Genomic DNA, 65,874 nt, shown 5'->3' on the forward strand with positions numbered 1-65,874 from the left:
AACCCTTTTAAGTACCCAGGTTGGGAGTGTTAAGTATGTTCACATCGCTGTGCAGCAGATCTCCAGAACTTTTTCGTCTTGCGAAACTGAAAGTCTATACCTCTCAAGTCACAACTCCCTGTTTCTTTCTCCCAGCAGCCCCTGGTAACTACCACTCTACTCTCTGTTTCTATTAGTTTGATCACTTAAAAAATTTTTTTTTGTTAAAATTTGTTTTTAGTAGAGATGAAGTCTTGTAACTCCTGTACTCAAATGACCCTCCTGCCTCAGCCTCCCTAAGTGCATAGGATTATAGGTGTGAGTCACTCCACCCTGCCGACTACTTTAATTTATTTTATTTTTTTGGGATGGAGTCTTGCACGGTTGCCTGGGCTGGAGTGCAATGGCACAATCTCGGCTCACTGCAACCTCCATCTCCTGGGTTCAAGTGATTCTCCTGCCTCAGCCTCCCTAGCAGCTGGGATTACAGGCACCCGCCACCATGCCTGGCTAATTTTTTGTATTTTGAGACAGAGCCTTGTTCTGTCACCTAGGCTGGAGTACAGTGGCGCAATCATGGCTCACTGCAGCCTTGACCTCCCGGGCTCAAGTGATTCTCCTGCCTCCCCCTCCAGAGTAGCTGGGACTACAGGTGTGAGCCAGCATACCTGGCTAATTTTTTTTTTTAGTTAATTTTTTATAGAGATGGGGTCCCTTTATATTGCCTAGACTGTTCTGAAACTCCTGGGCTCAAGGGATCCTCCTGCCTCCACCTCCCAAAGTGCTGGAATTATAGGCCTGAGCTACTGGCCTAACCTAATTGGTTGCTTTAGATACCTCATCAGTGGAACCTTGTATTGTTTCGGTAGGTTTGTAACTGGCTTATTTCGTTCAGCATAATGTCCTCAAGGTCCATCTGTGCTGCAGCATGTGTCCGAGTTGCCTTCCTTTTTTTTTGAGATGGAGTTTCGCTCTTGTTACCCAGGCTGGAGTGCAATGGCACGATCTCAGCTCACCGCAACCTCCGCCTCCTGGGTTCAGGCAATTCTCCTGCCTCAGCCTCCTGAGTAGCTGGGATTACAGGCACGCGCCACCATGCCCAGCTAATTTTTTGTATTTTTAGTAGAGACGGGGTTTCACCATGTTGACCAGGATGGTCTCGATCTCTCGACCTCGTGATCCACCCGCCTTGGCCTCCCAAAGTGCTGGGATTACAGGCTTGAGCCACCGCGCCCGGCCGCCTTCCTTTTTAAAGCTCATATTTTGCTGTAAGTATAGACCACATTTTTTTTTGAGACGGAGTTTCGCTCGTTACCCAGGCTGGAGTGCAATGGCGCGATCTCGGCTTACCGCAACCTCCGCCTCCTGGGTTCAAGCAATTCTCCTGCCTCAGCCTCCCGAGTAGCTGGGATTACAGGCACGTGCCACCATGCCCAGCTAATTTTTTGTTTTTGTTTTTTTTTTTTGAGACGGAGTTTCGCTCTTGTTATCCAGGCTGGAGTGCAATGGCGCGATCTCGGCTCACCGCAACCTCCGCCTCCTGGGTTCAGGCAATCCTCCTGCCTCAGCCTCCTGAGTAGCTGGGATTATAAGCACGCACCACCATGCCCAGCTAATTTTTTTGTATTTTTAGTAGAGACGGGGTTTCACCTTGTTGACCAGGATAGTCTCGATCTCCTGACCTTGTGATCCACCCGCCTCGGCCTCCCAAAGTGCTAGGATTACAGGCTTGAGCCACCACGCCCGGCCTTATTTTTTGTATTTTTAATAGAGACAGGGTTTCACCATGTTGACCAGGATGGTCTCGATCTCTTGACCTCGTGATCCACCCGCCTCGGCCTCCCAAAGTGCTGGGATTACAGGCGTGAGCCACCGCGCCTGGCCTATAGACCACATGTTGTTCACCCATTCATCCATCGATGGGCACTCAGGTTGCTTCTACCTTTTGGCTCTTGTGAATAATGTTACCATGAACATGAGTGTACAAATATCTCTTAGAGACCCTGCTTTCAGGTTTTTTTGGATATATATACCCAGATGTTAGGTCACGTGGTCTTGCTCTGTCACCCAGGCTGGAGTGCAGTGGCAGGATCTCGGCTCATTGCAAACTCCACCTCCCAGATTTGAGTGATTCTGCTGCCTCATCCTCCCAAGCTGGTATCGAGCTCTGGACCTGAAGTGATCCGCCCGCCTGGGCCTCTCACAGTGCTGGGATTGATTACAGGTGTGAGCCACCGTGCCCGGCCTGCACCCTTTTGCATCCCCATCAGCAGTACCCAGTATTTTGCATGTCTTCCGTCCAGTGTTGATTTAGTGTTTGCACATCTCTACACCGCATCCTTGTCTCCTGCTTCTCAGCCCTTGTCTGGGTTCCCAGAGCTTTCGTATCAGGGAGTGCCCAGGTCGTTGTGCTCATTGGACCGATGGGAAGATGAGGTCTCCAGAGGAGAAATGACCTCTCCCAGACCCCAGGGCTGATTCGCAGACCTTCCATTTCACGCTTTGCTTCCTGAGTAGCTGATTCGGGCTCTGGCACTCCCTGGCGTGCCTTCATCCCAGGGCCCCTGCAGTCCTTCCACTTCTCACTGGCGCTGTGGTTCCTGTCCCCACAGGTCCAACGGGTGCTCCTCCAAGCGGAGCCTTGGAGGGCAAGGCCGGCACCATTACCTCCAACGAGTGGAGCTCTCCCAACTCCCCCGAGGGGAGCAACGTCTCTGGGGGCAGTCAGGCACTGGACAAGCCCATTGACAATGATGCAGAGGGCGTGTGGAGCCCGGACATCGAGCAGAGTTTCCAGGAGGCCCTGGCCATCTACCCGCCCTGCGGCCGGCGCAAAATCATCCTGTCGGACGAGGGCAAGATGTACGGTAAGGAGCCCATCAGGTTCAGCCCTGGACCTGAAGCTGAGGTAAGGGGCGGACACCCTAACCTCGGGGGTCCTGCCACGCCACGGAGGGGGATGACTGCTTGGGCCTTCTTTGGTTGGACACTGCTTTCTTCCTTCCTGGGTTCCCAAGGGATGGGGGTATCTGAGGAGAAGCCTTTGAGGGGACTTGGAGGGTGGGGTCCCTGGGGGTGAGCAGCTGTGGGACTGAGAAACTTGGAAAGGGTGAGTCTGGGTGGGGTAGAACATGCCTCCAGAGCAGGTGGGGAGCCACCCCACAAGTTGTATCCCACAGGTGCCTGACCACCAGACTGCCCCGCTTGGCTGGCAGGATGCTCACTCATCCTCTCTTTCACTCATTCACTCACTCACTCATGCAGCAAACACCTATGGAGCCTTCTGTGTGCCTGGTGTGGGTCAGGCGGGTGTAGTCCCAGCCCATTGTCTGAGTTGTGGGGAATGTGAGCTCACAGATAGATACCTGTTCTACAAGGCAGACTGGAACACTCCTAGGAGAGGCAGGGTGCTGGACACTACTCCCCTAGGAAAGGCCCCCCGCAACCCAGTAGAGGCTCACCAGAAACGGCTTGATCTTTGTGAGTGGCTGGGGTTGCGAACACAAGAGAAACTGTGCAGTGCCACATGGGAAGGACCGAGCCGTTGGCATAGGGCTGCCATGACTTGTGGATGGAAGAGGGGGCACCTGGAAAAATGAAGCAGGGGCTGGGCACAGTGGCTCACTCAAGCCTGTCATTCCAGCACTTTGGGAGACCCAGGTGGGAGGATCACTTGAGGCCAGCAGTTTGAAACCAGCCTGGGTAACAAAGCAACACAGCATCTCTAGTAAAAATTAAAAAAAAAAAAAAAAAAAAAAAAAAAATAGCTGGCTGTGGTGGCGCTAGCCTGAAGTCCCAATTGGTGGGGCAGAGGGTGGGGATCCGAGGCGGAAAGATCACCTGAGCCCAGGAGGTCAAGGCTGCAGTGAGCTGTGATCACACTGCTGTACTCCCGCCTGGGTGCCTGAGTAAGCCCCTGTCTCAAAAAAAAAAGAGAAGTGAAGCAAGAGTAAAAACTGAACAGCTGTTGGAGGGCCCAGATCAGGCTTCTGTTCCCATTGGAAAGTCCTCTAGGAACCCCAGCTCAAAGCAGTGGTCCTAGGCAGGAGTGAGAGCCCTGAGTGGGTCTCTAAATGGCTGAAGTCAGTCATGACAGGGGGCCCCTGCCTGGCTTCCAGCAAGATGGCCCAGACCAGCTCACCTGCCCACCTCCACGGGTTTCCATTCATTTCTCCCCCACACCCAACGCTGGTACCATCCCCACCACTGTTTTGCTCGGCTTCCCCAGAGTCTCCCTTACTTCTGGGTTGGCCCTCCTGACCGCCCCTGCTCTGACCACTTATTGCTCTGATGGTTGCTTATTTTTTCTTTTTCTTTTTTTTTTAATATGAAGTCTTGCTCTGTCACCCAGGCTGGAGTGCAGTGGTGCAATCTCAGCTCACTGCAGCCTCCGCCTCCTGGCTTAAAGTGATTGTTCTGCCTCAGCCTCCCAAGTAGCTGGGTCTACAGGCACGTGCCACCGTTCCCAGCTGAGTTTTATATTTTTAGTAGAGATAGGGTTTTGTCATATTGGTCAGGCTGATCTCGAACTTCTGACCTCAAAAGTCCACCTGCCTCTACCTCCCAAAGTGCTGGGATTAAAGGCGTGAGCCACCATGCTTGGCCTATATTTTTTATTTTTTACAATTATGTATATTTTATGTGCATAGCTTAAAATATAAAATTGTAGTACAAGGTTTAAAGCAGAAACAGAAGTCCTTTGGCCCTCTTCTGCTCATTCTCAAGTATAACTTCCTAGATGCCAACTCTTTCACCTCTTTTTTTTTCCTACCATTGCATCTGATTTCTTCTTTCTTTTTTTCTTTGCATCTGTATTTCTAAATAAAATATTTGAACCTGTTTATGGTAGTTAAGATGAAGTTTGGCTTTAACAGATCCCAAATAACAATGCTTATGTGAGAGAAATTTCCTTCTCTCTCCTATAAATGTCTGGAGGGTGGGTAGTCCAGGGAAGGTATGACAGCTTTGCTCCATGAAGCTCCCAGGAACCCAGGATGTGTCCGTCTTGTGGCTCATGAGCATGCCCTCCATTGTGAATGTTCCCTTAAGGCCCAAGCAGCTGCTACAGCTCCAGGAGTTAAATTGTAGCTAGCAGACAGGAGAATGAGATGAAGAAGAGTGACCTGGCTACAATTAAGGAAGACACTGGGAAGCTAACCCCTGACATATTTACTGGCCAAAACCTGTACTTAAGAGCAAGAGACATTGGAAAATCCAGCAATGCACTGCCATAGCCCTCTATAGCTATGGGAAAGGGATAACAATTAGAGGGGAGGGACTGGCTGTCTTTGGCACTTTTAGTTTTCGATTTTGCAATTCTAGACACTCTTTGTTTACTTACTATGGACATTTAGGATTGAGATCGCTTATATCCCTCATATCCTATGTCTTACCACCTAGCAGCCTTCATGCTTCTTCCCATAGTTTAGGGGTTTTTCTTGTTTTGTTTTTTTGTTTTTTGGTTTTCTTTTTTGAATTGGAGTCTCTTTCTGTCACCAGGCTAGAGTGCAGTGGAATAATCTTGGTTCACTGCAGCCTCCGGCTCCTGGGTTCAAGCAGTTCTCCTGCCTCAGCCTCCTGAGTAGCTGGAATGACAGGCATGTGCCACCACGCCCAGCTAATTTTTGTATTTTTAGTAGAGACAGGGGTTCACCATGTTGGCCAGGCTGGTCTTGATCTCTTAATCTTGTGATTAAGAAGCCCACCTCGGCTTCCCAAAGGTGTGAGCCACTGCACCTGGCCAAATTTTTTTTTTTTTTTTTTTTTTTGGAGACATGGTCTCCTCCCAGGCTGGAGTGCAGTGGCACAATCACAGCTTACTGTAGCCTCGACATCTTGGGCTCAAGAGCAATCCTCTTACCTCAGCGCCCTGAGTAGCTGGGACTAGGTACATACGACCATGCCTGGCTAACTTTAAAATTTTTTATGGAGGCTGGGCGTGGTGACTCATGCCTGTAATCCCAGCACTTGGGGAGGCCGAGGCAGGTGGATCACTTGAGGTCAGAAGGTGAGGAGACCAGCCTGGCCAACATGATGAAACTGTGTCTCTACTAAAAATACAAAAATTAGCCAGGTGTCAGGGTGGCCTGTGCCTGTAGTCCCAGCTGCTTGGGAGGCTGAGGCAGGAGAATCGCTTTAACCCAGGAGGAAGAGGTTGTAGTGAGCCAAGATGGCACCACTGCACTCCAGCCTGGGCGACAGAGCAAGACTCTGTCTCAAAAGAAAAGTAAAAAACAAAAAAATAATTTTTTTATAGAGATGATGTCTCCGTGCCTTGGGGAGGTTGGTCTCAAAGTCCTGGGCTTAAGCCATCCTCTTACCTCGACCTCCCAAAGTGGTGGGACTACAGGCATGAGCCACTTGCCCAGCCTTCCCTAGTTTTTGATTAAACTTATATTTAAGACTTTAATATTTTTGCAAAGTAAATATTGGTCACAGCTGTTCCATGTAGTTTTACATTTCTTTTCTCATACGACTTTTTGGTTTTCCTGGAGATAATGTTCTTGATTTTTTTCATTTGCTCACTTGTTTCTACATCTATCATTAGTTTATCTTTAAACATTTCAGAAAAGAGAAAATTCTCACTCTCTCTCTCTCTCTCTTTTTTTTTTTTTTTTTGAGACGGAGTTTCGCTCTTGTTACCCAGGCTGGAGTGCGATGGCGCGATCTCGGCTCACCGCAACCTCCGCCTCCTGGGTTCAGGCAATTCTCCTGCCTCAGCCTCCTGAGTAGCTGGGATTACAGGCACGCGCCACCATGCCCAGCTAATTTCTTGTATTTTTAGTAGAGACGGGGTTTCACTATGTTGACCGGGATGGTCTCGATCTCTTGACCTCGTGATCCACCCGCCTCGGCCTCCCAAAGTGCTGGGATTACAGGCTTGAGCCACCGCGCCTGGCTTTCTTTTTTTTTTTTTCTTAAGAGACAGGGTCTTGCTGTGTCACCCAGGCGGGAGTGCAGTGGCACAGTCATAGTTCCCTGCCTCACTGCAGGCTCAACCTCCTGGGCTCAAGAGGTCCTGCCACCTCAGTCTCCCAAGTAGTTAGGACTACAGGCAAGTATCATCTTGCCTGGCTACTTTTTTTAGTTTTTGTGGAGATGGGGCCTTACTCTGTTGCCCAGGCTGATCTCGAACTCCTGGGCTCAAGTGGTCTTGCCTGGGCCTCCCAGAGTGGTAGGATTACAGTAGTGAGCCACTGTACCTGGCCTAAAATTCTGTTACTATGATCCAGTATACCAGGAGGTCTAAGATTTTTTTTCTCCTAGAAGTAAGCCTCCCCAAGGCCTCTGCCCTCTTGCTTTATTCTATACCAGATGCCCCCCAGACCTGTTGCACAGCTGCCCTCCTGGGATTTTCTTTCTCTACATCCTGTGAAGTCCCTTCCACTTCTACTCGTGAAAGTTTGCTTCTTACTTTTTTTTTTTTTTTGAGACGGAGTTTCGCTCTTGTTACCCAGGCTGGAGTGCAATGGCGCGATCTCGGCTCACCGCAACCTCCGCCTCCTGGGCTCAGGCAATTCTCCTGCCTCAGCCTCCTGAGTAGCTGGGATTACAGGCATGCGCCACCATGCCCAGCTAATTTTTTTTGTATTTTAGTAGAGACGGGGTTTCACCATGTTGACCAGGATGGTCTCGATCTCTTGACCTCGTGATCCACCCGCCTCAGCCTCCCAAAGTGCTGGGATTACAGGCTTGAGCCACCGCGCCCGGCCGCTTCTTACTTTCAGTGCCTGGGGAAGCATCATGGGGGAGACAGCTGTGTGTGGAGCACCTGGGAGTGCTTGGTGTTTTGGGGGCTTCACATAGGTTGTTCCCATTTAGCCAGAAGGGGGTCTGGGACCCCCAGGCTCTTTCTCCTGCTTTGGTGGAGGAGGGGAAGGATATTGATTGTGAGCTTAGGTGTGGAATGAGAAAGGGCAGGGGGAGGATAGGGAAGGGCAGGCGGCTTGGCTGGGGAGCCATGGTATGTGCCCTGGCCCTTTACAGGGCAGGTCTGTGTTCTTTAGAGGTAGAGATGGGCTGGAAAACCTAAGTGTGCATGAGGCATCCACCAAGGGGCAAGGGTGGAGGGCGCTGCGGGCATCTGGGAGGGTCTGTGGAGATGCCAGAACGTAGTAAATCAGCAGACATCTGTAGAATTGAGCACCCCTGAGGACCAAGGGCTTTGAGTACTTGTTTTTTGGTGCTCTGTGTGTGTGTGTGTGTGTGTGTGTGTGTGTGTGTGTTAAAATATAAGTAACATTTTCCATTTTAATCATTATAGTTTTCAGTTTATAATTGATAACATTAAATATATTCCTATTGATAAACAGCTATCACTACCACCCATCGCCAGAAATAGTTCATTTCAAAGCAAAATTCTTTACCTTTTAAACAACAATTCCCCATTCTCGCCATCCTCCTCACCCTCCAGCCCTGGCAACCACCGTTCTGCTTTCAATTTGTAAGTTTGACTCCTTTAGGTACCTGATATAAGTGGAATCATACAACATTTGCCGTTTCGTGACTGGCTAATTTCACAGCACAAGGTCGTCAATGTTTACCTGTGTTGTAACCTAGGTCAGAGTCTCCTTCCTTTTTAAGGCTGAGTAATATTCCACTGTATAGATGAATGGATTCTGTTTATCCACTCAACTGCCGACGGACATTTGGGTGGATGCTTAGTTTTATTTAGTTGTCATAGGTAGATGTTTCTGTCCCTGCTTCAGATATAAAGATATTGGGGTTGAGACTGTGACCAAGCCTGGGGATTCACCAGGCTGTGGGTCTCTTGCAGGCCTTGGGTTGGAATTCTCTTTGACGGGAGGGAAGCCACTGTCTTGGGGAAGCAGATTGAAAATGGTTTGGCAAACTGTTCTGGCCATGTTGGCATCTCAGATGCTGCTCCTCCCCTGTGCTGAGACCCAGGGAGGGGCATAGGGTGGGGACAATGGGGGGTACCTGGAGGAAGAGTGAGGAGGGGCAGAGGCGCTGCTTCACTGAGCTTCATGACACGTCAGCGCTCTCAGCCTCTTTCGATCCTTTCGAGGGTCCCTTCAAGGAGGAAGGAATGACATCTTTGCTTGAAGATGCAGAATGGAAGTTCAGAGAAGCCAAGACTTTCTCCCAGTCTCTCAAGTCGGAAGTGGAGAGTGGGGCTTGAACCCAGTTCTCCTGCCTCCAGACTTGGCGCTCCTCTGTCAGCTGAAAGGCTTTGCTCCTCCCCTGCCTGGCCCTGGCTCCAGGTGGGTCAGGCCCTGGGCAGGGACCTGGAGGCTGCACTGCAGGCTCTGACAAGCACCGCCCAGCCCCCACAGCACCTGTCCTGCATGAGAATAGGCCCTGCTGGGATCCAGACACCCGCTTACCCCGTCTCTTCTTACCAGTCCCAAGGCAGGACTGTGTGGGGCGTTGATGGAGGGCTCTGGCCAGGCAGAGCTGACCAGTCCGGCTGGGAGCTATAGATAGCTCTGAGCTCACCCCAGTGTGTGGGATGGGCCCTCGGGGAGGCGGAACAGGAGGCCGAGCTGAGAGCTGACTCAGACAGCGCACTGTGGCTGCGCCCCTCCCGTCTTCTCATCTTCCCTTGGGGGACCTGTGCTTCCCATCCTCTGTGTACCCCAGCCCCATTCTGAGCCCCCAGCTGCTTCCAGCATCCCCAAGAGCTCTGGTCTTTTCTCCCCGCTCACCATCCTGCATCCAAAGGCCACAACAAGTCCTTTTCCAAGTGGGCTGGCCCGGTGGGGTATGGGGTAGGGCTGAGAGGATGATTCCTGACCTGGGGACCTGGCCTTAGCTGTTTGAGGACAGGGGTTAGGCCTGCTCCGAGCTCCGGCCACTGCACACCCAGCATAGGACACACTGACCAGGGCCGGCCAGGCAGACATGCAGATGACATACAAAGCAGCGCGACAGATTAACACCTGCTATTTCTGAGCTAAGTCTCCCACGCTTGTTGGCCCCAGCCCTCCCCTTGAGTACCTCTCCCCATCCTGGGCAGGCTCCTGGGCCCAGGGTGCCGGCCTTCTTCTGTTCACGGCTGCTTCCATTTCTGCCCTGTCACTGTGTGACCCTCCCCCGGCACAGCCAGCGCTGGCCACTGTGACCTCCTTTGGCCAGGCTCGCAGTCGGCCTAGCCTAGTGTGCAGGTGGTGGGATTCAAGCGACTTCTCACCCCTTCTGTCTGCTTCCGCCTTCGCTGCTGCTCACACTCAGTGCTGGCTGGCTCCGGGGGTTCCTCTGCATTCATCCCTTTCTGTCTGCTCTGCTTCTCACCTTCCTGAGGTTGCTTTTGACTTCCACGAGCCTTCCGTCTCTTCTTTTCCCTGCCTGTCTCTGCTTCTCCTCTCCTGTGTTCTCAGGTGGGCCAACCCATTAGCAGCCTATCAGTCTCATTAAGCGCCACCCACCCTGGGCAGGTGGGGCTGAGGCCGTGTGGTCTCTGCTCCCCACGACTTCATGTTCTAATGAGAAGGGCAGGAGAAACTTCTTTGGACAGTTAGCCACCCAGGCAGACACCGGGGCTGTGCATAGCTAATATTAACCAGATGGCTGGGGTATCTTGGGAGTCTTCCTGAAGGAAGCAGAGCTGAGGGCAGGTGCTTGTCTTGGTCTGTTTTCTCTTGTTTATAACAGAATACCTGAAACTGGGTAATTTATAAAGAAAGAGTTTATTCCTTGAAGTTACAGAGGCTGGGAAGTCCAAGGTCGAGGGGCTGCATCTGTGAGGACCTTTGTGCTTCAGGGACTCTGCAGAGTCCCGAGGTGGTGCAGGCATTCTGTGGCAAGGGGCCAAGTGTGCGTGTTCATGCCTCTTCCTCTAAGACAGCCACCAGTCCCCCTCCCGTGCTAGCCCGCTAGCCCGTTAATCCTTGAGTGGGTGACTCCATCATGAGGGCAGTGCCCTCAGGGCCCCATCACTCCTAAAGGCCCCACCTGTCAATACTGCCACATTGGGGATTACAGTTCAACATGAATTTTGGAGGGGACAAATAATCCAACCATAGCAGTGCTCCAGGCAAGGGGGAGGAGAGAATGTGAGTATCGGCCTAGAGGCAGGTTGTTGCATGGTGGGTTTGGGGGTCCCTGGTGGAGGATCTGGGCAAAGCACTGTTGATTCATCAGACTATCGCAGGTGAAGGGATCCCCTCGTTTTGTGGATGAGTCACACAGCTAATAAGAGGCAGAACGGGGACCAGACTCAGGCAGACTCTTTTCGGAAAGGTGGTGGGACAGAAGTCAGGGAGTCTCACCCGGGTGCCTGCCCCCACTTCTTCACCGTGGCCTCATTCCTGGGATTCTCCGCTCCTCTTTGCTTTGTTGCCCTGTGGGTTTCCAGCTGCTCCCGTGCTCCTCCCTATGGGTTATGACACTGATTTCAGGCGCCTGGAGGCCTGATGATGGGAGCCTACGTTCACATCTCTTCTGCCCCTGAGAGCCGGTGTGACTTTGGGCAAGTTATTTAACCTCTCTGGGCTTCATTTCCCTTTTGTGAAGTGGGGGTCATAATACTGCTGCCTTGGACGGGGGAGTGTTTTGGTTTTATTTATTTTATTGTGGAAAAATACACATTATGTAAAATTTACCATTTAAGCCATTTTTATGTGTACAGGTCAGTGGCATCAAGTACATTTCACTTTTTTTTTTGAGATGGAGTTTTTGCTCTTGTTACCCAGGCTGGAGCGCAATGGCACGATCTCGCCTCACCGCAACCTCCGCCTCCTGGGTTCAAGTAATTCTCCTGCCTCAGCCTCCTGAATAGCTGGGATTACAGGCACACGCCACCATGCCCAGCTGATTTTTTGTATTTTTAGTAGAGACAGGGTTTCACCATGTTGACCAGGATGGTCTTGATCTCTCGACCTCCTGATCCACCCGCCTCGGCCTCCCAAAGTGCTGGGATTACAGGTTTGAGCCACCGCGCCCGGCCCATTTCACTTTTTTATGCAGCCATCGTCAACACCCATTTCCAGAACTTTTCCATCATCTCAAATAAAGATTTTGGCCCAGGCGTGGTGGTTCACACCTGTAATCTCAGCACTTTGGGAGGCTGAGGTGGGCGGATCATGAGGTCAGGAGTTCAAGACCAGCCTGGCCAATATAGTGAAACCCCATCTCTACTAAAAATACAAAAATTAGGCCGGGCACTGTGGCTCACACCTGTAATCCCAGCACTTTGAAAGGCTGAGCGGGGCAGATCACAAGATCAGGTGTTCGAGACCAGCCTGACCAACATGGTAAAACCTCATCTCTATTAAACATACAGAAATTAGCTGGGCATGGTGGCACATGCCTGTATTCCCAGCTACTGAGGAGGCTGAGGCAGGAGAATCGCTAGAACTGGGGAGACGGAAGTTGCAGTGAGCCAAGGTTATGCCGCTGTACTCCAGCCTGGGCAACAGAGTGAGACTCTGTCTCAAAAATATATATATCAGCCAAGATGGTGGCATGCACCTGTAGTCTCGAGCTACTCAGAGGTTGCAGTGGCTTGAACCCAGGAGGCAGAGGTTGCAGTGAGCTGAGATCATGCCACTGCACTCCAGCCAGATCCTGTCTCAACAACAACAAAAAGAAATTCTGTACCCATTAAACAATAATTCTCCATTCCCCTCTGTACCTAGCCCCTGGTAACCTGTTTGATTTTCTCTCTCTATGATTTGCCTATTCTAGGCATCTCATGAAAGTGGAATCAGGCCGGGTGCAGTGGCTCACGCCTGTAATCCAGCACTTTGGGAGGCCAAGGCTGGCGAATCACGAGGTCAAGAATTCGAGACCAGCCTGGCCAACACGGTGAAACCCCACCTCTACTAAAAATGCAAAATTAGAGGCGTATGCCTGTAATCCCAGCTACTCTGGAGACTGAGGCAGGAGACTCTCTTAAACCCAGGAGGCAGAGGTTCCAGTGAGCTGAGATCATGCCACTGCACTTCAGTGTAGGCAACAGAGCTAGACTCCATCTCAAAAAAAAAAAAAGTGGTAGCAGGCTAGATGTGGTGGCTCACGCCTATAATCCCAGCACTTTGGGAGACCAATGGCAGAGGTGGGCGGATCCCTTGAGGTCAGGACTTCGAGACCAGCTTGGCCAACGTGGTGAAACCCTGTCTCTACTGAAAATACAAAATTACAAAATTAACTGGGTGTGTTGGTGCACGCGTGTAATCCAGCTATTTGGGAGGCTGAGGCACAAGAATCGCTTGAACCCGGGAGGCAGAGGTTGCAGAGAGCTGAAATCACGCCACTGCATTCCATTCAGGGTGACAGAGTAAGTCTCCATCTTGAGAAAAAAAAAAAAGTGGAATAATACAAAATTTGCCTTTTTGTGTCTGGCGTATTTCACTTGGCATAAGTCCTTAAGGTTCATCCATGTTGCAGCATGTCAGAATTTCCTTCTTTCTTAAGGGTGAGTAATATTCCATTGTACGCATAGACTGCATCTTGTTTATCTGTTCACCGGTGAATGGACATTCATATTGCTTCCACCTTTTGACTGCTGTGACTAATACTGCGATGAACATCGATGAAACGGTATCTATTTGAGTTCTCCTTTCAGTTCTTGTGGGATTGGAATTGCTAGCTCATGTGGTAATTTTACATTTAAGTTTCTGAGGAACCACCAAACTATTTTCCACGGCAGCTGCATCATTTTACATTCCCGCCAGCAGCGAACAAAGGTTCTGATTTATGTATGTCCTCACCAACACTTGTTATGTTCCAGTTTTTGGATCATAGCCATCCTGTTGGGTGTGAAGTGCTGTTTTGTGGTTTTGATTTGCATTTTTCTAATGATTAGTGTTGGGGAGCGTCTTTTCATGAGGTTAATGGAAGAAGACATTGCCTTCTAGTGTTGTAGTAGGATGAGAGCATACAGTAGGTGCCAAATGCACAGCACAGGGGTGAAGGGAACGTGCTTCTGCCCTCAGGGAGCTCACACCGTGGTGGGTCACAGGACTAGGAGGAGACTGAGACAGCTATGGGCACGCCCTCTTGGATGGGGAGCAGGGCAAGCATCTTGAGGCTTCCTGGGGCTGCAAAGCCTAGCTGATTTCACCAGAAGCCTCGGAGCCCTCCAGGGACAATGGTGGGACCAGCTAGAATATCAGGCCCAGTTGATGCCTTCTCAGGCTTCAGTCAGAAGTTCCTTCTCCACAAATAGCCTCCTCCTCCAGGCCCAGGTGTTTAAGGCTTCAGCTGATCCCCGCCTACCTCCCCTACTACAGCCCCCGATTCCAGGCCTTTGGGGATTAGGGTGGGGCAGGGAGGATGGGTCCAGCCTCCTCTCCCTAAGCCCCAGCCTGCAGGCACACAGTGTGGCTGGCTCACTCCACCTGAGGCCTACAACGAACCAAAGATGTCCACGAGCACTTCCACTTGCTCTTGGGTGGGGAGGCTTGCGCCCTCAGATCCTCAGTTCTTTTCAAGTTTGAAAGCTAATAGCATTCTTTATAACAGGGCTTTGTTAACAATATTAACAATCATCACTAACCTTGCTTGGCCCTCTACTGAGTGGCGGGTGCTTTACTTACTCCATGCCATTTAATAGTTTATGACCTAGGGGGTGGGCCGCCATGGAGAGAGGGGTCTCAGCACAGAGGAAACGAGATACAGAAATGACCTAGCCCAGCCAGGATTTTGCAGCTGGGGTAATGATTTGAGTGGTGCTCTGTGACGGAGGTGGCCTGTGTGAGGCTGGGTGTGGGGCTAGGAGAAAGCAAAGATTCTTTGTGGACGCTGCATCAGGAATGTTCCACCCTCAGCCTTTAGGCCAAGGCTCCCATTTCTCCATGGGCAGCCTTCGCCCCTGGTGGGGTGGGGCCGTGGGTGTGAGCTGGGGGCTGTTGGACACATGTGCTCTGACAGATGGGCCCACAGGCTGGCAGGGGTGTCCTTCCCAGCCCCACCCAGGCCTGCCCTGGGGTTGGCTGAGGCCACCTGCCACATTGCGATGCGCAGCTGCCCGACTGGCCTCCTCTGTCCCCAGCCTGTGATCTCAGCCACCAGAGGGAGAAGACCTGCAGCTATGCAGCTAGGGGCAGAGCTGGGACAAGGACAAGCCCCTCCCACTACCACCACCTCTGCTGAGTGCTTTAGGAGTTTCTCAGCGCCATGGCCCTTCCTTGCCAACCTTCCCTGTGGTTCTCACGCTCTACTCTAGGCCCATGCTCCCTCTCCCTTCCGCACTTGCGCCTGACTGTGGGAGCCTCCCAGTGTCTACATGATCCAGGACACTTTGGCTGCCCCCAGCGCTGGGTACCACTGTCCACGAGTGATGGGCAGGACCTCAGGTCCAAACAGTCGGCTCTCCCTCCAGGCCCTTGCCTCATGCAGAGACTCAGGAATTGGGGGATCGATCCAAAGGGAAGGGGCAGCATTGTCCCTTGCGAGGAAGCTCAGCCCTGTCAGGTTCGCACATCCCCAGGTGAAGCAGCCAGCATGTAATAGTGTCAAAGCACTGGGGACAGCCTCAGAAAACATACCTTCGCGTGGTGCCTGGGACACTAGCAAGCCGTGAGACCGTGAATAAGTCATTTCCCCTCTCTGGGCTTCCATTCTATCTTTATCAGGCTAACCAGGACCTCTGAGGTCACCTGGTCCAGCCCTGCTTCTAAGAGAAGTGGCCTCCAATTCCATGTTGCTCAGGAGTGGTACTATGCTGCAGTCACAGATGGGCACTGGCACCAGACTATATGGACCCGAATCTCAGCCACATGCTTGCCTGTGACCCTGAAGAAATCTCTCAACCTTGCTGTGCCTCAGTTTCCCTGTCTGTAGCATGGATGACAGTACCACCCTCATGGAGCTGTTGTGAGGATCGAAAGGGTGAATGCAGATACAGCTGTCACAGGATGCATATCCGTATCCACACAGAAATTTGCTCTGATGAGGTGTGCAGCAAGTGTTCATTGTCATAACATTGTCACAGGAGTGGCAGACCACAGCAGCTCCCTCTGTATGTAAAGCCTGGATTAGATGCCAGCTGGTCTAGAGGCAGTGGAATGGCCGCTTTGACCTCTAGAGCACCCTCAGTAGCAGGAAGGAAGCTGCTTGGTTTCCACTGGCTCACACACCCACAGACACCCACACTTCACTCCCCGGCAGTGGAATCCTCAACTGCTGGCCTCACTCCTGACCAGCACAGTGAGGCTGGAGGGTCTGAGATGAGCCAGCAAGGGAGAGGAGGAGGGGGCTCCACAGGCAGCCAGGGAAAAAGCACAACGTTAACAAATACAAACCTGGAGGACAGTGTGCCAAGTGAAATAGGCTGGGCACGGAAGGACAAATGCCGAGTCTCACTTAGAGGTGGAATCTAAAACAGTGGTGCTCACAGCAGCAAAGAGTAGAGTGGTGGTTATCGGAGGCTGGGGCGGGGGCAGTGGGGAAATGTGGGTCAAATAATACAGTTTCAGTTAGATGGGGAAATGTTTAGGTTTGGTTTTTCCATTTTTTTTTTTTTGTATTGTTTTGTTTTGAGACAGGGTCTTACTCTTCCAGGCAGGAGTGCAGTGGTGCGATCACAGCTCACTGCAGCCGCAATCTCCTGGACTCAAGTGATCCTCCTGCCTCAGCTTCCTGAGTAGCTGGGACTACAGGCATGTACCACCACACCTGGCTAATTTTTTATTTTTATTTTTTGTAGAGATGGGGTGGGTCTTACGAATTTGCCCAGGCGAATCTTGAATTCCTGGGCTCAGGGGATCTTCCTGCCTTGGTTTCCCAAAGTGCTGGGATTATAGGTGTGAGTCATGAAGCCTAGTCAAGGAGGAGTGTTTTTGGAGACCTGTTCCGCAGCGTGGTGACGTGGTGACTACAGTGAATAATAACGTATTGCATTTTTCTTTCTTTTCTTTTCTTTTTTTTTTTTGGTAATCAGTTATTTAATTAGATTATTAGGACATTTAAAATACCAATTTGTGAGGATAAATTCCATTTGTTAGGGCAGACACAGATCGCAGGTAGCCCTGGAGCTGAGGAATAGCTTTGATTTTTGATAAAATTTGTGAGTTCACAGCTTTCTGATCAATCTTGCGCTGCTCTGTAATCTCGTATTTCTCTTTTTCTGTGTCGAAGATCTCACCTTCCTGGTGTCTGGGCTTTCGCAGCTTCTTCTTGAACTAAGCGTCAGTAAGATGTTTTGGGATTTTTACATTGCTGATGTCAATTTTGGTTGAGGTGGCAATGACAAATTTCTGGTGCGTTCTTCGCAGAGGAACTCGATTGAGGACCAGAGGTCCAGTCACAAGTAATAAGCCACCAGCCAGCTGCTTCAGGAAAACCACCCTCTTGCCCCTGTGGCGACCAGTGAGGATGATTAGAATTGTCCCGGGGGTAATGCTGGCTCGCATTTGCTCATGTGCTGACTAAAGGGTTTTTTGCCATGGCTCAACAGCTTTCGAGGCACATCTTCGGTAGGATAATACCGAGGCGTTTTGCAAAGTTTAACCACCCGGGTACCGCCGTTTTTGTCACCAGCAACTGGTTTTGTAACCGTTGCAAGAACCTTCTCCTTCTTTTTCTTTTGAACCTTGGATTTAGCCGCTGAGTACTTCTCTTGTACATGGCCTTTCTGGAATACATGGCAGTCGGGAACACCTGCCGATTCCTCTGACAAGAACAGGATTGCGGCTGCCATGGGGCTTCCCCTTCTTGGGCTTTTTAGCCTTGAGGTTACCCTTTTTCACTTTGCTACGAGCATCAGCCTTCTTGGCTTCCGGTTTCTTCTCTTTAGTATCCGGCTTCTCAACTTTTTCACCCGCCACCCTGCAAGATGGGAAAGACCGTATTGCATTTTTCAAAAGTGCTAAGAGAGTAAATTTCATGTGCACATCATGAAAATGACAGGTGTTTGAAATGATGGGTATATTAGTTTGATGTAATCATTCCATGTTGTATGCATATATCATAACATCGCTTTGTACCCCATAAATACAGGTTGAGCATTCCAAATCTGAAAATCCAAAATCTGAAATACTCCAAAGTTCAAAACTTTTTGAGTGCCAATGTGACACTCAAAGGAGATGCTCATTGGCCCATTTTGGATTTTAGGTTTAGGGATGCTCAGCTGGCAAGAATATAATGTGGATATCCCCCAAATCTGAAAAGACCCAAAATCTGGAATGCTTCTGGTTCAAAGCATTTTTAGATAAGCGCTATTCAACCAGTATGTACAATTTAAAAAGAAAGAAAAAAATACAAAGATGGGCCAAGCGTGGTGGCTCACACCTGTAATCCCAGCACTTTGGGAGGCCAAGGTGGGCAGGTTACTTGAGGTCAGGAGTTCAAAACCAGCCTGGCCACCATGGTGAAACCCTGTCTCTACTAAAAATATAAAAATTAGCCAGTTGTGGTGGTGCACACCTGTTACTTCACCTGTTATTTCAGCTACTTGGAGGCTGAGGCGGGAGAATCACTTGAACCTGGGAGGCAGAAGTTGCAGTGAGCTGAGATCACACCAGCTGCACTCCAGCCTGGGCAACAGAGTGAGACTCCATCTCAAAAAAAGAAAAAAAAAAAAAAGAAGATGCCTGAGCCTGCCTTAGACCCCTTGGTGCAGCTCCTGTCCTGCCCCCTTACCAGCCTCTCGCCCAGGGCTCAGATGGTCTTTCTGGCAGCAGAGCCTAGAGCCTTGTGGCAGAGGGTGAGGGTAATAGTGGGCTGTGCATGGGCTGAGTCCTCTGTGATGTTTGGGGTGAGGGTTTCAGCTGATGGGTGGCCGGGGTCTCCCCACTGCTGCTCACCACAGGCTGCAAAGGAAGCAGCACTGTTAAGGGGTGGTCCTGCCTGGTTTTTGAGAGGAGGTTCCATTAACTAAGTATCCTCGCTGGGCCGCCATATTTGAACACCTGAGCCAAGCAAGAGTCATACCAGGGCAGTTAGTCCTAGATCTGTCCATCGTCCCCAAAGGTTTTTAACCTAATTTTGTACTTCAAAAATTATTTTTTTTTCAAAGAAATCTTCCCAATTTCTTTCCTTTTTTTTTTCTTCTGAGATGGAGTTTCGCTCTTGTTCCCCAGGCCGGAGTGTAATGGCCTGATCTCGGCTCACTGTTCAAGCGATTCTCCTGCCTCAGCCTCCTGAGTAGCTGGGATTACAGGCGTGAGCCACTACGCCTGGCCAAACTTTCTAATTTCTAAATGTCTTAGCTTCGCAAAAATCTGGGTTTGCTCATGTACAGAAAAATTCAGTGAGACCAGGATAGGACAGCACTTTGAAAGTTGTGTCGGACTAATCAGAAGTAAAAGGTTATTTGCGTTTATTTAACTCACCCTTTTGTCTTAAAAGGCATTTATTTAACTTACCCCTTTGTCTTAAAATAGTTACAGGACATCTGACCAGCATCTTAACATTCATTCCCTCGTCATTCAGGCAGCAAGTATTTATCGAGAGCCTACAATGTGCAAGCAGTTTTCTGGATATTGAGTATAAATAAGTGAATAAATAGACCAAGAATCCCGATTCACAGTGAATTGGGATTCTTGGTCTATTTATTCTGATGGGGATAGGGGTATAGACAGTACTCAAATAAGTTAGATTATATAGTATGCTAGAAGGTGCCATGGAGAAAAGTAAAGGCAGTGGGAAGTGCCAGGGTGGGCAGGTAGGGGTATGATTTCAGCCCTCAGTGGGGTGGTCGGGGAAGAGAGAGAATGGCAGCCAAGGGACGCAGGTGGTGGGGGCCTCCGGGGCAGTGTTCCCTGGAGGAGAAGCAAGAAGCATAAGGACCTCGGTGGGGCGGGTGTGGGCCTGGTGTTCCAGGACAGCAGGAAGTTTAGGATGGAGCAGGTGGACTAGATCAGAGAGGTGACTGAACTGGGGTGGCCAGATCCTGCAGGGGTTTCCAGGCTGCTGGAAACTTGGACACTGTTAATCTGAGGGAGATGGAAGCCATTGGAAGGCTTTTCAATTTCGATAGGGTCACTGCGGTCGCTGCTGGAGCATAGACTGGGAGCAGGGAGTGCCGGTGGAAGGTGATGATCCTCATCCAATCCAGAGATTACAGGAGCTTGAACCCTGGAGGGTTTGGTGGTGCATGGTGGCTGAATTCTGGATAAGTTTTGGAGGTAGAGCCACACCGGACTCATTCATTCAACGTATAGGTGCCAGGTATTGGAGATGCAGACTTGAACAGAGGTATAGTCTCTTCCTCTGAGCTGCTGAGAGTCTAACAAGGAAAGACAGACACGGATAACTGATGAGCGCATGATATAACCTGTGTGCAAGGGACGGGCTGTAGGAGCAACAAAGAACTGTATCCCAGAAAGTGTCCCTGCCATCCCATCCCTCCTGCTGTCCACCACCAGCACCATCACTACCTTGCAGCTCTTGGGAACCTCTTCCTCCCTCGTGCTTTTCTTTGCCCCCAGACTAGCCTCTGAGCTGAGATACCCACTTGGGCCTAAAGCATCTTCATTTTACAGAAAAGGAAACTGAGCCACAGAGTGTTCTCACCGAGTCAACGTTGAGGTCTGTTTCCTGCATTTGTAGAAATTCGGAAAAATCTGGAGGAAAAACCTTAAAGGAACTAGATTTAAGAGAAGGCTGAGTGAAAGTCCTTAAAGGGAAGAGACTTGCTATGCTCCCAAAGCTCATCTGTAGCGCTGCCGGGTTCTAGCCTGGCTCCCCAGCTCCCAGGTCTGTGGTCCTAGTTCACGGAGCCACCGGTGATGACTTAGACGCGAGAGGTCGCATGAGTGCCTTTAGTTAGATCTAGGGGAGAACTGTTGACCATTCACTAGACCGCCAAAGCATTTTCCTAGAAAGCTTTGAGAGCAGACATCTTGTGGACTCAGGGTTTTAGGTGTAGATCAGCCCACAGACAATGTCCCCAGACTCCGATTCTCCCCTCCCTCCTCCCTCCAACACAGACAAGGCAGTGGTCCCAGGCCAGCAAACCTTTTCTGGCAGACAATACCTCTGGAGAGTAGCCTCTTAATTTGGCCTTGGCACTGGGGAAAGGTCAGCTGGGGGGCCAGCTTGGCCTTGGCTGTGCACTCTGGTTGCAACCCAGGTGGCAGGCAGCCCACTCCCCTTACCTCTTCTGGCATCAGCAGCTTCTTCCCATGGACGGACAGAAGCTCTCCAGGCTCCACAGGACAAGGCAGGCTGGTGGCTGCTCCCTCTGATCCCCTAAGGTGGAGCAAGGAGGTGACAGTGCCCCGATTCAAACCCTCTCGCTCTGCCTCTCCTCACCTGATGCTTTTCTGTGTGGTCTAACACTATCCAGGAGTCAAGGGCCACCTGAGGGCTTGCCTGACCACCCATCCCAAGCTGGCCCCTGGTCCTCTGGACACGTCCCTGTCTGAAACACCCACCGACTCCATTGTGCGGGCACACGCTGCCCCTGAGCTAGGTGACACTTTGAAATCAGGAACCCCTTTCATCATCGTTTTCAATACTGGAAGCCATGGGCGCTCCTTGGGGTTTTCCAGGATGCTTGAGGCTGGGCAGCAGTCCCTCAGGAGCCGGGCCCACGGGGAGCACTCAGCCTTGCTGTGGAGGCGTCTGAGTCAGCCACGGGGCTGCACATGTGCACTGACTGGCTTTTCATGAGTGAACGGGCTCAGGCCTCCTCTCGGGGACACTCAGTGTTTCAGCAGTTTCGCCCCCCATGCCCGCTGCTGCCCACAATCAGGACAAGAGGTGTGGACGCTCCTCCCCATTTACAGAGACGGAGGGCACTGTAGCAGTCACACAGGGCAAGGCCGACGGCCCGGCACCTCCCTGGAGCCTCCCAAGTGTGCAGAAGGCCCTAGGAGAAAGTGTGGGGAGAGGGGAGGGGGCAGCCAGCGCTGGGTGAGGAGCGGTGCGGGGGTCAAGGGAGGCTCTGGGAGTTCCTCAGGCTGCGTGTGGTTGGCGGCCATGGTTCCTGTTAATCTTGTTCTCAGGTTTCAGTCCCCACAGTGATGCCTTGTCTTCCTCTTGCTGCTGGGAGGTCCCTGTGATCAGAGAGGGAACCCACAGAATCCTCACCCCACATTTCCACTGAGGATGGGCAGAGAGTGAGGAGGGCAGGGCTCCTCCCGGTGCGGAAGGTACCGTGCACCCCCTCGCCGCTTCCAGCCTTCTGTCCTTCTCCCCGCTGAGAGGCTGCTGGTGTCTCTGCAGGTCGGAACGAGCTGATCGCCCGCTACATCAAGCTCCGGACAGGGAAGACCCGCACCAGGAAGCAGGTGGGCCTCAGGAGACGGGTAGGGGTCCCAGGGGTGGTACCTCAGCACCAGCCTGCTCCCAAGGTGGGCCAGGCTTTCCCAGGACCAGGCGCGGGCTTCTAAGGGGCAGCAGCTCTGGATGAGTTATCTCTGTTGGGCATGTCACAGGTGGGCCAGGTTCCTTTTTGTTGTTGTTTTTGAGACGAAGTTTCACTCTTGTCACCCGGGCTGGAGTGCAATGGCACGATCTCAGCTCACTGCAACCTCCACCTTCCAGGTTCAAGATTCTCCTACCTCAGCCCCCGAGTAGCTGGGATTGCAGGCACCCACTACCACACCCAGCCAAGTTTTTATATTTTTAGTAGAGACAGAGTTTCACTATGTTGGCCAGGCTGGTCTTGAACTCCTGACCAAGGTAATCCACCCGCCTCGGCCTCCCAAAGTGCGAGACTTACAGGTGTGAGCCGCCACACCCGGCCGGGTAGTCCAGTTTTCTTGGGGTCTCTGTTGCCATCACTTAGGAGGAAACCCCTTGCCTTTCTGGGGAGTCAACAGCCCCCTCTCATCCTTCTCCAGGAAACTAGGACAGACAGTAAAACATTGGCACCACCTTTTTTTTTTTGAGTTGGAGTCCCACTCTCTCTCCCAGGCCGGAGTGCAGTGGCATGATCTCAACTCACTGCAACCTCTGCCTCCCGTGTTCAAGCAATTCTGCTACCTCAACCTCCTGAGTAGCTGAGATTACAGGAATGTGCTACCACGCCCAGTTAATTTTTGTATTATTAGTAAAAACAGGGTTTCACCATGTCGGCCAGGCTAGTCTTGAACTCCTGACCTCAAGTGATCTGCCTGCCTTGGCTTCCCAAAGTGTTGGGATTATAGGCATGAGCCACCCCTCCTGGCTGGCACTGGACTTTTAAAATATTGCCAGCTTCTGGGCCGGGCGCGGTGGCTCAAGCCTGTAATCCCAGCACTTTGGGAGGCCGAGGCAGGTGGATCACAAGGTCGAGAGATCGAGACCAACCTGGTCAACATGGTGAAACCCCGTCTCTACTAAAAATACAAAAAATTAGCTGGGCATGGTAGCGTGTGCCTGTAATCCCAGCTACTCAGGAGGCTGAGGCAGGAGAATTGCCTGAACACAGGAGGCGGAGGTTGCGGTGAGCCGAGATCGCGCCATTGCACTCCAGCCTGGGTAACAAGAGCGAAACTCCGTCTCACAAAAAAAAAAAAAAAAATATTGCCAGCTTCTGGATTAGCTGGGCAAGGCAGGACTGAGGGCCCACCAATTGACTCATTCATTTATTCATTCATTCATTTGGTCCACAGATATGGTTTGAGGGCTGTGGAGGGTGAAGGTCGGGAAGCCAGGCTGGGGAACACAGATTGTCGGGAGGTAGGGACAGGAGTCCTCTCTCCCTGCCACAGGTCTCCAGCCACATCCAGGTGCTGGCTCGTCGCAAAGCTCGCGAGATCCAGGCCAAGCTAAAGGTAAGGAAACTGCAGTGTGGGGGCTGGAGGGGCCGGGAGTGGGGGGGCTTTCTCCAGCAGCGTAAGTCTCCCCTTTGGGGTCAGGGCGTGGCTGCTGGTGTACAAATTAGTGTGCTTTTCTCTTTTGAGGAGAGCCAGGTTGGGCCTATAACCTCTGCCATCTGTACAGGAGGGCCAAGTGTGCGGACCTCCCACACCCTGGGAGCTACAGGCCAGGCTCCTGCTCAGATTCCCCACTTGCTGGCTCCTGCTTACAGGAGCTCATATGGCTCAGAGCAACAGGATCACTCACCAGCCTTCGTTTCTTGAGGGTCACTTAAGTGCCCTCAACCACAGCATGTGGAGTGGCAGGGGCCTGGGGGGTGGCTGCTGTGGGGGTGGGGGTGGTGTTTATGGTATTGGGAGTTCCTTCCCTTCCCTGGGTCAGCCCTGTCTTGCAGGGCCTCTGCTGATAGGTGACAGCTCTTGGGGGGCCTGATGTTGCTGGCATTCCCCTCGGGGTGGTCCTGCTTCTCACGGGAGTCAGGCCTCTGGGGCCCTGGAACCAGGGGCCGTTTGGGTGAACACCAGCAGGGAGTGAGAGCTCCATCAGGGAGGTGATGACAGCAGAGCCCGCCCAGCCAGTCGGTGGGAAGAGCTGACGTTTGAGGCATTAGACTAGACCATTTATGAATATTTTTATTTATTTATTTTTAGAGACAGGATCTGTCTCTGTCACCCACGCTGGAGTGCGGTGACGCAGTCATAGCTCACTGCAGCCTCGACCTCATAAGCTCCAGCAATACTCCCACGTCAGTCTTGTCCTGAATAGCTGGGACCACAGGCAAGTGCCACCGCTCAGCCATTTTTTTCTTTTTTCTTTTTTTTATAGAGACAACATCTCTCTGTGTCACCTGAGCAGGTATTAAACCTCTGGGTTCAAGAGATCCTCTCAAAGTGCTGAGATTATAGGCATGAGCCACTGGGCCTGGCCTGTGTCTAAAACACATTTTTTTTATTTTTTTATTTTATTTTATTTTTTGAGACGGAGTTTTGCTCTTGTTACCCAGGCTGGAGTGCAATGGCGCGATCTCGGCTCACCACAACCTCCGCCTCCTGGGTTCAGGCAATTCTCCTGCCTCAGCCTCCTGAGTAGCTGGGATTACAGGCACGCGCCACCATGCCCAGCTAATTTTTTGTATTTTTAGTAGAGATGGGGTTTCACCATGTTCACCAGGATGGTCTCGATCTCTCGACCTCGTGATCCACCCGCCTCGGCCTCCCAAAGTGCTGGGATTACAGGCGTGAGCCACCGCGCCCGGCCCACATTTGTTTTTTTAAAGCAATGTAGCCCCTTTCTTGTTTTCCCCCAACAAAATATCACCCTAATGTGTTATCAGAGGAGCCATTCTGGTCAAAGCTAGTTTGACAAGGCCCCTCTCCTCCCATGAACCCTCTCCTACCCCATGGCGCTTGAACTCTAGGGGACCTCAGAACCCAGTTTAAAAGCCATTGGGAGGCCAGGTGTGGTGGCTCATTTCTGTAATCTCAGCACTTTGGGAGGCCAAGATGGGCAGATCACTTGAGGTCAGGAGTGGAGACCAACCTGGTCAACATGGTGAAACCCTGTCTCCACTGAAAATACAAATATTAGCCAGGTGTGGTGGCCCACAACTGTAATCTTAGCTATTCAGGAGGCTTAGGCAGGAGAAACACTTGAACCCAGGAGATGAAAGCTGCAGTGAGCTGAGATGGTATCACTGCACTCCAGCCTGGGCAACACAGTGAGACTCCATCTCAAAAAAAGAGCCACTGGGCCAGGTGGGCACGCCTGCCTGTAATCCCAGCTACTTGAAGGTGGAGGCAGAGGGGTTTCTTGAGGCCAGGAGTTGGAGGCTGAGTGAGGTGTGATCGTGCCTACAACTGGCCACTTCACTTCAGCCTGGGCAATACAGTGAGACCCCATCTCTAATATTTTTTATATTAAAGAAAAGCCACTGGACTAGATGACCTTGAAAGTCCCATCTGGCCCTGGCAGTTCATGATCCTGACACTGGAATCTCAGAATGAGTGGGTGGGAACCACAGGCCTTTCTGCCTCCTAGGAAGCCACACCCCACTGCCCACTCAGTTCCATTCCTCCTGCCATCAGCCCAGCTGTTCCTCGAGCCCCCCAGCTGTGGTCTGGCACCTCGCTCCTGTTTCCCTGGGACAGCTGACCAGGCCTCAGCTGTTGCTCCCTGCCTCTCAGCCTGGCTCATGTACCCCGGGAGCACCCACAGCTCTGGAGTCCAGCCCTGCTCCCCTTTTTTCCTCTCTCGTCAGCCTCTGACTCACTGGGACCCCACAGGTGACCATGGTGAACAGACTTCCCACTGCTGAGTTTAGGGCAATCCCTTGGGGGCCGGCTGTGCGGCCCACATTTGCGTTAGGGGACTGTACTTGTCCTTGTCCACAGGTTCTGATCTGAGGCCCGAGGACAGCCTTCAGTAGATGGCTGGACAGACACTAAGGGGAGCCATAAACTCCTTAAAATGTGCAAATGTTCATGTCTATGTGAGTTTCCCTGGAGAGATTGCCGTGAGAATTTCGTCATATTCTGAAAGGATCTGGAACCCAAAGTGATTAAGCTCTGGGTTGGACAGTGATCCAGTAGAAATCCTGAGTGACAGGCTGGGTCCTAGGCCTGGCTCTGTCCCGTGGCCATGGGTGCCTGGGCAGAGTCACCAGAGCCCCTCCTGGAACTCCGTTCAGTTTCCTCATCTGTAAAATGACAGGCGAGCAAGGTGGCATCCGAGTTTCCCTCCTGCCCCAGTTAGCGGCTCCTGGCTCCATTGCCCGGCCACTGCTGTCTCTCCCCATCGGGTCCTTCCCACTTCCTCCTGACCCCTGCCCCACCCTGCCCAGGCCTGGTTTCCTGAGCCCCAGCCGTTTGTTTAGATCGAGTATCCAGGAAGGCAGGCACTGAGCAGATGCAGCCCCAGCCGCGTGATGCAGTCAGGCCTGAGGTCTGCGGGCTTGTGGGGGTGTGCCTGCCAAGTCCCTTGTGCCCTCCTGCAGGGAGAGGTCGGGGTCTGGCCTCCTGAAAAGTGCAAGTGGCCTGGGAGGAGACACACCCTTAGACTTACTAGTTAGCTCCCTCTTTGGTTATCAGAGACAGCCTCTGAGAGCAAAGCCCAAGTCTGGCCCAAAAGGACAGTGGGGAGGGGGCCAGGAAGGGCTAGGGACAAACGTCTGTTTCACTGCTTTGTCCACGTTGAAGATGACCCACTACTCAGAACGGTTTCCCCTCCCCACCGCCCTCTGATGTCAAATCCTGACGCGTCTCCCCCCACCCCTTGGTCTGCACAGCCCCCTGTGTGCCAATCTGGGCCAAGCTCACCTGGCACCATTACCACTCTCAGTACCCTAGTCACCCAAATTCTCAGAGCCTCAGTTTCTTCATCTTAAAATAAAGGTCCTGCTAGTCCTGGTAGTCTCACAGAGTCAGAGTGAGGTTGTATTTTTTTTTTTGAGACGGAGTTTCGCTCTTGTTGCCTAGGCTGGAGTGCAGCGGTATGATCTCAGCTCACGGCAACCTCCACCTTCCAGGTTCAAGCGAGTCTCCTGCCTCAGCCTACCAAGTAGCTGGGATTGCAGGCATGCACTACTATGTCCAGTTAATTTTTAACTTTTAGTAGAGACGGGGTTTCTCTATGTTGGTCAGGCTGGTCTTGAACTCCCAACCCCAGGTGATCTCCCCACCTCAGCCACCGAAAGTGCTGGGATTACAGGTGTGAGCCACCACGCTCAGCCGAGGTTGCGGTCTTGAAAAACTTTCATGGGCTACCTTGTGCCACACGGGTGAACTGGTCACTTTGAGAGGACGAGTGGAAAGGCCTGCTGTGTTCTGGCTCCACACTGCATGGCGCCAGGAGGGTGGGGGAGCACTGAGCCTCTCCTGAGCCTCCAGGCTGCGGTGCTGCCCACCTCGCAGAGCTGCGGTGGGAACCTCGTGGAGGCATCCCTCAGAAGAGCTTTCGCGCTCCAAGGCTTGCTGTTGCTTCTCAACTTCTGTGTTTACTTTATTTAGCTTTTAGAGACTGCCACTCTGTCGCCCAGGCTGGAGTGCGGTGGAGCTATCACAGCTCACTGTGGCCTTGACCTCCTGGGCTGAGGTGATCCTCCTGCCTCCCAAGTAGTTGGGAGGTTCTCAACCTTTGTATCACTTAAAGGAGATCTAGGTCTACCAAGCTAATAATTGCTTTTTTTTTTTTTTTTTGAGACGGAGTTTCGCTCTTGTTACTCAGGCTAGAGTGCAATGGCGCGATCTCGGCTCACCGCAACCTCCGCCTCCCGGGTTCAGGCAATTCTCCTGCCTCAGCCTCCTGAGTAGCTGGGATTACAGGCACGCGCCACCATGCCCAGCTAATTTTTTGTATTTTTAGTAGAGACTGGGTTTCACCATGTTGACCAGGATGGTCTCGATCTCTTGACCTCGTGATCCACCCACCTCAGCCTCCCAAAGTGCTGAGATTACAGGCTTGAGCCACCGCGCCCAGCCAATAATTGTTAATTATCCAATAAGGTTTTATCTTTCTCATTTAAAAAATTCGTGGCTGGGAGCAGTGGTTCATGCCTGTAATCCCAGCACTGGGAGGTCGAGGAGGGAAGATCGCTTGAAGCCAGGAGTTTGAGACCAGCCTGGAGTATAGTGAGATGCTGTCTGAAGATCATAAAGATACTTAATTTCTTTTTTGTTGTTGTTGTTGTTGTTTTGAGACAGATTCTTGCTCCATTGCCCCGGCTGGAGTGGTGCAGGGGTACAGTCTCAGCTCACTGCAGCCTCTGCTTCCCAGGTTTAAGCAGTCCTCCCACCTCAGCTGCCTCAGTATTGCGGCCTACAGGCATACACCACCACACCCAGCTAATTTTTGTATTTTTCTTAGAGACAGGGTCTCGCCAAGTTGCCCAGGCTGGTCTAGAATCCCTGGGCTCAAGCGATCCACCCACCTCAGCTTTTCCAGGTGCTGGAATTATTTGTTTTTGTTTTTTTTTGAGACGGAGTTTCACTCTTGTTACCCAGGCTGGAGTGCAATGGCGCGATCTTGGCTCACCGCAACCTCCGCCTCCTGGGTTCAGGCAATTCTCCTGCCTCAGCCTCCTGAGTAGCTGGGATTACAGGTACGCGCCACCATGCCCAGCTAATTTTTTATATTTTTAGTAGAGACGGGGTTTCACCATGTTGACCAGGATGGTCTCGATCTCTTGACCTCATGATCCACCCGCCTCGGCCTCCCAAAGTTCTGGGATTATAGGCGTGAGCCACCGCGCCCGGCCCAGGTGCTGGAATTATAGGCAAGAGCCACTGCGCCCGGCCAGATATTGAATCTCTTTCTTTTTTTTTTTTTTAATTAAAGATGGGTTTTCACTGTCTTGGCCAGGCTGGTCTTGAACTCCTGACCTCGTGATCCACCCACCTCGGTCTCCCAAAGTGCTGGGATTACAGGTGTGAGCCACGCAGATATTGAAATTTTTTTTTTTTTTTTGAGGCGGAGTTTCGCTCTTGTTACCCAGGCTGGAGTGCAATGGCGCGATCTCGGCTCACCGCAACCTCCGCCTCCTGGGCTCAGGCAATTCTCCTGCCTCAGCCTCCTGAGTAGCTGGGATTACAGGCACGTGCCACTATGCCCAGCTAATTTTTTGTATTTTTAGTAGAGACGGGGTTTCACTATGTTGACCGGGATGGTCTTGATCTCTCGACCTCGTGATCCACCCGCCTTGGCCTCCCAAAGTGCTGGGATTACAGGCTTGAGCCACCGCGCCCGGCTCCCAGATACTGAATTTTTAAACAGAGCTCCTGAGTTGACTCAGTCAAACTGTTTAGCCCTGATAAAGCTATAGACAGTGAGTAATACTTGCTGTTCCAGTCTGTGTGGGGGGGCGGGGGGAGGGGGGTTCTTATTTCTGATAATCCCTGCTGGGTACAGTGACGCATGCCTGTGGTCCCAGCTACTCAGAAGGCTGAGATGGGAGGATTTTTTGAACCCAGGAGTTTGAGGCTGCAATGAGCCGTGATTGTACAATACTTCAGCCTGTGCGACAGAGTGAGACCCTGTCTTTGAAACAAAACAAAACAAAAACACAATTTCCATTAGGCTTCTTGAAATAGGGAATGTTGTGTCATTGGTTTTGAAGACCTTTGGAACTGGGGCACTCAGGATGGCTTATAGGAATATAACAAATAATTTCTGTTGTTACCAGTGCCATCCAAGTGGCTTTCCCTGTGCATGTATTTGGGTCTATGCAGGGTGAATCCATCTTCTGGGATCTTAGAACCTTTGAAGGGCAGACAGTGAGTGTTTACATTCTGACAGGCGAAAGGTGGGTGAGTCCCGGTGCCTGCAGTGTCCAGGGAGGTCTTTAGGGCCACAGGAGGTGGTCTCTTGCCTTCAGACAGCCCATGTGACCAGGGACAATCCTTCCTGTGCACTTGAGGAGGGATCCAGCAGATACTTACGCATCATTTTCACAAGACAGGTGTGGAGCTAGGCACCCGTGGTAGAGAGATGAGCAAGGCATAGAAGACCCTTGTTCTCAGGGTGGCCCCGTAATTAGTAAAATGACAGATAATGTTTCTTTAAGCTCTGATGAAATAAGCAGGGCATATATCATACCCCTCTGACAGATGAGAAAACTGACCAGAGAAACCAGGTGACTTTCTCAGTTGCAAACAAGTTAATAGCTCGGCACAGACCTAACGCCTGGTCCCCCAGCTCTGGCCACTGGCAGCAAGACAGTTTCCCTGACCTGAGGGTCAGACCCGCCTGGTCTCAGCCTGACTAGTGACCCTGCTGAGGTCCTCCCTTGCAATGTCTCCCCCAGGACCAGGCAGCTAAGGACAAGGCCCTGCAGAGCATGGCTGCCATGTCGTCTGCACAGATCATCTCCGCCACAGCCTTCCACAGTAGCATGGCCCTCGCCCGGGGCCCCGGCCGCCCAGCAGTCTCAGGGGTAAGTGGGCTGCTGAGAGCCAGAGGCCAGGCCAGCCCTCTCCTCCGTCCTCCTCCCCCTTCAGAAGAGCCAGAAGCACTGGCCGGCCCAGATTTCTCTCACCTGAGTCCTATTGGCCAGGGCAGTCAGGGAAGGAGGGAACAAGGACCCAGGGGCCACACAAGTCCCAGCTTGGCTGGTACTGGGACAGCTTTTCACGAGAGGGAAGGGGGCCACCTCCAGGAGCTGACCAACTGGTAGCTCTGCCAAGCTGGCCCAGTTTACAGATGAGGAAGCTGAAGCCTGAGACCAGCGTGTCCCTGGGCAGCCCATGCCACGCAGCCTCATTCCTGCCCTCCTGCCAGGTGGAGAGCTGGTGCCCAAAACAAAGCCCTGGTCAGATTTTAAATTTCCCAGCCATGGCCTTGTTGGCCACACTCTCAGAATGATCCCGAATGGCCCCTTTTCAGAGCTGTCTCCTCACAGGGTTTTCTTGGCTCCAGGGACTAAGTGAGTCTTCAAGGCATCTGCAGCACCACCCTAGGCATGTGGGGAAGGGGCAGTGCCAGGCCACAGCATTTTTAAAAGTGTGTCCCAGAGAGCACTAGTCCGTCTGCATGTTAAACAGATAGGACACAGTGGTTCTGTGGGTAAGTGTGGGACCCTTGGCACTAAGTGGGTTCTTGGCACTGGGACTTTTCCAAGCCTTAGGTGCTGGTCTGCACTGTGACTCTGCAGGGGGTTGCCTTGTGCGGTGTGGACCACACCTCGGTGCTTTTCCCACGGAGCCCCTCATCCACAGAGCCTGAGAGCCCCCCTGAAACACACTCTGGGCCTGTTAGCATTTACTAGCTAGGCGAGGGCTTGGGCTGCAGCCTCTCCTCCCAGTGGAGGCCCTGCCCTGTCCCACCCCCATCCCCATGCCACGGGGCCCTGGGTGCACCTGGGGCCATGCTGATTCCATGCCTTTTGCCTCCTCAGTTTTGGCAAGGAGCTTTGCCAGGCCAAGCCGGAACGTCCCATGAGTGAGTATGGCCTGGTTTCTGCTGCCAGTTGTTCCCTTAACTGAACTTGAACCCATAAACTCATGACATTGAGCCTGGGCTCCAGGGTGTGCTAGGGCCACTGCTGGGGTCAGCCTTTCAGGATGGCTTTGAGCTCAGGGATTGGGCTCTCCTGCTCTCAGGCATCACTGGGCTCTTCTGTGATGTCCACACCATAGGGTGGTATTTGCCAAAATTCCAGTCTGTCTAGGGTATAGGAAGGGCCAGAGCCAGAGTTCCCCAGGGGAGGAGATTGGTAATGAGACCTCTGGCTGGCCTGGGAGGAAGAGAGGGAGGGCTGGATTTCTTCGTCAGACACATTGTGTCTGCGGACCCACCACGAAACTGGAGGGAGTCAGCAGGGGCGGGAGCAGGAGACCGAGGCCCATCAGGACCACTGAAATCCTGACTACCAGGACCTGCCACACAGACCGTTGGACCCAGTGCAGGGTCCGGGGCGGCAGCCTGCCCGAGGCTGACACCTCCCTCTCCTCTCTCCCGCAGTGTGAAGCCTTTCTCTCAACAAACCTATGCTGTCCAGCCTCCGCTGCCTCTGCCAGGTGGGTGGCTCCCTTGCCATTGCAGCTGTGCGGCTCCTGCCTCTGGGCCCAGGCCCCCGACAGCCGAACGCCTGCATGTCCCTCTTAGATGTTCCCCCTCATGCACTGCGACCACACATCCCAGTCCCTGGCCACACCCCGTTCCTTGCCCCCAGCATGCACACCTCAGCCAGGTTCCAAGCCCCTTTATGCCCCTCAGGTTGCCTTGCTGCTGTCCCCCTCCCAGCTGTGCTCAGAGCTTGTGGGGCACATGCAGTTCCAAGGGCAGTGCCTGCGCCTGGACGGCTGCCCCACCCAGCCAGCCTTGCTGCTGCAGTGTGCCTCGCACGCCTGGCTCCTGGGAGGACTGAGGGGTGTCCAGCTCACCAGCCTGGGGCCCCTCCCAGGAAGAGGGACCCTTGTGGGAGAAGACCTGGTTGGTGGAGGCAGCCAACGTTGCCAACAGGAGCCCCCACCCCGCCCTGTCACTGACAGGCTCCGCTCTGTCCTCGCCTCTTTCTCAGGAGGGGCTCTCACTGCCTCCCACTCTGTAGGACAAGACCAGCTCCTCATCCTTAGGCTGCCCCTTCTGGCGTGGAGTCTGCCTGCTGTGCCCCTTGGCTTTCCCTACCACCGAGGGCAGCCCTGCTCCTCCTCTTGCCCCAGGTCCTGAAGGCTGCTTTCTCTCATTTACACGTCAAAACCAAGTCACAGCATCGGGTCCCGTCTGCCCTCTGTCTCATGCCCGTCCTCTCCTGTCCATGCTGACCCTGTCTTCACTCCGGGCCTGCTGCTGGCTCTTGCCTGCGTCCCTGCAGAAGCCTCTTCACCAGCTCCCTGTCCCTCTCTCACCTCCTCTCATCACCCTGTCACTCACCAGAGCCTGTCTCACAGTGTTGCTTCCAGGCTTACGGTGCCTTTCTGTTCCCCTGGTGCCTTTAGGACATGATCTAAACCAGGCGTCCCCAAACTTTTTACACAGGGGGCCAGTTCACTGTCCCTCAGACCGTTGGAAGGCCGCCACATACTGTGCTCCTCTCACTGACCACCAATGAAAGAGGTGCCCCTTCCTGAAGTGCGGCGGGGGGCCAGATAAATGGCCTCAGGGGGCTGCATGCGGCCCTCGGGCCTTAGTTTGGGAACGCCTGCTCTAAACTCTGTAGTAGGACTGGAGTAGGTTCATCTGTTAGCAACCCTGGACCAGGAGCCTCTTCTGGGCCAGGCCCTGTTCTGGGAGCTGGGGAGACACCTGTGACGCAAACAGGAAACATCCCCATCTCTCGGGGCTGATGCCACATTGTAATTGTTGATTGATCTGGTTATTTCTCCGACTGGAGCAGAAGTTGCTCGAGGGCGGGAACTTACCAGTGCCTGTTCTGGAAGCCTCTTGGTCCTGCAGGGCCCTGGCTGCCCTCTAGAATCCAGTCTTGCTCAGTGGTTCCATGCCAAGGCCTGAGTGGCCTGAGTTGTACCAGGCGAGCCCCTCCCCACCCGGGCAGCTCCCGGATGCCCTGGCCCAAGACTTGCACTCCCTCCACGACCCCTGCTAGGAGGTTCATTTAGGGAGACAGGCGGCCCCCCAGGCAGCACAGGTCTCCCTAAGGAGGCTTGGGGTCCTTGCAGAGGGTGTGGGCGGGGTGGGTGAATGAGGTCAGGTTTCATGTACCTCTCTTGCATTGTGCAGGGTTTGAGTCCCCTGCAGGGCCTGCCCCGTCGCCCTCTGCACCCCCGGCACCCCCGTGGCAGGGCCGCAGCGTGGCCAGCTCCAAACTCTGGATGTTGGAGTTCTCTGCCTTCCTAGAGCAGCAGCAAGACCCGGACACGGTAGGTCCTGGCTTCTGCCTGGCCGGCTCCCCGGCCGCCCCCTCCACCTCTGTTTCTGCTTCTGGCACTCTTGCCCCTCTCCACACTGGGGCTTCATTCAGGTTCCGCATTCCTTTCCGAGCTTCCCTTCCGTTTCTTCCCTCCACTCCTCTTTTCCTCCTTCACGCCGCTCCTCTTCCCTCTTTCCCTCCTCCCTGGCTTCCTGTCCATGTTCCAGTGCCCAGGCAGCTCCCGCTCCTCGCTCCCTGTCCTATGTTCCTCCTCCCTTCTAACCCAACCGACCCTTAGTCTAAGGTCGCTCTGGCCCCAGCCCCACCCCCACACTGTCCCAGCCTTTCCCTGGCTCTGAGAGTCGGGCAGGAAGCTGAGGAGTCTCCTGTGTCTGCTTCACATCCTACGGGATACCAGCCTGTCCCCTTCAGTGTCCAGTGTCCTGGGTGACCAGTATCACTTTGCAAAGGTCAGAAAAAGACCTAGAGGAGAGGAGGCCAAGGTGACAGGATGTCTGACATCTTCAGACCTTTTTTTTTTCCCTTGAGACAGAGTCTTGCTCTGTACCCAGCCTGGAGTGCAGTGGCTTGATCTCAGCTTACTGCAACCTCTGCCTCCTGAGTTCTCCTGCCTTAGCCTCCTGAGTAGCTGGGACTGCAGGTGCCCGCCACCCCACCTTACCTGGCTAATTTTTGTATTTTTAGTAGAGATGGAGTTTCACCATGTTGGCCAGGCTGGTCTTGAATTCCTGACCTCAAGTGATTCACCCACCTTGTAATCCCAAAATGCTGGCATTACAGGTGTGAGCCACTGTGCCCAGCTCAAACCTCTTTTTAGCTGAAGAACCCATGAACCAAATAGACTCTTACTCAGAAGTCCAGCATGTAAAACAAAAGAAAGAGACTTTCACCATTTCCATTTTACTCATGGGGAAACTGCGGCCCAGGAAGGCTAAGAGACTTGCTCCAGGTCACGTGGTGGGCATGTGGAGCCTGGGCGGGCTGTCTGTCCGTCTGGCCCGTGCACCATCTCCCTCAAACCCACTCTCTCTGCAGTACAACAAACACCTGTTTGTGCACATCGGCCAGTCCAGCCCAAGCTATAGCGACCCCTACCTCGAAGCCGTAGACATCCGCCAGATCTATGACAAATTCCCTGAGAAGAAGGGTGGACTCAAGGAGCTCTTCGAACGGGGACCCTCCAATGCCTTTTTTCTTGTGAAGTTCTGGGTAAGCCTGTGATAAACTCTTCCTTCCTGCCACCAGGGCATCCGTGGTAGTGAGAATGGGGCGAGAGTGCCCAGAGTGTGCCCTTGCCATGGTGGAAACTTGGGGAGGTGGCACCAGTGTGAAGGGGAGAGCAAGCCCAGCATGGTTCTATGATGGTTGGAGCTGAGCCGAGGGGCAGGGTGGTGATCCCAGAGAGCTCGTCGAATGAGGCCTTGCTTCATGGGTGTTGATGGCAGCTAAGCTCAGCAGAAAGTGGGACCCTCAGGAGGTTTAGTTGGAGAAAGAGACAAAGGAGACCCTACAGGGATGAGTGAAGACATGACAAGGAGCACGCTTGTCACCCAGATCTTTGAATGGCAAGCCCTGCATTTGTTCTGGGCCTGGAGTTGGTCCTTCAGTGCTCATGTCCAAGGCATGCTGGGCTGGACAGAGCTTGGAGAAGGGGAGGGAAGTGTTGGATGGGTCACCCAGCCGACACTCTCCAGGGTGAGGCCACCCCAGAAGAAACACCTACTCAATTTCTCAGACAGTTCAGCCCATAGACTTGGCCTCTGCTGCCCTCCCACCTTCACCTGTGGACAGGTGTTTTGTGGGTAAAACCTCCTCCATTAGAAACGTCTTGTTGCTGGGCGCGGTGGCTAATGCCTGTAATCCCATCACTTTGAGGGGGCCAAGGTTGGTGGATCACCTGAGGTCAGGAGTTCGAGACCAGCCTGGCCAACATGGTGAAGCTGATCTTAAAAAATAAATTAATTAATTTAAAAAGAAAGAAAGAAAGAAACGTCTTGCCTCAGGCCAGGAGGTACAGTAGCTGATTTGGGAGCTTAGTGTCCTGGGGGCCCAGTATGTGCAGAAAAGGAGTGCAAAGAGAGAGTCAGACAAATAAGTGCTAATGAAGCCAGCAGTGAGGAAGGGCAGGAAATCAGGCTCTGTGACCGAGGCTTGGAATATTCTCAGGACATGGACTGAGGCTTGGGTGACTCCACCTTCATTCCTTTACCCAGTCCCCTTCAGTTCTCTTCACGCTCCTTTTAATGCCTCTTGTGCAGATTCTTACCGTTTATTTGCTCCCAGACCACTTTCAAAAAAAAGAATGGAAGGCATCATATTCTTACCCTACTCCTCCCCACACCCAAATCCCAATCCCCAGAAGTAGTCACTGCAAATTTTAGCTGTTTATTTGGGCTTTATCTCTTTAATTCTAAGTAATATGCTTATATTGCTGGATCTCAACGTCATGATTAAGACACTGTATTTCCATTCCATTACAGTAGAGAAAATTTAGCTGCATCATATTTTCCCCACGTCATTCTAATGTAGTAATATCCAATAAGTTATTTAATTTAGTAAAAGTCATAAAATGTTCACATTTTTTGACATGTATATTCATCACCAAAGAGCCCAGTTCAAGACCAGGCTGGGCAACACGATGAAACCCCATCTCTACAAAAAATACAAAAATTAGGCGGTCATGGTGGCTCAGGCCTGTGGTCTCAGCTACTCAGGAGGCTGGGGTAGGAGAATTGCTTGAGCCTGGGAGGCAGAGGTTGCAGTGAACCAAAATCGCACCATTACACTCCAGCCTGAGTGACAGAGCAAGACCCTGCCTCAAAACAAAACAAAACAAAAAAAACAAAATAAAAGCACAAAGAGTCAAGAAGCATATTATGATTGCATTTTTACCTCTTATACAACTTTTTTTTTCCTGCAAATAAATGGCTCTTGCACTTGCATATTTCTTAAGAAGCCTGTTCTTAAAATTTCATAAATTGTTCTATCAGAACCACCATATAAAATTAAAACTTTTCTTCCCAAATATTCAAAACTATTAGATAATTTATCAATTCCTCCTTTTTCCTAGAGATCTTCCTCCCAGCTGCCTCTGTTCTGCTGCAGTTTGAACATGTTAATTCTTTTTTTCTTTTTGAGACAGAGTTTCGCTCTTGTTACCCAGGCTGGAGTGCAATGGCGCGATCTCAGCTCACCGCAACCTCCGCCCCCTGGGTTCAGGCAATTCTCCTGCCTCAGCCTCCTGAGTAGCTGGGATTACAGGCACGCACCACCATGCCCAACTAATTTTTTATATTTTTAGTAGAGACGGGCTTTCACCATGTTGACCAAGGTGGCCTCGATCTCTTGACCTCGTGATCCACCCGCCTCGGCCTCCCAAAGTGCTGGGATTACAGGCGTGAGCCACCGCGCCCGGCTGAACGTGTTAATTCTTTAGGTTTGCCCTACAGTTGTCATCCTGAGGCTCTCTTATGTTGAATGTACAATTTCCTAACTCTTACATTTCTCTCTTTATTGGTATACCCCCTTCATTTTGCTGGAACACATCCTCTAGTACCTTCTAAGAAAAGATGCATGGTGGCCAGGCGCCGTGGCTCAAGCTTGTAATCCTAGTACTTTGTGAGGCCGAGGCGGGTGGATCACGAGGTCAAGAGATCGAGACCATCCTGGTCAACATGGTGAAACCCCGTCTCTACTAAAAATACAAAAAATTAGCTGGGCATGGTGGCGCGTGCCTGTAATCCCAGCTACTCAGGAGGCTGAGGCAGGAGAATTGCCTGAACCCAGGAGGCGGAGGTTGCGGTGAGCTGAGATCGCGCCATTGCACTCCAGCCTGGGTAACAAGAGGGAAACTCTGTCTCAAAAAAAAAAAAAAAAAAAAAAAAGATGCATGGTACGTAAATGACCTTGCTTCTTTGAAATGTCATCATTTTTATTATATGCTTATGCTTAATTGATTGGTAGTCTGGGTAAAGAATCTAGATCATACATCATTTTCACTAGAAAATGATGATTTTTTTTTTTTTGAGACAGGGTGTGTGTGTGTGTGTGTGTGTGTGTGTGTGTGTGTGTGTGTGTGTGTTTGTTTTGAGATGAAGTTTTGCTCTGTTGCCCAGGCTGGAGTGCAGTGTTCGATCTTGGTTCACTGCAACCTCCACGTCCCAGGTTCAAGCAGTTCTTGTGCCTCAGCCTTCTAAGTAGCTGGTATTACAGGCATGTGCCACGATGCCTGGCTAATTTTTGTATTTTTTTTTTTTTTTTTTTTTTGAGACGGAGTTTCGCTCTTGTTACCCAGGCTGGAGTGCAATGGCGCGATCTCGGCTCACCGCAACCTCCGCCTCCTGGGCTCAGGCAATTCTCCTGCCTCAGCCTCCTGAGTAGCTGGGATTACAGGCACGTGCCACCATGCCCAGCTAATTTTTTGTATCTTTAGTAGAGATGGGGTTTCACCATGTTGACGAGGATGGTCTCGATCTCTCGACCTCGTGATCCACCCGCCTCGGCCTCCCAAAGTGCTGGGATTACAGGCTTGAGCCACCGCGCCCGGCTACTAATTTTTGTATTTTTAAGGGAGATGGGGTTTTGTGGTGTTGACCAGGCTGATCTCGAACTCCTGGTCTCAAGTGATCTGCCCACCTTGGTCTTCCAAAGTGCTGGGAGATAATTTTCAAGAATCATTTTTTAATGCATTGTGTCATTATCTTCTGACGTAGTTTGATAGCGTTCTAATTCTCTACCTTTGGTTATGTAACCTGTTTTCTTTTTTTCCTCTGAAAGTTGTAGTATTTCTTCTTTCTCCCTAATGTTCAGTTTCACATTGGTGAGCTTTGGGATATGTGTTGTTTTGCTTCCTAGTTTCAGCCGGGTCATTGGTAGGCACTCTGTGAGATTAATCTTTCAGTTTTAGGAAATTTACTCCTATTATTTCTTTGATAATTTCTTTCCCTCTATTTTCTGTTTTCTTTTCTGGGAAGCTTTATTAGTCTGATGTCGGAACCCTCTATGATTTTTGCCATTTCTTAATTTTCCAATTCACTTTCTTGGTCTGTTTTCTTAGAGATTTCCTTAATTTTGTCTTCTGACTCTTCTGAATTAGTTAACGTTGTGTCCAAGTAACATATCACACAAAACCTAAAGAAACACTGGCATAGTTTGTTTTTCTTTCACATAAAGGAAGTCTGGAGGGAGACAGTCCAGGCTGGCCCAGCGCTCCTGACCTTATCAGGGCCCTGGCTTCTCTCTATCTACCATCCTCAGTATATGACTTCTGTACTCAGGGTCATGACTGCTGGTGTTCCCGCCACCATATCCATCTTCCAAGCATCAAAAGAAGCCAGTTTAGCTCCCTGCAAGGGGCCTGCTGGGAAGTCCTGCATAACACCTAATTAGTTGTATGGTTGCATCCAGCCACAAGGAACCAGGGAAAGGTACTTTTTTAGTTGGGTAAGTTGCCATTCTGAATAAAATCAGGATTCTAATACTGTAGAAGAAGCTGCATGCATTCTTTTATGGATGTATCTTAGTTTCGTTGATGGCATTTTGTTTTTTCTGGGTAGTTTATAAAGTATGCATCTTATAGTCAAGGGTGAATTAGATTAATGGCATACAGCAGCATCTCCGCCACACCTTCTGTTGAATATTTAATATTGGCTCTGACATTTTAATATTCCAGAGTTCCTTCTTGTTCTGTGATTACATCAAGATGTCTGATGGATGCAGTTTTTATCTTGTTTTTTGTTTTTTGTTTTTTTTTGAGATGGTGTTTTGCTCTTGTTACCCAGGCTGGAGTGCAATGGCGCCATCTCGTCTCACCGCAACCTCCGCCTCCTGGCTTCAGGCAATTCTCCTGCCTCAGCCTCCTGAGTAGCTGGGATTACAGGCACGTGCCACCATACCCAGCTAATTTTTTGTATTTTTAGTAGAGATGGGGTTTCACCATGTTGACCAGGATGGTCTCGATCTCTTGACCTCGTGATCCACCCGCCTCAGCCTCCCAAAGTGCTGGGATTACAGGCATGAGCCACCGTGCCTGGCCTTATCTTGTTTTTATTAAGGGTATGAAGTGAGTGTTGTTTCTTAAGTTTTCTCCTGCTCCTTACCCTCGTCCCATCCACACCCAGACTGAGTCTCGCTGTGTTGCTTAGGCTGGAGTGCAGCGGCACGATCTTGGCTCAGTGCAACCTCTGCCTCCCTGTTTAAGCGATTCTCCTGCCTCAGCCTCCCAAGTAGCTGGGACTACAGGCACATGCCACCACACCCAGATAATTTTTGTATTTTTAGTGGTGACAGGTTTTTGCTGTATTGGCCATGCTGGTCTTGAACTCCTGACTTGAAGTGATCTACCTGCCTTGGCCTCCCACAGTGCTGGGATTTAGCCACTGTACCCGGCCTCCAGCTCTTTTCTTTGTTTCTTTTTAATTCTGTTTTTCTGTCTGTTTTGATCCTTGTCTTTCCAGTTGGAGGGTTTTCTTTGGTGTCTTTAATTCTTAGTGGCCTGTCTATATTTTTTAGCGGCTTTCTTGCAGTGTAATTAACCTTACCATGCAATTTACCTACTTATAGCATACAAGCCAGGTACAGCAGCTCATGCCTTAATCCCAGCAGTTTGGGAGACCAAAGCAGGCAGATTGCTTGAGCTAAGGAGTTTGAAACCAGCCTGGGCACATGACAAAAACCTGTTTCTACAAAAAAATACAAAAGTTAGCCAGGCATGGTGGCATGTGCCTGTAAACCCAGCACTTTGGGAGGACAAGGCAGGTGGATTGCTTGAGGCCACAAGTTGGAGACCAGCCTAGCCAGCATGGCAAAACCCTGTCTCTCCTAAAAATACCACAATTAGCTGGGCATAGTGGTGTGTACCTGTAATCCAAGATACTCAGGAGGCTGAGGTGGGAGGATCGCTCGAACCTGGGAGGCGGAGGTTGCAGTAAGCCAAGATCACGCCACTACACTCCAGCCTGGGAGACAGGGCAAGATCCTGTCTCAAAAAATAAAGCATACAATTCACAGTTTTTTAGTATATTCACAAAGTTGTGCCACCATTACCAAAATCAATTTTAGAACATTTTCATCATCCCCAAAATAAGCCCTGATCCCTTTAGCTGTCACTCTCCACTCACACCCGTCTACCGCCCCACCCCACCCCCACCCCCTGCCCTGTGCAATCATCTACTTTCTGGCTTTGAAGCTTTGCCTGTTCTGGACATTATATATAAATGGGTTCATATAGGATGTGATCTTTTGTGACTGGCTTCTTTAACTTGGCAATAATGTTTTCTTTCTTTCTTTCTTTCTTTTTTTTTTTTTTTTTTTTTGAGACAGAGTGTCGCTCTTGTTACCCAGGCTGGAGTGCAATGGCATGATCTCGGCTCACCGCAACCTCCGCCTCCTGGGTTCAAGCAATTCTCCTGCCTCAGCCTCCTGAGTAGCTGGGACTACAGGCACGCACCACCATGCCCAGATAATTTTTTGTATTTTTAGTAGAGACGGGGTTTCACCATGTTGACCAGGTTGGTCTTGATCTCTTGACCTCGTGATCCACCCGCCTCGGCCTCCCTAAGTGCTGGGATTACAGGCTTGAGCCACCGCGCCCGGCCTGGCATAATGTTTTCAAGGTTCAGCCATGTTTTGGCATGCACCTTCCTTTTTATGGCCAGTAATGTTCCTTGTATGGATAGCCCACATTGTTCCTCCATTCATCAGGTGATGGGCATTTAGTTGCCTCCTCCTCCTGGCTATTATGAGTAATGCGACTGTGAACACTGCCTACAAGTGTTTGTGTGGACATTCGTTTTCATTTCCATATGCTTACATGTGGAATTACTGAGTCATATGGCAACTCTGTTTCACTTTTTGAGGCACTCCCAAGAATCTTCAAAGTGGCTGCAGCATTTTATATTCCCACCTGCAGGATATGAAGATCCTATTTTCTTTTTTTTTTTTTTTTTTTTTTGAGACGGAGTTTCGCTCTTGTTACCCAGGCTGGAGTGCAATGGCGCGATCTCGGCTCACCGCAACCTCCGCCTCCTGGGCTCAGGCAATTCTCCTGCCTCAGCCTCCTAAGTAGCTGGGATTACAGGCATGCACCACCACGCCCAGCTAGTTTTTTTGTATTTTTAGTAGAGACGGGGTTTCACCATGTTGACCAGGATGGTCTCGATCTTTCGACCTCGTGATCCACCTGCCTCGGCCTCCCAAAGTGCTGGGATTACAGGCTTGAGCCACCGCGCCCGGCCTGAAGATCCTATTTTCTCCACATCCTCACCGACACTTGATGTTCTCTGATTGTAGCCATTCTAGTGAATGTGAACTGATAATTCATTGTGGTTTGTATTTGCGTTTCTGTGATGACTTATGATGGTAAGCATCTTCTCATGTGCTTACTGGCCATTTGTATATCATCTCTGGAGAAATGTCAATTCAGAAATTCAGATCCATTGTCCCTCTTTTTTTTTTTTTTTTTGAGGCAGTCTCGCTCTGTTGCCCAGGCTATAGTGCAGTGGCATGATCTTGGCTCACTGCAACCTCTGTCTCTCGGGTTCAACCAATTCTCGTATCTCAGCCTCCTGAGTAGCTGAGATTATAAGCACGTACCACCATGCCCAGCTCATTTTTGTATTTTTAGTAGAGGCGAGGTTTCACCACGTTGCCCAGGCTGGTCTTGAACTCCTGAGCTCAAGTGATTTGTCTGACTTGCCCTCCCAAAGTGCTGGAATTACAGGTGTGAGCCACTGTCCCCAGCCCCATTGCCCATTTTTATAATAAAATTGGGTTACTTTTTATTATTAAATTATGAGTTCTTAATTCTGAATAAAAGTTTCTTATCAGATATATGATTTGCAAGTATTATTTCCCATTCTGTTGAGTGTCTTTTCACATTCTTTTTTTTTTTTTTTCCCCAGAGCCAGGGTTTTGCTGTGTCTTTCAGGCTGGAGTACAGTGGCTTGATCATTGCTCACTGCAGCCTTGAACTTGTGTTCAAGTGATCCTCCCACCTTAGCCTCTTGAGTAGCTGGGACTATAGGTGTGCACTACTATGCCTGGCCAATTTTTTATTTTAATTTTTTGTACAGGGTCTCACTCTGTTGTCCAGGCTGGTCTTGAACTCCAGGCCTCAAGTGATCCTCCTGCCTCGGCCTTCCAAAGTGCTGGGATTACAGGTGTGAGCCACGGTGCCCTTCTTAAAAGTGTCCTTTGATGCACAAAAGTTTTAAATTTTGATGATGTCCAGTTTATCAAGTTTTTCTTGTGTTATTTGTGCTGGTTATATTTAGTAGTGACTGGGAGCTCTTTGTGCAAGGTAGGACTTGTCATCTGGTGGGCTTTACTTTAAGATGACTGTGCTTGGGGAGCTAGCTGTTTTATTGGGGAAATCAATAAATGTATATGTTTACTGGACTTCCCCCCCCCCCCGAGGTGACTCAGTTTCTCCAGAGACAATTCCTTTAATTTCCCTGGAAGGGACGTACTTGGTCACAGGTGTTCTGGTAGTGGGGTAGGGTAGGGGGTAGGGGCCCTGGCCATTTCTGATGCTGGCTTTCACTTAACTCTCCTGTTCTTACTCCCCTGCTTCCCTCTTTTGAACAAGCCCAGTGTCCCTGAGACCCGTAGCCCTCCTGTTTAATTTCTGAAGATGGTCACCCTTTGGTCTTCTTTAAAAAAATTTTTTTTTTTAAATTTTTAATTTTGTAGAGACAGGGTCTTGCTATGTTGCCCAGGCTAATATCCAACTCCTAGGATTAAGCCATCTTCCTCAGCCTCCCAAAGTGCTGGGATTACAGGGGTGAGCCACCACACCTGGCTGACCCTTTGATCTTCTGCTGGTGCATGGGAGGGATGGGGGCTGGACCAGCCAGTGTACAGACTTTTGTCAGTTCCTTGGGTCAAATCCTGTGCCTCCCTAGCCCCTCTTCTCCTGGTCCCTCCAGCTCTGAGCCATGCAGCTCAGCTTCTTCTCATCTGTCACCCCTGAAGGTATTGGTAGGTTGTGACTCTTTCTGTGTCTTTACCCCGCGGCATCCAGCCTGGTCCTGATCAGCCTTGAGTCCTCCAAAGCTCGCCCAGCTCTCTCGTCACTTTGGTCTCTTTGGTTTTCCTCATCTTTGTGATGCCCTACATTTTTAAAAGTTCCTTGCCGTTATCCTTCTAGCTGTGTCTCTGGAAGGGGAAAAAATAAACGTATCTAGTCAGTCTCCCACCTTGAGCCAGGTGTCCAGGATGCTGGGTGTGACCTGTGTGCCACTTTGAAGGGGTCGGCAGTTGCTGTTTGGAGTGCTGGGCTGAGAAGCCTGTAGGAGGGAGGAGTGCTAGGTGGACGGTCAGGGCCGCATGGCGTAGCCGGGGAAGTATTTGTCAGCCCTTCTCCTTGAGTGATGGGGAGTCATTTAACAAGGTTTTTGAAGAGGGCAGGATGTGGCCGGAGGTGTGCTTAGCTGGATAACTCCAGCACCCAGACTGGAAGCAGGTGTGAGACTCCTGCAGTCAAGACCAGGCAAGAGGCATGAGCCTCCTAGGGACCTCGGCCGGAGAGGCTGGCTTCAGGGTGTGTCGTGGGAGGTTCCCAGGAAGGGCTTCAGTCATCTCCCCAGTCTCTCTTCCAGTCCTGGATGTGGGAATTAGAACCTGTATAGCCGGTAGTGGCGACTCCCAACCCTGCTGTGAGTCTGAGGGGGTCCCCAGCTCCCCTGCAGAAGCCTCCACCCTCCCTTGAGCACTTACTCCCCTGGTCTGTCCAGGCTCAGCCCTGTCTCAGGAGAAGGAGCTCAGGCTAGCTGATCTGTGGCTTTTCCCTGGCCTGACTCAGGACCCTGGGGGTGCAGTTGGGGTCAGAGGGGAGACCCAGTTGGCAGTGGCAGGAAGCACTCATGGGAACGCTTCTTTGGCATGGGAGGTGGCATGTCTGGGGCCCTCTTGCTCTGGTTCCTGCCTTTTAGCTATTGGTAATATCTTCTGTTCTTCTAGCCACCCTCCAGATGAGGACCATCCTAGGTCTCTTGTTTCACAAGTAGGGGAAACGAAGTCATGGAGTAAGCCAGGGCCTGGCCCTGAGTGCCCCAGCCAGGGTGACCTCTGTCCTGTGTGCACTCCTGTTGGCTACATGCTGTGAGGTAGATGGGCACAGACAGACTGAGAGATGTGACAGCCATACTTTTCTCACCACGTTACATAGAGTAACACGTCTGGTCCTCACCACAGCCAAGACTGTTGATAACCTCATCTGCAGAAGGGAAACTGAGGCATAGGCAGGTGAAATCACCTGCCGAAGGTTGGCCGGTTCATAGCAGCAGACCCAGGATCCATACCTGAGCAGCCTGACTCCAGGGTGTGTGCTTGGAGCCACCACACTGAACAGTCCTTGTGAAGTCCCTGGCTGCCCTCCATACAGGGTCCTGGAGCTTCCCCTGCTCCCACTGGAGAAGGCTCTGAATTGTCTAAAACAGATCCCCAGGCCCCTGGGGAACGGCAGGCAGTGGTAGCATGGAGGGAGCAGACTTAGCTCTGTGCAGCCAGTGCAGAGCCAGGCACCTGGGCTTCCTGCGTCTCCTCCACCTCAGATATCCCTTCCAGAAAATAGGGCGGACGAAGGTTGCCAGGGAGGAAGGAGGACCTAGAAGGTACTTTTCCAAATTTGGTGGTGGCTGTGTCCTGTCTTCCCTTCTGACTCTAGGGGAGTTTGTAGGTGGGGGTTGATGGGAGAAGAGAGGATCGGGACAGCTGGTGCCGAGGACATGGGATTCAGTGGGGTCCCTTGTGGGCTCGGTGCTCCGGCCATGTGCTGTGCAGACCCAGCACGACCTTTGGCTTCCAGGAGCTCAAACTCTGGATGGGAGGATCCAGCATGGGTCTCAGAGTCCTGGGGCAGGGGCCGCTGGACAGGAGAGTGTGGTAGGCCACCAGTGAGGCCCTCCTGAAGCGTCACGGCCAGGCACGGTGGGCAGCAGTTGGCCCCAGCTGGGACACATTTGAGAACTGTGTTCTGGGCAAATATTGGCTTCTCTGCACCTCTCTTCTTTGTGTGAATCGTCAGCAGTTTGATCTTGGGGGCCCCCAGGGGCTGTGTTGCTGAAGACCCTGTGTGTGTGGCCGGCAGGCACTTGAGTGGGGGGCTGTGGCCTGTCCCTACCCCACCCCTTGCCTGAGCCCGTCTGAGTGCCAGCGGCCTGGGCAGGATGAGGACGGGTGAAATCAGAGACGAGGGAGCGCTGGAGGCCAGGGCACCTTGGCGGTCATCTGCTCCCTCCTCCGCATGTGTGGGGCGGGCAGAGGCACCCAAGGAAGACACATATGTTACAGGAAAGGTAAATATTCGTGTTTGCTGACAGTGAGACTGCGTCAATCGTGGGTCCTCACAGCCTGCTCCAGCTGCCCCAAGCATCGGGAAGCTCCTGTCTTCTGCTTCCCACCCTGGTTCCCCCTTCCCCTGCCATCAGCTGGTGTGAACTTGGCCACACACAATTAGGAAGGAAAACTGCTCAGGCAAGGAAGCAGCGTCGCCTCTCCTGGAGCCTTTCTTTTCCTGCCTGGCTGTTTCTTCAGTCCCAGCTCCCAGGCCCTGAATGTGCGTGCTAGCGGTGATCAGATCTCCCTTGGAGTGGGTGGAGGACTCGGCCGTTCCCAGTCCAGCCTCCGTGCCTGCCCCCTAAGTTACTGCTCTTACTGAGGGCACTTGTGGACTGCTGGGACATATTTCCAGCTGGAAGTGGCATCTGCCAGCCTGAGGGGCTGAGGCTGCTGGGGCTGTGCACTATCTAATGACCGTCACGGGGCCTGGAGCGAGGGACTGATGCACTGAAGCCCCCTTGCCCGCATAGAGCCCTGCAAGTCTGGCAGAGGCCCACCTGTCCCTGGGACCAGGGAAAGGGGGCCTTTGGGTACTGGTGGCCATTAATGCTGCTCTCCAATGCCAGGCAGAGCCGGGTACTGTGGAAGCAACAGATGACCCCAGGCCTTCCTCCTGTCTCAGCCTGCTATTCCCTTTCAGGCCCTGACATTTCTCCCAGGCACATACCAGCACATGACAATGAATCTGAGCCCCCCAGGCCCCCACCCCCGGGCTGCGGCTGTCTCCGCTCATCTGTCAGTCACCCGATCCCCCACACCTGTTCCAGGCACAGCCTGTGAGCTGCCCACCCTCATGCACAGCTATGAATAGGGCGGAGGGAGTGTTGCAAGGGGGCACTCACAGGGCAGGGGGCGGCTTTCCTCTTTTCTTAGGCTAAGAAGCATAGCTTGTTTTGGGGAGGTGCTCAGCGCGGGGAGTGGGGGAATATGAGGGTGGACAGGAAATGTCAGGAGTATATAGCTGCAGGAGAAGGTGTGGGGCTGTATGTAATTAGAAGGATCCCAGCACTGAGGACCAGATGAGGTGCTCTGGGGCGGGTGGTCCGTGTGGTTGGCTGGTGTCTTCTGGGTCTACGCAGTGTGACCACCAGCTCTTTCTCCCCTGGCCCCTGCTCAACCCCCAGAGCCTGATTCTATTTGCTTTCCCAGTTATAAGTTCCCTGAGAGCGGAAGTTCCTCAACTTCTCTGGGCCCCCCTGCCTCTAGGGGTGTGGCCTGAGCTGGATCAATGAGCGGCTGAGTGGTGAGAAGAGCCAGGGAGTGAGAGCTGATGACAGAAGAGTGTATTTGAAATGGGGTTGGAGCTGGGGCGCAGAATTCTCAGCGTGAGCAGGACTGGTTAGGTTCCTGCTTGTGACTGAGGGACCTTGCTCTTCTCACTGATGCCACCTGGAGGTGAGAGGGTGAATAGCCGCCTGCAACCTTGATTGAAGTTCCACCCTGCCAAGGACCTGGAGGAGAGCTTAATTCTTGCTTCCAAGGAGCGTCCAATCTGGAAGGGAGCAAGGACGCCCGGACAGATGATGACAGATAGGGTCATGGAGGGGGATGTACCAGTTGCTCCTGGGGTCGGGGGGCAGCTGCTGCCTCTGTGTGTCTGGAAGAGCTGGAAGATGTGGTTGCCAGTCCTTCCCAGCTTGGCACACAGCATTCTTCTAAGGTGGCACATGAATAAGCTTTTTTTTTTTTGTTAATAGTTATAAAGTTGTCCGGGCTAAGTAATTCATTCATGTAATCCCCCCGCTTTGGGAGGCTGAGGCAGGAGCATTGCTTGAGCCCAGGAATGGCAACAGAAAGCCCTATCCCTATGTTTCAAAATAATTTTATTTGAAAATATGAAAAGTAGTTACAGGCCAGGCACGGTGGCTCACTCCTGTAACCCCAACACTTTGTGAGGCCAAGGTGGGCGGATCACTTGAGGTCAGGAATGTGTGACCAACCTGGCCGACATGGTAAAACTCTATCTCTACAAAAAAAAAAAAAAGACAAATTCTAGCCGAACATGGTGGGCATCTGCAATCCCATCTGCTCGGGAGGCTGAGGCAGAAGAATCGCTTGAACCCAGGAAACAAAGGTTGCGGTGAGCTGAGATTGTGCCATTGCACTCCAGCCCAGGTGACAGATCGGGACTCCATCTCAAAAAATAAAAATAAAGTTATATAGTTATTTCCATATTATTAGAGAGGATAAATCCTTGATTTCACGGACTTATTACTTAGAATGTAATTAAGGAATAAAAGTGAGTTGATTTAAAAGAATCAGGACTGCAGTAGATGGCGCATGAATGCAGCCATTGGTCAGAGGGGCCATGTGTGGCTGACGGCTGAGGGTCACCACCGTTGATGCCTGACCTCACCTCTCGATGTTCCCTGCCATGTCCAGTGTGTCCTTCCCAGGCAGGCTGGGCTTCCTGCTAGTGGCTTTTCAGGCACTGTTCACATTTCTGGCCTGTGCTTCTAACTGCAGCATGTCCTGAGCACACAAACTGTCCCCCAACCCCTTTCTAGGAACAGTCTGACAAACTCAGTCTCCTAGGAGGAGCAGGTGACTTAGAGAAAATAGCAGACAGGTCACGTGCTGTGGCTCACACCCGTAATCCCAACACTTTGGGAGACCAAGGTGAGAGGATCACTTGAGGCCAAGAGTTTGAGGCCAGCCTAGGCAACAGTAAGACCCTATCACTACAAAATATTTCAACAATTAGCCAGGTATGGTGACACATGCCTATAGTCCCAGCTACTCAGGAGGTTGAGGTGGGAGGACTGCTTGAATCCAGGAGTTCGAGGCTGCAGTGAGCCGTGATCACATCACTGCACTCCAGCCTGAGTGACAGAGCAAGACCTTGTCTCTAACAACACAAAAAAAAAAAAAAGAAAGAAAAAGAAGAAGGAAAAGAAAAAGAAAATAGGAGACAGAAAGCCCTGCTCTGGTACCATTTGCCTTGGGCCAGTCACAGCCACAGTTAAATCTGGCCCAGCAGAGGCCTGAGCCACCTCTGCCACGCCCCCCTGCCCCACGCGCTGCCTGTAACGTGCCATCTCCTCCCTCCCGGCATCCCAGATGGAGACAGTGTGGAGACTGAGGCAGCCCAGGGTTGTAGAGGAGGGTGTTTCAGGTAAGCACTGCTGTCTGTTGCAGAGGCTGAGCCTTGACTCAAATGCTCTTTTTCCCTAATGGCCTCATCCAAGCTGAGGCAGACGCACTGAACCATATTCTATTCTGTTTCCGTGGGAAAACAGCCTTTTTTTCCTCATCATAAGCATAATCCACCCTCATTCTGCTCCGTAGCCTGCTTTCCCACTCAGTGTGTTTGGAGTCATCCATGATAATAAATGCAGGTCCTCAGCATTTTTTGTGGCTACATAATGTTTCTATTGTGCTATAGACAGTCAACACCCCCTGCCAGTCTAGAGAAAGGTCCTACTCTCAGGAAAACTTTTCTCCAGAGGAGAGAAAAATAATGATTGAGTGTCCCCTCATGGCCAGTAGTAGAATTGCTTGGTGCCTGGCTCTGAATTCGGCCGAAACCTTCCGGGGGTTCTGGGGATCCCCTTATATCTTTGCACAGAAGAGCTTGGTGTCAGAGCCTTGGTCAAGGCCTGGGGCCCCACTGCATTCGGAGGGCTGCACTCTGGGTGCAGCTTGCAGTGATTTCAGACCAGTGGTGTGGGTGGGAGGAGCGGCCTCCCCTGAGAACAAGCCTTTGTGATGTGCCTGCTCATTGCTTCTGAGTCTTGACTTGTTCTCTTAGCACCCCTGGCTCAGATCGGGTGATTTGATGTGGGGCTGAAGTTCTGGGCGTGGGGATCCCTAAGTGGCGTAGGGCTTCAGGAATACGGTTCCTGCCTCTGAGTCAAATTGTCTCATCTGGTGCCTTTCTTTCTTCACTGTGGCTCCCTGCTGGTTTGGGACAGGTATTGAGGTTGGAGCCTGAAGACCTAGGGTCTTTCCCTTACCAGCAGGATGGTGCTGGATAAGGCTAACAGTCAGGACCCCTTGTGTATAAAACGGAGGCTGTGGTTTTGGGCGTGCGATCGGCACAGAGTCTTACTCCGCCTTTTCTAGGAGGGAAATTTCGGATTAGCCCGACACCCAGCAGGAGGCCCTCTGGGCCCTGCTTTCATCAGGGGAAGGAAGAGCAGCCTGTCTGAGGCAAGGTGAGAAGCTGACTTAGAGGATCAGCGGCTGGGCCTGTAAAGGGCCTTGTGAGCCAGGCCGGGGACCGAGACTCCTGTCGTTTGTGGCTAAATGGCTCAATGAGACGGTGCAGTGACTTGTCTTCTGAAGAGGCTCCCAGAGAAGTTAAGAGAATGAACCAAAGGGGCAGCTGATGCTGTAGAGCTTGCTCTGGAGGCTGAAGCAGAGATGTCAAAAGATCCAAGGTGGCGGGACTCAGCAATGCCGGGAGGGGCGAGAGGCCAGCCCCAGAGCCGTTTCTAAGGGAGCATCGATCGGGTCTCTGGTGAGACCAGAGGATGAGACAGGAGCATCCTTCACCCCTTCTACCCTCCCCTCTGCTGGTCTCTTTACCTGGCTTTCTGTTCTCATGCTTCCTGCACTATCAAAATTCACTCTGGAAAGATTCTGATAGATGCATTCAAACTAACATAGAGCTGGCTGGTAGAGACTCAAACCTTTGCAATTTAACAAAAAGAAAATCTTAGACTCTGAGACATGAAATCCTAAAGATGGAATCTGGGGCTCCCACCCGCTGGGTGTGTTAGTATCTGGGCAGGCAGCAGTGGCCTGAAACTATTTGGGTCCCAGTGCCCTCTTCTCCCATGATTTAGGCAACACGACCTGATTTTGTGACAGGCTGAGATGTATAGGATGGTGGACGCTTTCCAGCATCCTACTGTCTACCTCAGTCTGATTTCTTCCCAGCCCTGGAACCGCGACGGGGACCCCAAGGTCTCCTTGATGCTCCCCATCTGACACGGCACCTGCTAACCACTCCCTCGGCTTTCCCCTGTCTCCCTCCAGGCAGACCTCAACACCAACATCGAGGATGAAGGCCGCTCCTTCTACGGGGTCTCCAGCCAGTATGAAAGCCCCGAGAACATGATTATCACCTGCTCCACCAAGGTCTGCTCTTTCGGCAAGCAGGTGGTGGAAAAGGTTGAGGTAGGAGGCCACCCTGCTGGGGGAGGGACGGTGGCAGTGGTCCGTGTTTGCTGGGCATGACTTCCATTTGTTTTCAGGAAGAGCGCCCTGCGCTAGGGAGCCAGGACAATCCCTCGTTGCCTTCCCTCTCTGCTGTCAGTGCTGTGTGCCTCCCACATTCCCCTTGGTGTTATCCTGCCCAGCTCACCAGAGCATTGCTGCCCTTCTAGGCTGGGCCTGCATCTTCCATGCCTATCATTATAGGCACCCCTGGTCCTCTCCAAGAGCAGAGCCACAGCCCGGGCAGAGCCTCGGGGCATCTACCCAGTCCAGCCCTCTGCTTCACAGTGGAGGCCCAGAGAGAGCAGAGGCCTCCCCCTACTGCTGCCTCGTGGCCACACAGCTCACGGTGCAGAAGCAGGGCCAGGCGTCTAGGATCTCTGTCCCCTGCTCACTTTTTACTCCATGAATGCCCAAAACTGTTCCTTCCCTGATTTTCTACTGTGGATACCCCAGAGACCCTGCTCTAGTGGAAGTTAGAGAGACTGTAGTCCCTGGCCAAGGGTGGTGTAGGACAGTGGCAAGGAGCAGAAGCTCAGGGAATGCTCCCCACCCACCCACACTCCGGTGGGTATATAGGGGTTGTGATAAAATCCTCTGTTTATCTCTAAACGAGGGCAAAGTCATCTTCACTGTCGGTGACACAGACTAAAGGCCTCCAACTCAAAGCACCTGTGGACTCTGAGAGTCTGGGACCCTGTACAGCCCACACACTTGCTACAGCAGACCTCCTCCCGTGCAGGCCGGCCTCCATCCCTCCCCTCACCCCTGCCCCAACATGGGTCTGAATTAATGAAGTCTCACTCTCACAGCCTGTCAGTTCTTGATAACCTTCCTCACGCCAAATGCAGCCAGATGCCAGGCCAGCACCAGGGAAGGGACGCTCTTCCATCCAGTGCTTCTCCACCTGCTGCACCTTACAGTCTCCTGGGAGCTTTGGAAACACCAGTCCTAAAACCCACTCACACTCCCCAATCTCTAGGGTAGTCCAGGCATTAGTGGTTTTAAAAAAGTTCCTCAAATTATTTATTTCTAATTAAACTTGTAAAAACTTTTGAGATAATTGTGGATCCACTTGGGATCATAATCCTGTGTGCCCCTCACCCAGCTCTTGCTCTGGCACTACCTTGCATAACTAGAGTATAATGTGGGCAACCAAGAAATTGACGTTGATGCGGTCCACCAATCTGGTTCCGATTTCACTGGTTTTATATGCAGTCCTATATGCACGTGCATATGTGTGTGTAGGTATGGAGATTTGTGTGGTCACCACCAGACTCCCAGTGGGCCCTCTGCAACCAGCATGGTGTCCTCGTGTACAGCCAGGATTGAGAGGCGACTACCCTGCTCTTGTGTCTCCTTAAGCTCCCCTCCTGCCATCCCAGTTCCTGCTGGCCACCCATGGAGGAAGGAGGTCTTGTTTAATGTCCACCAACCGAAGAGGGTGACTGTTCTCTCTCTCTCTCTCTGTCTCTCTTTTTTTTTTTTTTTTTTTGATGAGACAGTCTCACTCTGTCACCCAGGCTGCCGTGCAATGGTTTACTGCAACCTCTGCCTCCTGGGTTCAAGTGATTCTTCTGCTCAGCCTCCAGAGTAGCTGGGATTGTAGGCGTATGCCACTATGCCTGGCTAATTTTTGTATTTTAGTAGAAATGGGGTTTCACCATGTTGGCCAGGCTAGTCTTGGACTCCTGACCTCAGGTGATCCTCCTACCTCAGCCGCCTAAAGTGTTGGGATTACAGGTGTGAGTCTTTGTGCCTGGCTGGTGGTGACTCTTTTAAGGGCCCCTGGACCTCCTGTGTTTCTGGTCACCAGGGACTGGGTCCTGGGGCTTCGCATGAGATGGGTCTGGGCTGGAGGTGGTCAGAAGGGATTCTAAGCCCCTGCTGGCCCTGTGTCCTGCAGACAGAGTACGCTCGCTACGAGAATGGACACTACTCATATCGCATCCACCGGTCCCCGCTCTGTGAGTACATGATCAACTTCATCCACAAGCTGAAGCACCTGCCCGAGAAGTACATGATGAACAGCGTGCTGGAGAACTTCACCATACTGCAGGTGTGCGGCGGGGGCTGTGGGTGTGGCTGGAGTCTGTGCGTGGGTAGCAGCAATGGCGTGCCCTCATCTGGGGCCTTATTAACCTTGTCTTTTTCTCTCCCACAGGTGGTCACCAACAGAGACACACAGGAGACCTTGCTATGCATTGCCTATGTCTTTGAGGTGTCAGCCAGCGAGCACGGGGCTCAGCACCATATCTACAGGCTGGTGAAAGAATGAGAGACTCGGGGAGCAGGGAGGGGGGAAGAGACGTGTGTGCAGGCAATGGGGACGTGGGGAGGGGACCTGCAGGGGCAGCCCCCTGAAGTGCCAAGAGTGCTGAGAGGAGCAGTTGTGACTCTACCCAGGAACAAACTGTGCCTGAACCTGCAGTGCCCAACCCCAAATAAACCCAAGATACTCTGTATTTTCAGAGGACCTGGTCTGGCTGTGTGAGCCTTGGGAGGGACTGGGGGAGCAATGGGGCCATCTGGGAGGCAGGCCAGAAGCAGTGCTCAGAGACATAACCCAGGCAGTTCTGAAGCCAGCGCCCCAATGGACTCAGCCAGGAACATCACTGGACCCTGGAACTGAAGATGTGACGGTCCCCGTGCTGCCACTCAGGCCCCTGCACTGTGGCGCTGGCCGCGCCGGAGGCCCGAGGAACGCATGGGCCACGCGCACCCCTGCTGCACTCCCAGGACAGTTCACACAGGGAGGCCTCATCCCCTGGGGGGTGGGTTTTAGGCGTGGAGGTGACAGTTGTTGGACGGGGACACCGTCAGAGCTCTCTGGATAGTTTCCGTCCATCTCAGTGGATGTGGATTCCTTAGCCGTCTTCCGTGACCACGTTGGAGGCCCTGGTTCCAGATCAAAGGAACCTGAGGCAGGGAGGGCAGGAGGCTGCAGGGCTAAGGCCGGGTTGAGGAGTTTCGGTGGGAGGCTGAGTGCACCAGCGTCCTTGGCTGTGGCTGAGAGGCTGAGAGGTCTGTGGCGCTCTGCTGGTCCCCAAGAGCCATTGGTGCTAGTGCGTCTTGTTCAAAGTCCCTCCCAGCCAAGGTGCCCATTAGGTGGAGGCCTCCTCAGAGCCAGCCCGCACCGTCTAACCTCTTCTCTAAGGGGTAGTTTCTGTGCTCTCTGGGATGGAGGCGCCTAGACTTAGATCCGCAGCTGAAGGGCTTCCTGGGTTTGTTTCTCATGAGAACTGGCCTGGGCTCTGGGTTTTGCCGGTCCTGGCTTCCGTCCTAGTATTCTAAGCTGCCTGACCATGGGCAAATTTGTCAGCCTGTCTGAACCTAGTACCCTTTTCTCTCAGTAGAGTGGGAAGAGATGAAGTCTGTGAAGTGCCTGGTGCAAGCTGCACTAAATACACCTGACCATGAGCTCATCCCTCCCTCCCACGGGGAGGCCTGAATCCGGCACCTTGCTGCCACCTAGTGGCTCTTTGCGGTCATCGTCCCTCCTGGGAATACAGATCCTAGAGCAGAAAGGGAAGGAAGATTTCCACCTACGGGTGTTTGCTTATTGTGTGTCTGGCGCTTGGGGAGATACTGTGTGGGACTGTGTACATGAGTCGGGCAGCATCTAAGAGGGGTCATGGAGTGTGGTTAGGAGCGACGGCTCTGGAGTTGGACCAGCTACAAAGTAGCTGAGTGACTTTGGGGCAAGTTATTTAATTTCACAGTGCTTCAGTTTTCCCATGGGTAAAATTTGTATGATAACAGTAAGCTACCTCACATATCTACAGTGCCTAGCCCCACACGGAAATGTGTTCACCAAATTAACGTTGTAATCATAGGAGTGTGCAGTCTCGTTAAGGCAGACTGGAAAACACTTTAAGTGACCCTCCGAGCCACTGGTGCTCAGAGACTGGAGAGATCAAGGTGCAGAAGACTCAGGGAAGGTAGTGCTTGAGGGGAGCTGCCCATAAAGGGTGGGCAGCATCTAGTAAAGCAGATGGAGGGAAGTAGACCCGCGTCCCAGATTTGGAGAAGAGGCCAGCAACCTAGTCTCCCTCTCCACGCCCAGCACCCGCTGTCTTACCAAAGAACAGCTTTAACCAACCCCTCTGGGCATCAGGACCACTGCTAGACCTTATGCCAGGCTGCAGAGCTGTGCAGTCTGCAGGCCCAGCTCTCATCAAAAGCTGGGGTGTGGACTCCTGGGGAGCCTGGGATCGGAGGAGCCCCTGAGCAGGTGGCAAGTGCCCATGTGTCCCAGCGTGGGTTTGTGTTTGTATGAGGCTCTCCTGCCCCCACCCCCAGGCGCCAGCATAGCCTTTGCCCTCACTCTCCCCTCCTCTGTTCCTGGGGGATTGAATACGGGAAGCTAGTGTTGGCTGTCCTTCTAGCTTGACTGGCAGCAGCAGTGCTGTGACGGAAGGATGTGTTGTGCCAGCAGCCTCTTGGCGACAGGACAAATGCACATTTAAGGAGATAACCTTTTTGTGTCCTGGCTGGGAAGGAGGTCAGTGCAGATGTTTTTGGGTCCAGGTGTGAATTTTCCTTCCCTCTATGCACTGACCTCAGCAGCCTACTAGACAGTCACCTCCTTAGAGCTGTAAAATCCAAGCCGGTCAGCCATAGCAGGTGGCAGACTTAGCTGCCTTCCCCGTGGTCCAGTGCAGACCATGACCCTTGAAGCAAATGAGTGAGCTGGCCCCACCTCGCCTGTAGTCTCCTCTGGAGGCTCCCCTGCTGCCTCCCCACCAGCTACCCCAAATCACCTACTTCCCAGCACCCCCAGCCAGTGATGCTCATCCACTCTTCCATCTTCGATCTGTCGCTCATTCTTCCCGAGCCAGTGAGGAATCCCCTCTTCTCATGCAGAAGGGTTAGTCATGCCTGCCCCGTGTGTCACGAGCATTCCATTTATGCCTGTTAGAACCCCTGTCATGTGCACGGTGCCTGTACTACACAGGTGCCTCTGTAGTCTCTTCTCATCTTCACGCATGGGTACAGTGCTAGTCCCATTTTACAGATGAGGCAAATGTGGCATGCAGAGCTCTGCTGACTTGCCTGGATGATTCATGCATCTGTTCGTTCACTTAGCAACGACTTCTGCTTTGTGCTGGGTGCTGGAGATGTGTCAGTGGGAATGTGTGAGGAAGACGACAGACAGGCCTTGGGGAGCAAAGCATAAGCAAGTGAGGAGATGGAGGTGGGCACAGTGAGGCTGCACAGGCGCTAAGGTCGGGCCACTGGGAGAGGCCTCTCTGAGGGAGGGGTGCTTGTGCTGATTCTGAAAGACAGGAAGAGCCAGCCCTGGGGGGCCAGGGGAACAGCAGGTGCTGGGGGCAGGGAGGTGACAGATGTGTCCCAGGTACAGAGAAGAGGCCACTGTGTCTAGGACACAGAGTGAACAGGAGAGAGGAGGGGCCAGGGCATTCTAGGTGGGGAAAGGCAGCAGGTGGCCAGTGGCTCCTCCTCACTTGGTGAGGGCTTTGGACTTGACCCCGGTGAGATGGAAGTCCAAAAGTATGTGAAGCAAGGGAGTCTTTTTGATCGGATTTTCTAGAAAGTGACAGTGGGCTGCTGTGGACCTCAGAGAGGCATGTGGGATTGTGTGTTTCAAGGTCTTCCCACCAAACTCGGGCCCACATTTCCTGGTTCTGTGTGATGAGTGAGCTAATGCACACGGCAGGCAGTCATGTCACTTGGGCCTGTGAGGTGAGGAAGGGTCCCTGAGCCCCGTGGGGATAGAGACTCCTCCACCATTCTGACATGATCCGAGTTAGCAGGCAGCACTGTCCAGATGGACATGGGGATGGGAGACGGACCATCTGTTGCAGCGGGTCCAGCGATGAGCCAGCAGACTGTTTCCCACCGGCCCCCATCTTTCCGAGTGGGATGGTCTTTCCAACAAACCCTCACAGGAGTTTGGTGTGTGTGTGTGTGTGTTTCTTCCCTTTCAGGACAGAAGCCAGTGGGGTGTGGAGTGAGGGGTGAAGGGCTGGCACGGTTGGCCTCGCCCAGCTCCCGTATCCTGTGTGAGCTTAGAGCATGCACCTGCTCCCTCTGCTGTGCTGAGACTCAGAGGACTCTGGGCAGGTGTCGGGTGGGGGGTGGGGGGGGTTGGAGGCCATGGCTGTGTTGGGTGGGGCTGTATCAGGTGAGTGGCACAGAGGGGGAAGGTGAGGCAGTGTGTTCCACCCAGTGGGTCCTGTGTTTGACCTCTTCATATACTCTCTGTTGTATTAGCTCTCAGAGTGAAAACGAGACACATTTCCCCAATCTGTGTAAGCTGTTCTTAAGAACTTAAACTTGACCAGGTGCAGTGGCTCATGCCTGTAATCCCAGCAGTTTGGGAAGTCGAGGTGGGCAGGGCACCTGAGGTCAGGAGTTTGAGGCCAGTCAACATGGTGAAACCCCATCTCTTCTAAAAATACAAAAATTAGCCAGGCATGGTGGTGTGCACATGTAATCCCAGCTACTCGGGAGGCTGGGGCAGGAGAACCCCTTGAACCCAGGAGGCAGAGGTTGCAGTGAGCTGAGACTGCATCATTGCACTCCAGCCTGGGCGACAAGAACGAAACTCTGTCTCCAAAATATATATATATATATTAAATTTAAGCCAGGCCAGTGATTGACCTCTTACAAGTCACGTGGTCCTGGACAAACACCATCTTGGGAACTTCATGACCTCATTTGTGAAATGGGAATAAACACTCTGACTTGTGATTGCCGTTGGGAGAAGGAAAGGTCACAGTGTGTGAAGGAGCAGTGCCTCCCCTCACTCATGGTGAAAGCTTGGGGAATGTGAAATGTAGGTGTAAAAATGTCCCCTGACTCTGCCCTTCCCACCCCTAAAATACATGCACATGCATGCATACTTGTTTTCAGAGAAAAAAAAAAAGCTCTAATGTCCCTCAGAGAAGGTGAGGAGGAGACCTTGAGTCTTGGCTTAATGAGGACTGCCCAGCGCAGGGTTGTGCTAGACTTCCATCCCGCCCTGGTGTCAGGAAAGGGGAGGGAGTGCTGTAAATTGGGAAGATCACATTGAGGGGAAAGAGCCCCCAAGGGAAGGTCTCGAAAGGAAAGACAGGCTGGGTGCTGTGGCTCACACCTGTAATCCCAGCACCTCGGGAGGCTGAGGCGGGAGGATCACTTGAGGCCAGAAGTTCAAGACCAGCCTGGGCAACATGGCAAAAGCCCATCTCTACCAAAAAAAAAAAAAAAAAAAAAAAATTAGGCCAGGCACGGTGGTTCACGCCTGTAATCCCAGCACTTTGGGAGGCTGAGGTGGGTGGATCATGAGGTCAAGAGATGGAGACTATCCTGGCCAACACGGTGAAAACCCGTCTCTACTAAAAAAAAAAAACAAAAATTAGCTGGGCATGGTGGTGCATGCCTGTAGTCCCAGCTACTCGGGAGGCTGAGGCAGGAGAATTGCTAAAACCCGGGAGGCGAAGGTTGCAGTGAGCCGAGATCGCGCCACTGCACTCCAGCCTGGTGCCTGGCAACAGAGTGAGACTGTCTCAAAAAAAAAATTAGCAGGTCATGGTGGCATATGCTTATAGTCTCAGCTATGTGGGAGGCTGAGGTGGGAGGATCGCTTGAGCCCAGGAGGTTGGGGTTGCAGTGAACTGAGATTGTATCACTGCACTTGACCTGGGCAACAGAGTAACACCCTGTCTCCAAAAAAAAAGAAAGGGACGGCAGAGCAAATGGAGGACTAAACTACTCTAAGAAACTGTCAGGAAATCTTTTAATTTGGCTTCCTGAGAAACGGCCGGGAGAGGTGGTCAGGTGCCTTGGTAGAAGGTGGGAGCCCCATCGGTGGCGATGTCTTGAGTCGTCTTAAGCTCATGGATATCTAATACTAAACTTTCAGTTTTTTGTATTTTTGCTATGTAAACCCCCTTTACCTCTCCAAATCTTGAGTAAAGTCTGCTACATACACAAAGTCCTTTGTGTGCGTGATCTTTTTCTTGGAAATGGCAGAGGTGACACCTGTCCCCGGAACACAGAGGTGGCAGCAGCAGGTTGCAGCCACTGAGGTGGTCACAGCCTGAAGCAAGGCAGCAGAAGCGGGACTCAGAGGTTGAAGCTGCCCAGCCTCCCACCCAGCTGCCCTCTCAGAGAATGAAAAGCACTGGGGGATGCCTCCAAGCCGGGGGTCAAGTTGGGATCAAGTTCAAGCCAGTGTCACTGGGCTACCCGGAAACAAGTGTCTCCCTGGCCACGTGGTTGTATCAGTCCTTTACCGTCTCCAGGCAAGGTTCCAGGAGGGAGTTCTGTCACCAGGTTCTGTGAGCACTGCTCCTTTAGAAGCAACAATAAATGGACACAGACCCACTGGATTTGAAGAGTGGTCAGAGGGGTTCAAGCAGAGGCTGGCAAGATGTGGTCCCAGCTTGGCATCCTAGGAACTTGAGTCTAGCCTTTGGCTCTGGAATAAGCAGCGTTACTGACTAGCAGCCACATGACTGACTGACTTGCTAGCCAAAATCAGAATAGCGTGATTGATAAGCCCAAGTGCCACTTCATTAGTTTACATTGAACAGCACCACTCCCAGGACATGGGAAGCTTGGATCTGCCTGTCAGTACATTCCTTCCTCTGTAGGAGCCCTTCCTCCGTGGAACACCAGATCATTTGCATACGGTAGCTTGTGCCAGTGCTTACCCAGGGAGTTGCCCCCCTTAAAGGACTGCAGGCCATGGATGTTGAGGACCTGGTGCCCCTGTGTCCACTGCGGGGACCTGAATTCTTCAATCCGAAGATAAATCCTTTTTTCTGGACGTTGGTTAGCAATGACTTTTGTTGGTTTGTTTTAGAGATGGGAGTTTCACTATACTGCCTAGGCTGGTCTTGAACTCCTGGCCTCAAGCAGCCCTCCCACCTCATTCTCCTGAGTAATTGGGATGACAGGCGTGAGTCACTGTGGCCAACAACGTTTTTTGCCACCACATGCCCATATCAGAGGTCCCCAACCCCTGGGCTGCAGACCAGTACTCAGCCGTGGCCTGTTAAAAACCAGGCCACGCAACCCAGGCTGGGCGTGGTGGCTCAAGCCTGTAATCCCAGCACTTTGGGAGGCCGAGGTGGGCGGATCACAGGGTCAAGAGATCGAGACCATCCTGGTCAACATGGTGAAACCCCGTCTCTATTAAAAATACAAAAAATTAGCTGGGCATGGTGGAGTGTGCCTGTAATCCCAGCTACTCAGGAGGCTGAGGCAGGAGAATTGCCTGAACTCAGGAGGCGGAGGTTGCGGTGAGCCGAGATCGCACCATTGCACTCCAGCCTGGGTAACAAGAGCGAAACTCCGTCTCAAAAAAAAAAAAAAAAACCAGGCCACGCAGCAGGAGGTGAGCAGCGGGACAGCGAGTATTACTGCCTGAGCTCCACCAGCTGTCCAATCAGCCGTGGTGTTAGATTCTCATAGCAACCCGAACGCTGTTGTGAACTGTGCATGCGAGAGATCTAGGTTGTCGTCTTATAAGGATCTGTCGCCTAATGATCTGAGGTGGAACAGTTTCATCCCAAAACCATCCCCACTGCGTCCCCCCATCCATGGGAAAATTGTCTTCTGCAAAACCAGTCCCTGGCGCCCCAAAGGCTGGGACTGCTGCATCACACCACGTGGAAAAGTCACGACGCTACTGAAGAGGGTACTATGTGCAGTCAGCAGTCCTTCCACGAACGCGGCTGAGCACCTGACAGCTGGCCGCTCGACCGTACTCGTTTTCAGTGGTTTGGGGTTCAGAGGGGAATCATTCCGAAGCCCCGTTTGTAGCTGGAGCAGTTTCTCCCCGCTTCCTCTCTCTGTCTGGGTGGGGAGACAGGAGGCCTGCTGGTCGCATGCTCGGCCCCTTCCTCTTGAACTGTGGGCTGGACCAGTGACCCTACACGACGCCTCACCTCTACAGCTGGGAGACTGGGAGAGGGTCCGCTTTCGACTGGGTCCTTTTCGGTGCAGGCTTGTGGGTTGTCCTGGGCATCACAGACAGGCTTACAATTTGAGACTGATGAAAGCAAGGAAGGAGAAAGGGACAGGAAAACGCAAGCGGGAGGGATGCGGGAGAAGCCGAGCTGGGAGTGCCATAGTTGTCCCCAAGAGTTGTCCTTTCAGGCACTGCCAGCAGTGATGAGTGCGGTGAGGGTGGCCGGCGTGGCCAGCAGCTATTCGGTCACAGCCAACAGCTGTATTTCCCGAGCAAACACTAGAGGCAAATATGGTCCTAGGTGCTGAGGTACAGCAGGGCAGAAGGCAGAGGTCTTCGCTCCCCTGTGGCCTCCATTCTAGCACGGGAGGCTTCCAAGAAACAAGCAACAAAAAAGGTAGTAAACAAGAAAACAGCAGGAAGCGATCTGTGCTGTGACGAAAATAAAACCAGATGATGTGTTGGAGTAGGGTGTGGTCAAATCCAGCCTGGCACCTGTTTGTCTGAGTTTTTTCAGAGACAGGGTTCCACTATGTTGCCCAGGCTGGTATTGAACTCCTGGCCTCAAGTGATCCTCCTGCCTCAGCCTCCCAAGTAGCTGGGGCTATAGGCCCACACCATCACATCCGGCTAAGAATGGTTTTTATGCTTGTTTGTTTGCAGACAGGGTCTTGCTCTGTTGCCCAGACAGGAGGGCAATGGTTCGATCACAGCTCACTGCAATCTCAACCTCCTGGGCTCAAGTGATCCTCCTGCCCCCGCCTCCCTAGCTGGGACCACAGGAGAGTGCTGCCATGCCGGCTAACTTTAAAATTTCTTGTAGAGATGAGGTCTTTCTATGTTGCTCAGGCTGGTCTCGAACTCCTAGGCTGAAAGTGATCCTCCCACCTTGGCCTTCCAAAGCACTAGGATTACAAACATGAGCTACCATGCCTAGCAGGATTTTATGTTTTAAAATGATTGAATAAAAACTGAAAGCAGAGTAACATTTGAGGCCCTGAAAAATGATATGGAATTCCAGTTTCACTGTCCATAGAGTTTTGCTTGTTTTTATGAGATGGGGTCTTGCTCTCTTGCCCAGGCTGGAATGTAGTGGTGCTATCTCGGCTTACTGCAGCCTCCACCTCCTGGGCTCAAGCAATTCTCCTACTTCAGCCTCAAGAGTAGATAGAACCACAGGCGCACGCCTAGCTAATTTTTGTATTTTTTTGTGGAAACAGGTTTTTACCATTGTAATCCAGGCTGGTCTCGAACTCCTGGACTCAAGTGATCCGCCCGCCTTGGACTCCCAGAGTGCTGGGCTTACAGGCGTGAGCCACTGCGCCCAGCCATAAACAGAGTTGTACTGGAACACAGCCACAGTCCCTTATTTACAGATTTTCTCTGGCTGATTCCATACCACAGTGGTAGCGTTGAGTGGTCGTGGCAGAGACCATATACAGCTCACAACACCTGAAATATTTACTATCTGACCCTTTACAGAAAAAATTTGCCCACTCCTGCATTGGGGGGTGGCTGGAAGGGCTTTTTCAGAGTGGGTGTGCTGAGGTGGGAAGGCGTGTACGCTCAGGTGGAGAGAGAGGGTCGGAGTGACGTCCTGGTCCTGCTCCACGGGGCTGTATCTTCAGCCATTTACTAGAGCAGAATAGCGGTTTTGGGAGGTGGCTTCCCCCTGCCCAGTTGCCTTTCTCTTGGTTAGTTTGGGTCTTGGCCATTCTGGCAGAGCCTTTCCTCAGAAGCCCAGCAGTCCTGGTTGCTCAAACTTAAGACTGGGCGCTAAAAGCCGATGAGAGGCTCTGACTGCAGCAGGTGCTGGAGGCTGGGCTGTGCTCTGTGACCATCTGGCTGGGCTCTGACTTTAGGAAGTGGGTTTCTTTAAGGTATTTCCTCCTGGCCTGGTCAAATTCCATGGACAGGATTTCTTCCGTTTCTTTCTGGGGAGAGCCGTGTGGCCACCAGCATTCTGGGAACCAAGTGCGGGAACGGCTCAATCTGCAGGGGAAACGTTCACTAATCCCCCTGCTTCATGCACTGTGCTCTTGTGTTCAGCTGTATCTGGTGTCCCCCAGGGAGAGAACTCCCAGCTGCTGCCTGAGCTGTGGAGGGGAAGTCCCCTGACTGCATGCCGCTAAGGAGAGATTTGGGGAATCTATCTCTTCTTGAGCTCAAATTGATCAATTCTTCTGTCTTTGGCCCCATCTCCACCTCTACTCCTAGAGATACCTGGTCCCACCAATTCCTGACTTTGGAAGGGTTTGGTGGTATGAGTCATGGTGGTCCTTTGTGGTTATCTGTAGGTTAGGATTTAGCCTGCCTGCCTGCCCACCTGCCTGCCCTCCCTCCCTCCCCCCTCCTGCTCCTCCCCTCCGCTCTCCTTCCCCTCTCCCTCCTCCTCCCTTCCTCCCTTCCTCTTTCCCTCCCTCCCTCCTTCCTTCCTTCCCGAGTCTCTCTCTGTCACCCAGGCTAGAGTCCAGTGGCCTGATCTCAACTCACTGTAACCTCTACCTCCTAGGTTCAAGAGATTCTCCTGCATCAACCTCCCAAGCAGCTGGGATTACAGACGTACACCACCACACCGGGCTGATTTTTGTGTTTTTAGTAGCGATGGGGTTTCACTACATTGGCCAGGCTGGTCTCAAACTCCTGATTTCAAGTGATCCGCCCCCCTTGGCCTCCCAAAGTGCTAGAATTATAGGCATGAGTCACCACACCCGATCCCTTTCTTTCTTGCATGCTTGCTTTCCTTCTTCTTTCTTTCTCTTATTCATATCATTTTTTTTAGACAGGTTGGAGTGCAGTAGCATGATCTCAGATCACTGCAAGCTCTGCCTCCCTGGCTCAAGCGATCCTCCCACCTCAGCCTCCAGAGTAGTTGGGACTACAGGTGTCTGCCACTACACCTGCTAATATTTGCATTTTTTTGTGTGTGGAGACAAGTTTTCACCATATCGCCCAGGCTGGTCTCGAAATCCTAAACTCAAACAATCCAGCCATCTCAGCCTCCCAAAGTGTTTGGATTATAGGCGTGAGCCACCACACTCTGCCTTTCTTGCACTCTGCCTTTCTTTCTTTTTTTTTTTTTTTTTTTTTTTTTTTGAGATGGAGTCCTGCTCTGTCACCCAGGCTGGAGTGCAATGGTGCGATCTCAGCTCACTGCAACTTCCGCCTCCTGGGTTCAAGTGATTCTCTTGCTTCAGCCTCCCGAGTAGCTGAGATTACAGGCACGTGCCACCACACTCAGCTAATTTTTGCATTTTTGGTAGAGGCGGGCTGTTAGCCAGGCTAGTCTTGAACTCCTGACCTCGTGATCCACCTGCCTTGGCCTCCCAAAGTGTTGGGATTACAGGCATGAGCCACTGCGCCCGGCTCTTTCTTTTTGTAAAGAGATGGAGTCTTGCTGTGTTGCCCAGGCTGACCTCAAATACCTGGGCTCAAGACTTTCTCCTGCCTTGGCCTCTTGAGTAGCTGAGACTACAAGCATACCACCACACTGGCTCTTTTTTATTTAATGAATTTTTTTTGAGACATGGTCTCACTTTGTCATGCAGACTGGAGTGCAGTGGCATGATCGTAGCTCACTGCAGCCTTGAACTCCTGGCCCCAAGCAACCCTCCTACCTCAGCTTCCCAAGTAGCAGGGACTGCAGGCATGGATCGCTGTGCCCCGCTCTAGGATTCAGCTTTCTTTCTTTCTTTTTTGAGACGGAGTTTCGCTCTTGTTACCCAGGCTGGAGTGCAATGGCGCGATCTCGGCTCACCGCAACCTCCGCCTCCTGGGTTCAGGCAATTCTCCTGCCTCAGCCTCCTGAGTAGCTGGGATTACAGGCACGCGCCACCATGCCAAGCTAATTTTTTGTATTTTTAGTAGAGACGGGGTTTCACCATGTTGACCAGGATGGTCTCGATCTCTTGACCTCGTGATCCACCAGCCTCAGCCTCTTACAGGCGTGAACCACTGCGCCTGGCTTCTTTCTTTCTTTTTAAAATTTATTTGTTTTTTATTTTTATTTTTATTTTTTTGGATTCAGCTTTCTTGAGTCTGCTAAGTTACCACATCCTTCTGCTTTCCAACTCCTGCAGCTTTGTTACTGTTACCTCGGTTCTTTCCCTTTGCAGTCATCTTTGTAGAAGGGTTTCAAGAGAGAACAAAGTAGAGGAACGTGTTGACTCCACCATCTTTGTCCTGCTTTGCTTGTTTAAAAGATCACTCTGGGCTGGGCGCGGTGGCTCATGCCTGTAATCCCAGCACTTTGGGAGGCTGAGGCGGGTGGATCACAAGGTCAGGAGTTTGAGACCAGCCTGGCCAAAATGTTGAAACCCCGTCTCTACTAAAAATACAAAAATTAGCTGGCCACCGTGGCACACGCCTGGAATCCCAGGTACTCAGGAGGCTGAGGCAGGAGAGTCGCCTGAACCTGGGAGGCGGAGGTTGCAGTGAGCTGAGATCACGCCATTGCACTCCAGCCTGGGTGACAGAGTGAGACTCTGTC

The 65,874-nt window shown here is 52.0% G+C and overlaps 1 protein-coding gene across 3 annotated transcripts; it reads left to right on the forward strand.

Annotated features, from left to right (window-relative positions):
• The first annotated feature begins 2,753 nt into the window (after nucleotides 1-2,753).
• TEAD4 (TEA domain transcription factor 4) lies at nucleotides 2,754-59,149 on the forward strand. 3 transcript variants are annotated; one of them, XM_010330040.3, is made up of 11 exons: nucleotides 2,754-2,846; nucleotides 22,057-22,121; nucleotides 23,529-23,591; nucleotides 30,434-30,562; nucleotides 31,523-31,566; nucleotides 32,089-32,144; nucleotides 33,808-33,947; nucleotides 34,994-35,167; nucleotides 51,281-51,421; nucleotides 53,367-53,519; nucleotides 53,625-59,149. In XM_010330040.3, exons 1-11 carry the CDS (start codon nucleotides 2,840-2,842, stop codon nucleotides 53,736-53,738), a joined length of 1,086 nt encoding a protein of 361 aa, XP_010328342.1. In that variant the 5' UTR covers nucleotides 2,754-2,839; the 3' UTR covers nucleotides 53,739-59,149. The 3 variants fall into 3 exon arrangements, with proteins under 3 accessions (XP_010328342.1, XP_010328344.1, XP_010328345.1); XM_010330043.3 differs by lacking the exon at nucleotides 2,754-2,846 and adding an exon at nucleotides 10,103-10,319; XM_010330042.3 differs by lacking the exon at nucleotides 30,434-30,562.
• Nucleotides 59,150-65,874: the final 6,725 nt, after the last annotated feature.

The sequence above is a fragment of the Saimiri boliviensis genome, chromosome 7, assembly GCF_048565385.1.
Source record: "Saimiri boliviensis isolate mSaiBol1 chromosome 7, mSaiBol1.pri, whole genome shotgun sequence".
In the NCBI taxonomy this organism is placed as follows: Eukaryota; Metazoa; Chordata; class Mammalia; order Primates; family Cebidae; genus Saimiri; species Saimiri boliviensis.

What these genes read in the sequence shown, in the direction of transcription:
- TEAD4 (XM_010330040.3), top strand. An exon ending in GCCTCCGCTGCCTCTGCCAG is followed by an intron (nt 32,145 to 33,807) that starts GTGGGTGGCTCC and finishes TGCATTGTGCAG; the next exon opens with GGTTTGAGTCCCCTGCAGGG. An exon ending in AGAACTTCACCATACTGCAG is followed by an intron (nt 53,520 to 53,624) that starts GTGTGCGGCGGG and finishes TCTCTCCCACAG; the next exon opens with GTGGTCACCAACAGAGACAC.